This window comes from Camellia sinensis, chromosome 1 (genome assembly GCF_055761805.1).
Source record: "Camellia sinensis isolate YWXY chromosome 1, ASM5576180v1, whole genome shotgun sequence".
Classification (NCBI taxonomy): Eukaryota; Viridiplantae; Streptophyta; class Magnoliopsida; order Ericales; family Theaceae; genus Camellia; species Camellia sinensis.
This window is the reverse complement of record NC_138961.1, coordinates 136,248,176-136,320,264: the sequence shown is the minus strand read 5'-3', so window position 1 is coordinate 136,320,264 and position 72,089 is coordinate 136,248,176. Positions and strand designations below refer to the sequence as shown.

The following is a 72,089-nucleotide window of genomic DNA, read 5'->3' as shown; positions in this document are numbered from 1 at the left end:
TCATCTGCTTCTGCTGCTGCTGCCAGCTTTAGCCCTACGATTAATGCTTCATATTCTGCTTCATTGTTTGAGGCTTTGAATCCCAAACGAATGGACTGTTCTACTATTTCTCCATTTGGAGATATCAGCAGTACTCCTGCCCCTGCTCCCTGGCGGTTTGAACTTCCATCGACAAATAGTCTGAATGAATCGCCGATGTAGATGCTGCAGGGTCTGAGCTTCTCTTTCTCTTGCTTTTTATTCTTTGGCTGGGATTCTTTTTGCTTGTTGGGATAATGCTCATCTTGGCTCGACGGAGCCCGATGTGCGATGGCTTCAGGTGTGAGTTCTGCGACGAAGTCGGCCAAAACTTGGCCCTTTATTGCTGTTCTCGGCCTAAACTCCAGGTCAAACTGACCCAGGGTTACTGCCCATTTTGCTATCCTTCCTGTTAAGTCTCCTTGTTGCAACAAGGACTTCAGTGGGTGTTCTGTTAGGACCACAATCTTGTGTGCCTGAAAGTAATGGCTCAATTTCTTTGAAGCCATTACTAAGGCCAGCATTAATTTTTCCAGTGGTAGGTATCTTGTTTCTGCGTCGGCCAGAGTTTTACTTACATAATAGACAGCCTTTTGCTCCCCTTTCTCCTCTCGGATTAGTACTGCACTGGCTGCGTGTTCTGAGACTGCTAAGTACAAAAACAACTCCTCTCTTGGAACTGGGTTGGAAAGAACCGGAGTTGAGGTCAAGTACTTTTTTAGGTCGGTTAAGGCGTCTTCACATTCTTCTGTCCATAGGAACTCTGTGGCTTTCTTCACCAGGTTAAAGAAGGGTCTGCATTTATCTGAGCTTCTGCTGATGAATCTGTTTAGGGCTGCGGCCCTTCCAGTAAGCATTTGAACTTGCTTTGCCGATGTCGGGCTCTGTAGTTCTAGGATGGCCTTGATTTGGTCTGGGCTGGCCTCAATGCCCTTTCTTGTTACCAGATACTCTAAAAATTTGCCCGATCCAACTCCGAAGGCGCACTTCGAGGCGTTGAGTCGGAGCCGATATCTTTTAAGTATGTCGAAGACCTCTTTTAGGTCGGCAAGATGACCCTTTGATTCCTTGGTCTTTACGACCATGTCATCGATGTAAACTTCTATTGTTTTACCAATTAGGTGCTTAAACATCTTTGTTACTAACCTCTGATAGGTTGCTCCTGCGTTTTTCAACCCAAAAGGCATTACCTTGTAACAGTACAAGCCTTTAGGGGTGATGAACGCGGTCTTCTCCTCGTCTTGAGGGTACATGGCAATCTGGTGGTACCCTCTGTATGCATCTAGAAAACTCATCCTTTCATGTCCTGAAGTAGCATCTACCAGTTGGTCGATCTTTGGTAGGGGAAAGCTGTCTTTGGGACAGGCTTTGTTGAGGCTGGTAAAGTCTACACAAACCCTCCATTTGCCATTCTTCTTTTTTACTACTACTGTGTTGGACAGCCATGTTGGGTACTGAACTTCTCGGATGGCCCTGGTCTCCAAGAGTCTGTCTACCTCTTCTTCTACTGCTTCGACGTGCATCAACGTCGGTCTTCTGGCTCGTTGAATCACAGGTTTTGCCGATCTATCGACATTCAGTCTGTGGCAAGTGACCTCGGGGTCGATGCCTGGCATTTCATAAGGTGTCCAGGCGAACACCTCTATGTTTGCCCTTAAAAAATCTTCCAGTTCTTTCTCTTCTTCTCTACTTAATCCTGAGCCGAGAAGAAAGAAACGCTCTTCGTCGTCCTCTTGGACGAAAACTTTTTTTAGCGCATCTTCGCTCTTTTCGGCTGGTTCCTTCCCGACGTCTTCTAGGACTTCCATGTCCTCATCTTCAACTTCTGCTTTTTTTGGCTCCCGTATACTACAGGTGGACTTTATTGCTGCCATGGAGCAATTTTTTGCTTGTAGTTGATCCCCTCTGACTTCTTCAATTCCATGCTCTGTTGGGAACCACAGTAGTTGATGCAACGTTGAGGGAACTGCCCCCATTGCATGCAACCACGGCCTTCCCAAGATAATGTTGTATGGTGAGGGTGTGTCGATTACCAGAAATTCCGTCCGGATCTTCTTGGTGCCGGCTTGTACCTCCAAGCTTGTTGCGCCCAGTGGCCATGTCGGCGTTCCATTAAAGCCGACCATCGGGCCGCTGGATTGTTCTAAGTCATCAGGGTGAAGGCCCAGCTCTTTGTAACATCTGACATACATGATGTCACAGGAGCTGCCTTGATCTATTAGGATGCGTTTCACTTGGCATTCCCCAACCTGGAGGGATACTACCAAGGCATCATTATGCGGGTGTTGGACCCATTCCAGGTCGGCTTCAGTAAAGGCTATCATCGGGCCTTGGCATTCTTCTGGCCGATGTCTCTTCTCCCCGACTTGGTAGATTTGCTGCAAATGTCTTACCCTCTGGGTTTCTCCTCTGACTTCGTTTTCGTTGACCCTTGAGTGGATCACATTAACCACCCTCGGTCCTCCTGCTTGTGGTAGTTGTGCTAGGGGAGGCGGTGCTGCTGGTGCTTGAGGCAACCTTGCCTGTTCTTCCCTTGTCCTGGCCTCATCGACCAGGTTCCTCAGAAGGCCTTGTCTTACCAGGTCCTCCAAGTGTGCTTTCAAGGCTCTGCAGCCTTGAGTTGGGTGCCCTTCTTCATTGTGGTAGGCACAACGTCTACCAACGTTCCTTCCCATGAATTCCCCTGGTGCTCTTGCCGGAGCCCTGAAATAAGGTTGATTTCGAATCTGATCTAAGACTTTATGGATTGGGATCCGGAATACCGTCGTTACCGCTTGTTTATTTCTTAATTCTGTTTCTTGTTTGGTCGGCCCATTGTTGACTCGGCCTCGCTTTGGCGAGCCGTTTCCCTTTTCTTGCTTTACCTCTTTGTTTCCCGATGTATCTTCTTCGGCCCTGGCGTATTTCTCAATTCTTGCCATGAGTTCTTCCATGCTTTTTGGCAATGTTTTTGCCAAAGACTTCCGTAGTGGGCAGTCATCTTTCAGGCCGTTCTTGAAAGACACGACTGCTACTTCCTGGTTGCATTCGGGTATTCGGTTGAACACCTTGTAGTACCTCTTCGCATAGGCCCTAAGGCCTTCTTCCTTGGTGATTCGTAGAGCTATCAAAGCATCAACCCTCAGGGGTTGCAGCTTGTTGGTCACGAACCTGGCCACAAACATCTCGGCCAGGCCTTCCCATGTCTTTATGCTTCCTTTTGGTAACTTATGGAACCAATCAGATGCAATTTCCCCAAAGGATGAGGGGAATACTTTGCAGAGCAACGGCTCGTTTCCGCTATATAATACCATTGAATTCAGGTATAGCCCAACATGAAAGTTTGGATCTGACTTACCATCATAGATTTGAAACCTCGGCATACTGAATCTTTTGGGTGGTTCAAATTTGTCCAGTTCCATCGAAAAGGCTGTCTTCGGTTTTACTGGGGAGTTTACCTCGGCTTCAGCATTCTGCTGCCTCCTTTTGAGGTAGTCCCTCAGGTCTTCTTTGCTCCTCCCTGGAGCTCGGCTGTCTTTGGATTTTAGTCTTTTTGGTACACTGCTTTCGGCCTCGTGGTGGGTTCGTTTGGATCTTTCTTCATGGGTTTCGTCAAAGTGGAGTACCTGCCCCTGAACATGTCGATGCTCTTTGGGCTCTGGATTCTTCATGTGGTGCGTCCTTCGGGACTCTTCTTGCCTCGGCTTTTCCCGTCCGACTTCCCTGGAAGGCCGGTGAGAATGTCTTCCGCTCCTGGTATGCTGAGGGACCTCAGGGATTGTTTTTCTTCCGCCCTTTTGGGTGTTGGTTGCTGGCATCGGCGTATCTTGCAGCGGGTATGGTGGCTGCATAACATTATTCTGCATCATGAAGTTGACGACTGACTGAAGGTCTGTCAACTTGTTCGCCAATTCTTTTACTTCCTCATCCCTCCGTAGGCACCTGTCCCTCCATACCTGGAGGTTATCTTCATTGTAGTACTTTCCTTGGTTTGTTCTTTTTGACGTGTCGCCTTCTGGGATGACGTCGTTCTCTCTGTGACCCTGGTCACGGGCTTCTGCATTGTGGTTGTCTCCTTCAATGTCAAGGTCAATTGGTCTGCCACTCCCAGTGGGAGCGTCATCCCCAATATTTTCCTGCTGTCCGTTACTGGCCATCTATTCTTCCTTCGTTCCCACAGACGGCGCCAAATTGTGTGGGTGAAAATCTGACCACACTGCCCGTTTAGTGATCAGCTGGAGAGCACAGGCAGAATAGATGGCTTTAGCAACCTGTAACAGAAAGAAAAAGCTCCGGCGGTGGTTCTTCCACCCGGGGGCACTCCGACGATCAAGTCAATCTATCTCTCAAAGATAAATCAAGTGCTAAACTGAATACTCAAAACATAAATTGCATACCTTAGACCCACGGGGGTGCCTCTCTTTTATAATATACTCAATCCAAGTCCCACTAGAAGTATGACTTCTATGAACTTCATATCAATGTTTACTTTGGACTCTTTAAGAGATAAAGATAAACTCCCTAAGAGCTTTATCCTTATCTAGGTTAAGTCCCCTCTTCGTCTTAGGACTCTTGTCCCCTATCCGCCTATCTCGGATTCCGATATCTTTGGAGATAACCTCGGCAACTCCGAGATCACCTCGGCGTAACTACCAGGACACGTCGCACCTCGGCTGACACGTCGGCGTCACCATGCCACGTGTTGATATTCAGAAAATATATCCTCACAGGATTAAATTATAAAAAAATATTTAAAAAATAAACATATCAGCATTCACCACAATAGGAAACTTGGTGGTGGAAGCGGTAGTTAAGGCAAAAAAAGAGTGCTTTAAAAAGTGGCAGAAGGATAGAACTGAGGAAAACCTTAAGAGCTATAGATTGGCTAATAAGGAGGTCTAATAAGGAGGTCAAGAAAGTAGTGAGAGAGATTAAGTTGAAAGTTTATGATGACCTATACACTAGACTAGATAGTAAGGAGGGAGAGAAGATGGTATACAAACTTGCTAAGATGCGGGAGAGGAAAACAAGAGATTTTAATCAAGTAAAGTGCATCAAGAGTGAGGATTCTAAGGTATTAGTGAAGGACGATGAGATTAAGGAAAGATGGAAGAATTATTTTGAGAAACTATTAAATGAGGAACATGGAAGTACGACAATAGGGGAAGAAATAATCAGTAATACGATAAACCAAGACTATAGGTTCTATCGCAGGATTAGAAATTTTGAAGTGGAGATTGCACTTAAGAAGATGAAATCAAATAAGGCTTTAGGACCTGATGATATCCCTATTGAAGCTTGGAAGTGTTTGGGTAAAAAGGGAGTTGCTTGGTTGACTAGGTTGTTTAGTAAAATTTTGTTGACTAGGAACATGCCAGATGAGTGGAGGAAGAGTATTTTAGTGCCAATCTATAAGAATAAAGGTGATGTCCAGAATTGTAACAACTATAGAGGAATTAAGCTAATGTGTCATATAATGAAAGTGTGGGAGAGAGTGATGGAACGTCGATTGCGAGACATAACAGAGGTGTCAGAGAATCAATTTGGGTTTATGCCTGGTAGGTCAACAATGGAAGCGATCTATCTTTTGAGGAGAGTAATAGAAAAGTATAAAGAAAAGAAAAGAGACATTCATATGGTGTTTATCGACCTTGAGAAAGCATATGACAGAGTGTCCCGAGATATAATATGGTGGGCGTTAGAGAAGAAAGGGGTGACAAAAGGCTACATTGACGTGATTAGGGACATGTATGAAGGGGTGGTGACCACTATTAGATCGCCAGCTGGAGAAACAAATGAATTTCCTATCACTGTAGGGTTACACCAAGGATCTACCTTAAGTCCTTATCTTTTTGCTTTAGTTATGGACGAGTTGACGATAAATATTCAGGATGACGTGCCATGGTGTATGCTTTTTGCAGACGATATTGTGTTAGTGGATGAGACTAGAGAAGGAGTTAACACAAAGTTGGAGATCTGGAGAAAAGCTCTTGAATCTAAAGGATTTCGGATAAGCAGAACTAAGACAGAGTACATGGAGTGTAAATTTAGTAACAGTAACAATGAAAGCAGAGGAGAAGTGAAGATTGAGAACCAAGAACTGCCTAAGAGTGAACATTTTCGTTATTTAGGGTCAATTATCACAACAGCGGGAGAGATTGATGCAGATGTGGCCCATAGGATTAAGGTAGGATGGTGTAAGTGGAGAAGTGCGTCTGGGGTATTGTGCGATAAACGAATACCTACTAGACTCAAAGGTAAGTTTTATAGAACGGCTATTAGACCAGCTATGTTGTATGGGACGGAGTGTTGGGCAACTAAGAAACAACATGTAGATAAGATGAGTGTGGCTGAGATGAGGATGCTAAGGTGGATGTGTGATAAGACTAGACAGGACAGGATTAGGAATGAGTGTATTCGGGAATGGGTAGGAGTAGCACCGATAGAAGATAAGTTGAGAGAGAATCGTTTGAGATGGTTTGGTCATATTCAACGGAGACCAACAGAGGCAGTAGTGAAGAGATGCGATGCTGTAACGGTAGATGGAAGTGTTAGGGGACGAGGTAGGCCTAGATTAACGTTGACTAGCGTTATAAATAGAGATATGAATCTACTTAATTTGACCAATGAAATGGCCTTTGATAGGGCCGCGTGGAGAAGAAGGATTCATGTAGCCGACCCCATTTGATGGGACTTAAGGCTTCGTTTGGTTTGGTTTGGTTAGACGACACGCAAGTCCACATCGGCACAAGTTTACGCGCTTGCGTCCAACAACAATACCACACTCTTTGATGTTTTATATAACACAAGTGTATATATATTTATAAAAAACAATGCTTAGATATCTTAAAAATTTTATTAAAAATTTTATCAAATGTCTTATATAGGTATATGACTCATATGAGACTTATATTGTATGAGTCCCACACCTATATAAGACATTTGGTTGAAAACTTGGTAGAATTTTTACGGTCTCTAACATTACTCTATTTTATAATGGGATTGGCTTCCCTTTAATTTCGTGATTGGACTGGAAGGTGCTGTTTGATCCGTAAAGGCCGTCAATGGTCCCGTTTCAATAATTTGAATCGTTCAATATGTAGAACTCATCGAGTACTATATGCCTGTAAAAAATCACGTTGATCGAATATCGATAACTATTTCATCGAATCAGATTCCTGTCAGCTATTTATTTTTTCACCGTCTATTTTTTTTAATACAAAACTGATTTGATCACGTAACTATCGATATCCGATCAACGTGATTTTTTATAAGTTTATAGTACTCAACGAATTCTACACATTAACAATTCATATTATCAAAAAGGGACCCATGGTGAGCCCTACGAACCCAACACCACCCTCCGATTGGGCTGGAGAGAAGCCAACCCTATTTATAATAAACAACAAATTAACAACAACTAACTACTCTACTTGGTTGAAATTTATCAATCTCACAATCATCGCTAGTGTTTGAATCTTACAAATAGTTCTAGCCTCCATCTTTGAAATATGACTAATTCGAACGGTTCTAGCATTTTTAATACTTGAATCAAAATTGAATTTAATAAAAATCAAGCCAAATCAATTGATCAAATTGGCATACTGCTTTCACAAATGTTTTAGCACATGCGTATCTACCATTTTTAAAATTGGAACTAGAGGTAAAGTTAATAAAAAGAAGACCAAACTAGCGAATTGAATCGGTTTAGACTATGTTTGGGTAGAAAATTTAAAAAAGAATTTAGAAAGAAGAAGAGAAAATATTGGTAAAATATAAATAAAATATATTTACAATTCACCTAATTTCATATTTTTTTTTCTACATTTCTGTCTAAATCTCCAATCGAACAAAGTCTTAGTGGTTGAAGAAAGGTAGGATAAGTTTTTTTGGTAAGAAGATATGTATAACGAGTTAGATGATTCCAAAGAAATGGTAACAAAAGTTTGATGAATTGACCGAATTACATCCCTAGCAAAATCAAATTGTATTAAAATTTGCTATAAGTAAACATTTATCTATTTATATATTAGTGGTGCTATATTAGCAAGGGATATGATTGAGACCCCTCAAACTTCCACCCCCACCACCCCCCACACACACGTGGGGGTTGGTGATTGGGGGAGAAGAAAAAAAAAATAAAAAATTGACCGATCAAAAGCAAAGGGGGTCATGGGGGTGACTCCCAAAAGGGGGTCCGAATCTTTTTTCATGTACCATTTAGTATACCAATTAATATATCAATATATGGCATGACATTATTATTTTAAAATTATGACCTCACTTATTATACAAATTACAAAAATTCAAAACTTCTAAAATTATGCTACATCATCCGTTAATACATTAATTGGTATATCAATTAGTGCATATAACATTATTCTTTATATATTCTATAAGTAAAATGGGATTTTTAGTGAGAAACTCTAAGAGAGTTTCAAGTGTTCAATCTAAATTTCTTAATTTTTCCATTTAAAAAAATAATTAATAAATCACACACTAACATTTTCTTTTTTAAATAAAAAAATGCATTTTTTATACCTAAAATCATTCTTTTATTACTATCAAATAAGGAAGGAGTTTTTCAATTAATAAAAAATAATTAATAAATCACATACACAAAAATATTTCATCGTAAAATGTTTTCTTAAAATATTTTAAATTCTTCACCATAAAGTATAAAATAATTTATAGAGTTAAAATTTCGTCACACATTTTTTTCCCCCTCTTACTATGGCTATTACTACTCAACGTATATATCGAATCTCATTATTTTCATATACAGTAAACGTTAATAGGTTTCTTTAAGGTTCAAACTCTCAACTTAATTTTTTTTTAATCTTTTAATAATGAAAATATTAAGTGTCATTATGTGTTGCATTTTAATTAGTTCATAATTAAATTTATGAAGTTTTATAGTAAACCCTTAAATTATGCCACCATAATTACCATTTCAAATTACTTCCTTAATTTATGTTTACCATAACAAATTTATTTTCAAAATTTCTTCCCTAAGATCGCATTAATGCACGACTTTGATACATTCATACATACATATATGAAAATAATTAATTTTTTAACTTAAAATTTAAATATTATTAATTCTTTAACATGACTTGAGCTTCTCTCCATGTAACGCCCTCGAAATAAACCCATAAATCAAACATCCAAGACATCCATAAACTTAAGAGAGTAAATCATAATTCTATTTATCAGAGTATTCATTACAAAAGTATTATATGTTGATATCAAAAGTAAATGTCCTACAGGCTTACAACTTTCCAAGCTAACACTTAGTTACAAAAAGAGAGTACTAACTCAAAATACAAAATAAGCCATTGGCTTGATTTACATGTAATACACAAAATAATCACATAAAGGAAGCCTTCAGCTTCTACAACCTCCCAAGCTACATCCTTAGAGGCGGCATATCACCTATACCTGAAAATGATGTCCCATATAGGGTGAGCCAACACCCAGTAGAGATATACTAAACATAATATGAACAATAACTAAAACATTGGCATTTGATAAATGTTTAACTCATATAAACCACCTTATAACATATTCCAATTCCATGGCAAATATGTCCATGTTTCATTCCACTTTTCTTTACTCAACCGATTCAATTCATAAACATAGCTCAGAACCTGGCCAAACAATTCAATTCAATAAGACTACATCCCATATCAACAGTACTTCAATTTCAAATGAGATAACAACTCATATCAAAACACTCTCATACTTCACATTAGATACATATATTTGCTGTATCAAAGTCATATTAAAACACTTCCATACTTCACAATAGATACACAGATTTACTGTTTCAATGGAGACCATCTCCTATCTCCTCCCAAATAATATCCGGTTTAGGAGTCCATCCCCTATTTCCTCCCAAACCGTGGAGTGCATCCTCTATCTCCTCTCACACAATACAATGCATATAAACATTTATCATATACAATGATTAATCAACACACATATTCGATGTATTCTTTCAACCGTCCTATTCAATGTCATACTCAATGTGATTAGTTTCAGTTTTCCCTAATCAACATACAGTGTCTACAACAATCAAGCCCAAAGCAATTATTTCTAAACAGATAATAATTACATCCAACAGATAAATTACCAATATTTTCAAAGGTGGGTGATTAATAAATCCAACTCCACCATTCAATCTCATAATATGCCAATTTCATTATTTCTAACCCAAGTCCATATTCCCATAGCTTTCCCAAATTAATTCATAACAATAAAAATTAGGGCTTTTTTCCATTTTTTTCAACATTGACCCCAAAGGTCCAAATATTAACAATAAACATCAATACCATCTTTTAAGACCCAAAACACATATGTATTGGTCAAAATAACAAAACCCCTCTTTTCAATATCTCAAATCTCAAACCCTAACTTTCCCAAATCAAACAATTTATACAAAGTGCCCAACATCTATGTTAAAGCTCATAAAAAAGAGTAGTTATCCCTACCTCAAATGGAGAGACCAAATGGAGAAGATGAAAAATTTCGAAATACTCCAAAACCCAAGATTTTTGGATGGAAATGTAGCCCAAGCCAAGCTCTACACTTTTTATAAAGACACTAAGGTAGAAGATCACTCAAACTAGATCAAACCCTAGAGAGAAGTTGAAGTTTTAGAGTGAGGAGCTCTCCAATGGAGGTTTTGAAAAGTTAGAGAGAGAAGAAGTACCGAAAAAGTGATCCAAAAAGTCAAAATTGGGACTGAAATACAAACAGGTCCGCTCGAGCGTGGGATTCCCCGCTCGAGCGTCAGACACAGACTTACGCTCGAGCGTCAAAAGCGCCGCTTGAGCGCCGAAAGCGCCGCTTGAGCGCCGGATGCACACTTCTAGAAGTTTTGCAGTCGATGGTCCCCGCTTGAGCGTGAAAATGGACGCTCGAGCGTCCAACGACCTGCAGAACAAAATACTGATAGATGGAAAATCACGCTCGAGCGTCAAAACGCCCGCTCGAGCGGAGAAGCAAAAACAAAAGGGTCCGCTTGAGCGTCAAAAGCCCTGCTCGAGCGTGGAGGCCAAAATCTGGGGTATCAACTTTTGGTTTCCAAACACAACCAACCTGTTCCAAACCTACCCAACACAACCCAAGACTCAAATACAAAGAGTAAAGGATGGAAACGAGAATAAGGCAACAACACATCCACGGAACGGAGTCCGAAATACAATTAAACAGTGAAAGGAAAACTAGGATCGCTATACTCCAACCCTCTATCGAACAACAGAGGTGTTGCTGGGTGTTGTGGGCTCACTTTTGGACTCCATTTTAATAATCTGAACTATTCATATTTTAGAATTTGTCGAATACATCAACCCTTTTAAAAAATCAAGTCGTTCAGACATCGGCAACCATGTGTTTGTATCAGTTTTGTATTAAAAAAAAAGACGGTGAGAAAATAAAGGGTTCATACAAAATTGATCCAAACACATGATTTTCGTTATCTAATCAACTTGTTTTTTTGTAGGGGTGATGTACTTAACAAATCCTAAAATGTGAACTGTTCGAATCATCAAAATGGAGTCCAAAAATTATCCCATTGAATGTTTAATCCAATATTAGAACCCCACCCAATCTAGCTCAACTGGTCATGAATCGATAAATTATGATATAATTTATACATAATATTTAAATTTATTATTATCAAATATTTTTATTAAAATTAAACTAAAATATGAGATATAATTTAGGGCGGCTCTATCTTAGATAATTTTTTAATATATGAATATATGTAATTATTTATTTCATAGTATTAACATAAATATAATTTTTTTTACCTAAATTCAATTTATTTAAGGGATATCGATAAATTCCATCTCACAAACAAGTATTTCAATTAGTCATAAGTTTTTTTATTGACTTGTTAAATCCTATTAGTGGATAGTTTTTCTTTCCGTATGGTCCTTTTTTTTATATTGGTAGCGTTTTGGTGGACAACTATACTTTTTATTAATGTGACAAGTATAATGTGATACTCCAATGTAGCAAGTATTATTGTACCATTCCAATGATCTGACACTCAAAAAAATTTAAAATTCCTTAGTGTACTTTTCCTAAATGTGACAATATGGTGGGTATGATGTGACACTCCAAAACTTTTACTCCAAAAAAAAAATAAAAACTCCTTAGTGTACTTTTCTCAAATGTGACAACAATGCGGGTATGATGTGACACTTCAAAAAAATAAAAACTCTTTAGTGTACTTTTTTCAAATGTGACAATATGGAGGGTATAATGTAATACTCTAAAAAACATTAATTTCTTAGTATATTTTTCTCAAACATGACAACGTAGCGGGTATGATGTAACATTCTAAAAAAAAAAAAAACTCTTTAATATACTTTTCTCAAATATGACAATGTGGCGGGTATGATGCCTTCGTTTGGAATATGGGTTAGCTTTTTAGTTATTTTAGCTTGGGGCTAAAATAACCTCATTTTTTATAGGCTTTTTCTTCTTTTTTTTTTACTTTTGTGAGAGAAAAAAATAAAATGATTATGATTTTGATGTAATATTTTGTTCTATTTGACTAAAATAACATATTTTGTCCTATATGGCTATTTTAGCCCAAAACTTCATACCAAATGGAGCCATCAATGTGACACTTCAAAAAAAATAAAAAAAATTCTTAATGTACTTTCCTCAAACGTGACAATGTGGCGAGTATGATGTGACATTTAAAAAAAAAAATCCTTAGTATACTTTTTCTAAATGTGACAATATGACAAGTATGATGTGACATTTCAAAAAAAATAATAACTCCTTAGTATTGTGACACTTCAAAAAAAATAAAAACTCTTTAGTGTACTTTTCTCAAACATGATAACGTGGCGGATATGATGTGACCCTCTAAAAAAATTAAAAACTCCTTAGTATACTTTTTTCAAACGTAATTAACAACGTGACGGATATAATATGACACTCTAAAAAAAATTAAAAATTCTTTAGTGTATTTTTTTCAAGCGTGACATGTGACACTTCAATGTGGCGGGTATGATGTGATACTTTAAAAAAATTAAAAACTTTTTAGTATACTTTTTTCAAATGTGACATTCTAATGTAGCGAGTATGATATGACACTAAAAAACTCTTTAGCGTACTTTTTTCAAATATGATACTCCAATGTTGAGGGCAAATGAGTCATTACATATCCAAAAGGACTAAATGGATCACGAGAAAAAATATAGGACTATATGGATTATAAATCCAAAATATGAGATTTATTGGTCAATCTCCCTTTTTTTAATGGATATGCATAAAATATGTTCATATCTCTTATTTAAAAAATAAAAAATACTTATAGATGTTTATTTACTAGTTTAATAAATAAATAGGTCAAATGATTCATAAGTTGGGCATAAACCAAGACAATTTTTAATGATTAGGTGAATATCACGTTGGGATAAATATACAAATCATTTATGTGTAACTCTGATAAAAATAAATAAAATTTAATTGATTATAAATCATTTTTATTACATATTTTAGATAAATTTTATATTATTATTTAATTTTAAAACTAATTTTTGATTATTTATTTATATTCATATATAGCACTACTAAGGCCACTTTATCGGCTTTTAATACAAAGTAAAAATAAAAACTAACTAAGATTTTGAAAAGAAAAGTGATTTTTTTTTTTAATTTAATAGTTTCATAATACAAAAGTTGTTGAAATTTATAGGTTATTCATACAAAACAGAATTAAAATGAAACTAACTTTGAAAAAAAAAAAAAAACTGACGTTATTTTTTTTTAATTTAATAATTTCATAATACAAAAGTTGTTGAAATTTATAAGTTATTGACACAAAACAAAATTAAGAAATAAAAAGGTGTGAAAACCCATATTTAATTATTCTTAAAAGAAAATAAATAAATAAATAAATTAATTAATTTTATTCAGAATCTACTTAAAATATATAATAGTATAAAAATTAGTTTTAAATTAATCCAATTCAATCACTAACAAAGATCTTATGAAGAATAATAATTTTGTGGATCTTCAATATTTATTATTTTTAAATTATTTTAACATCATACTAAAAACCTTAGTAAAAAAAAAAGTATCAGATTCTCGGTGACAGGTAGTGCCACCTGCTAGCTTGCATCTATCCATGGAAACTTTCATTCCATCATAGTTCTTGGGTTGAGGAGAATTGTAGTGGAGAGTATAATGAGAAAGAGAAAGAGAGAGAGGGAGTGGGAGGGGGAGGCTCAGCATATATACACCAAGAATGGCTGAGCATAATCCCATGCAAAGAGAAGGCTTAGTCTGCTCCTTCGCATGAGTGAGGGGAAAATAAGAAAAAAAAAAAAAAAAAATCTTAGCTAACAGTAGAAGGAGAAGAAGAGAGGAAGGTTAAAGAAGAAAAATTTTTCTACCATTTCATCACCCTTTTGAATCCTACTATTAAGTAAGAAAACCCTCTCAACCCTCTCATTTCTTTTTATTAATGAAGTTTTTAGATTATGTTCATGTGATTAAAATGACTACTCATAGATAGAAATTTTATACACATGTGTAGGAATTTTGTGATGTGTATATCAAATGTTTGAAGATAGTGATAGTCTTAAAATCATGTTATTATTATAAAAAAATAAGCTTGCATGTGTAGTTTATACATTTAAAGAGAAGATTGAAAATAATTTGTTTGTCCTTAAATCTGCCAGAATGTTTACACGAATTTTTAGACAATTTTATACTCAAAATTTCGAGGTGATTTCTTCTACAAAGTTGTTGAGAATGATGTCTAGTTCATCCAGGAATTTTGGCAACAATTTTTGAGCTTTCTACGAATTTATACAAATTTTTAACTAAATCTGAAACTGTGAAACAGATTTTACTATGTATTTGCAAATTTATTTAAAATTCTATACTAAGCCAAATCTGGTAATTTCTAACGAAAAGATGAAATTTGAGAAGTCTAGTTTCATGATAAATTTTTATATTATGGATTTGATCTATAAATTTAAGCATGGAATTAATGTAAGGAAATGTGACAAATCTGTGTCATAAGAATTGCTGGAAATTTTACAGGATTATTTACATCTTCTTTTTTTTGAAATTCTTTCTGAAAAATGACCTAAACATCCCTATTGAGTATTCTGTTCATTTGCACGAATTTTAGGATTGTGTAAATAATTTATTTATAATTTTTAATACCTAAGTTACAATCTGAAAATTTTTGGATAGGATAAAATCATCACTTCAATATTGTGTTGGTCTAATCCATCATCTATTATAAATTAGTAATCCATGTATGAGTGTGTTGTGATTTATTTAATATTGTGCTAGTCTAATTTTACAAATCAAAAATTTGTGTATGGGTGTAATTATGGTTTATTTCTTGTATCTAAGTTATTATGTTCATACCATGGTTTAAATTAATTGTCTATTAAATTTTGTACATTGAATTATTATTGTGTGACATATATAATGTTTTATGTTGGGAGTCTTTTTTTTTTTAGTTGGTATAACATTATTGGTGATTGAAATTTGAATAATTTGTGTTTAATATATAAATTAACCGAAATGATTAATGGTATATATAAAGTTACTGATAGAGGGTTAATACCGGGTACTCATGGTGAGCCCTGATTTTTAATAATTTTTAAGTAAATTGTGTCGCGAAACCCTAAGATGGCACAGAGCTTATTTGAACCATTATCGGTATTTGGTTTTAGAATAAGAGTGGATGTGCGGGTGGCACGCAGGGAAGTTACGTACCCCTGGCAGACCGTTCCCTTGGGGCAGACCACGGATGTCACAGTTTGGGTATATAACTCCGGGCGTGAGCATCTTTGGTAGTTCTTGAATATTTGACCAATGAGTGGTTTCCAAATTAACCGTGGCCATGACTTAATGGTTGGTAAGTTAAACCTCTTTGGTGAGATTTCAAAGGTCACCTAAGTTATTAAAATTATTTGAATTATTTTAATGGTTGTAATTTATGTTTACGATTATATTATTATCTCGTGTTTATAATCTCATTATTTTCTCTCAAAAAGAATGGTAGGTTGGTTATGTTTTCTTACTGTGTTGCAAAACTTATGGCATATATTTTGTTCCCCTAACGTTTCATGCCAGATTATGTCGAAGGAAGGACTGGAGCTGCTGCTAATATCGAACCTTGGCTAACTTAGAGTCAAGATTTTATCAAAATAAAATCCTGTTATCTCTTGTATTAGTATTTAACAATGTTGTGACGCTGTGTGTGAACTTGTAGTTTTATTTTGTTGTTGGGCTTTGACTATGAAAGAATTTAAAATTTCCTAATTAGTAGTCAAAATTTTATCTAGCAAGTTATTGTTATTTAAATCTTATGATGTTCCAAAAAAAAAAAATTTTGGGGCTTTACAAAAGGTGATCCCTTGATTTTTTTTTTTTTATTAAATAGCTTTAGAATATAAAAATTATTAGTAGTAGACACAAAATAGAGTTAAAATTTGTATAATAAGATATTATAAATGTTATTTTTTAACTACTCAAAATTTAAATTTTAAAAAATTATAGTTGCCATTTAACTCTTATCTAATTTTTAACTTACTACACCTCAGTTTTTATTTTTGATGTTTTTTTATACAAATTTTAAAAAATTATAGATGACATTTTACTCTTATCTAATTTTTAAACTATTACCCTCTTCTGTTCCTCTATTATTAGAGTTATATTAAATTTTTTTTTTTCAAATTTATCTTATTTTATTTTTGAATTTTTAAATTTCAACTTGATTTTTTTTTTCAATTTTCATTTGATGTTTATTGAATTTCTCTTTAGCTCGTTTTTCTAGAATTTATTTAATTTTTCTTTTTTCTATATTCTTATAGTTCATCCTCAAATTTAAATTTGATTTTTTTATCTTTATCTTATATTTACAGAATCTGCTCTTGCTCTTGATTTTCAGTTGAGTTTATTCTTTTTCAAAAATTTATTTAATTTTCTCTTTTTATATTTATCTTCAAATTTAAACTTAATTTTTTTTAATTATATCTTTATCTTATATTTATAGAATTTCACTCTTACTATTTCTTTTCAATTGAGTTTATTTGATTGAATGTATTTTAAAAAATTAATTAGTTCTACATATCTATATAAATATAATGAAATCATTCAATTTTTTTATTTAAATATCCATATAAATCAATATCACAATATTTAATTAATTTTTAATATATTTAGTATTATTTATGGCATTTTATTATTTGCACTGATTTTACGTTAGTATGAAATAAAAGGGAAAAGGAAAACAAATACAACTCAAGAAAGGAATCATTTGAATTTTTACTATTCAAACAACAACTGATTAGTCTCAAAAGACTAACAACACAATTGTTTGCTAAGCACACCATAATTGGTGCCCCAATTACAGAAATTATTGGCACATTGTTTTGTAATTACATAAAATTTAAAAACAATTATCAAGATGACAAATTTGAAGTGGAAAAAAAACCTCTTCAAATAATCTTAAAATGTAAAATTTAATTTGAAACTTATAAAAATATTATTTTAAAAAGGATAAATTTCATTTCAAACCCATATACTTAACATCAAATCTCACTTTGTCTTTTAAAATTGTAATTGTTTTAACCTGTTAAACTTTGAATCAAGTGGCAATTGAGTCCCTTCCTATAACGTCGTTTTGAAACTAACGGAGAACAGTCACGTGATAGTATTAATTACACTTAGTACTTCTACATTTTTACAAAAATCTCATTTCAACCTCTTTACCCTAGTCTTAAACACCCATATACTTTTATCAAAATTCCCACTTTAGTCCTTTTGCTTTAATTTCTTCGTCATTTTTCAAAACAGTGAGACCGGGCTCAATTGCAACTTGAAATGAAGTCTAGGAATTGATTGGAACAATCAAAAGATCATACGACAAAGTGGGATTTGATATAAAGTATAAGAGCACAGTAAATTTAACCCACACGGCGAAATGCAGAAAGAAGAAGACGTGCTACACATGATATTGTAACTGCCAAGAGGACAAGATAAAAGCCATACACAAAGATTAAATTAAATATTTTTTCTTTCCCTCAACTTTTCTCTCTCTCTAAAAAACCTCCACCCCCGAGCCTCACTTTTGGCCGGCCGACCGCCGCCTTTGGCTATGGCGGTCGGCTGGCCCAGCTCTATTGTGTGTTTGTATGCTGGTTTTTCTTTCTAATAAACTTGATTCCCACATCTTCTTTCCACTTTGTGGTCCTTTCTTTTGTTTCTTCAGGTGCCTTGTTTTGTTTGTTTTTGTATCAACAAGGGGAGTTTATTTGTATCAACAGGGGGTGTTTATTTGTATCCACTCAGAGAAGGAGGTCGGTTCTGGACCGTTATAGAGGTTGAGCAGATCTGGTTGTATTTTCATTCGGGCGCTCTTTTGCCAGTGGGAGTTTGAGGGATGAGCTCGGGTTCAGATCTTTGGAGTTTACTTCGGTGTTTTGTTTGGGGGGAACTAGGTGTTGAAGTTGATCCAGATCTGTCCAAGCTTTCATTCGAGCGCTCCTTTTTCGAGTGGGAGTTTGAGGGGTGAACTTCATCCAGATCTCGGCGGATTTCGTTGTTTTGGGTTGTCAACACCGGGGCTTGGAGATGTCAGTGGGTCTTGTTTGGCAAAGAGTGCTCGGTCCCGACCATGGTAGTGGAGTTTTATCCAGCCATGGAGCTGTTGGCTATGGAGTTTTTCCGGCCAAGGATCTGTCTCGGTAGAGTGTTGTCAGGTGTGGGTGAGCTTGCAGCAGGTGTGGGTTTGGAAATCCAATGGTTGGAGGTGTTTCCGGCCATAGATTCAGTCCAAGGAGATTGTCAGTCTGCTTCTGCTGGGGTTGGGGCTTTGTGTGGGTATAGAGGCTATAGAGTCTTTCCAGCCATGGAGATGTCTTCGGCAGGAGCGGAGGAGCGTGCACAGAAGCGTGCAGGAGCAGAGGAGCGCGCAGCAGGCGTGGGTCTTGGCAGGTGGGCGTTGTAGCAGGTTGGCGTTGGAAGTTGGAGAAGCATAGGTGTAAAGTGCAGCAGCACCATAGGCGTTGGAAGTTGGTAGCTGGAGAAGCATGGGCATTGTAGCAGGTGCTCTGGGAATGCAGCACCATAGGCGTGGGTGTGTGCACCATAGGCGTGGGCAGCAAGGACATAGAGTGCTGCAGCATTTAGAGTGCTGCAGGTGTTTAAATTGTTGGGTTTCCACCTCGGATGTTAGACTGGTGGGTTGATTTTGTGGAATCATGTATTTTATTTTTTTGTTAAGTCCTTCTTAACGTTTTTTGTCTTTTTTTAAAAAAAAAAAAAAAAAAAATCGTGAGGCCAAGGGGTTGGTTGTATGGTTGCGAGTAGCAGTAGTAGGGGTATTTTGTACTTTCCGAATCTCTCTCAGTGCATCTCATCTTCCTGTACCTTTAATTTCATGTTGATTAATGAAATTTTTCTTTGCTGATCAAAAAAAAAAGATAAAAGCCATACACCCACACCAACCAAAAGCTTGGAATGCTGAAGGATTCTGTAGCATTTAACCAGAATTTAGGCACCTTGTCCTTCAATATGTAACCAAAACTAATAAAGCAGCCACACCTGCAAATAGAAGTGTCCGATAAAAAAATGACTGGTCCTTAATGATCAGCCACAACAAAACCACTGCCAATACGATACTGACTGTAAACGCAATTGTCAGTAACAGGATGTCGTAGAAAGCATCGGGTAACTTGTCTGGATGCAAGAATATATCTTTGAATCCGATGGTGAGTTTAGTTTCAGTTCTTCCAACATCCTTTAAATTGCTAAGAGCTGAAATTGTAGAACCTGATATTAAAGTGAAGAATCCGATCAGCAGAGCTGCTTTTGAGACGTCGATTCCTTGATCGGTCGAACTGTTTGGAATAAGGGGGTGATTAGTAGTATCCCTATCATCATCACCATCATCATTGTCGTCGACTTTAGCGTTATTTGGAGGATGGAGATCCAACTCCAAGGCCAAGACTTCCTTCTCATTTGTAGGGCTAGAGTTGACTTCATGTTTTTCCATTGGAATCTGCATCAAGTTTAACTAGATTGTATAAAACATTTGAACTTGAACATAGCAAAATTTCGTTGAGACTTTATTCTAAACATTGTGTTTACGTGCATAAAATTTTATTACAGAATTAGACATGAGGTGAGATCTATTCATTTAAATGCAATAACATTGTAGTATACTCTTTTTCATTATAATGCATACTCATCCGATCTAATTAGCTTACAAGTTGCAACATACTAGCAATATCATTTTTCTTTATTGATAAAAAAAAAAAGAAGAAGATATTACACTACTGCTAGTTTTCGTTTTATTTGTATTTTGAGAACAAATTTCATAGACTAAAATATAATTATCCAAAATTTTAAGAGAACGAGAGAAAGAGAACACCTCCATTATGTTAATTTGAACATCAAGAACATCTCCAGAAAACTTTCATTCCAAATTAGAGTCATTGTCATTTTTTGTAGTCTCAAGCAATGTCAGATCCATTTCTCGTCTCGCCTAGTTCGTTTTTTGTTTTTCGATCAACTCCCTCTTTTCTCTCTCTTGATTATTATATAATCTAGAGGACGAGCGAAGGAACATATAACTTTCTGCTCTTTTTTGGTTAAATTTAATCACCTATGGATGGTGGCCTACCATTTGAATTTTTAAAATGCAAAGAAACTTTGTTGCAGATCACATCTGGCTTTCCAGAGATTGATGTGGCCCGTCAACATGTAATTTTATATAGTTGTGATAGGACAAGGGAAATTTTAATAGTTTTTTATTAGTACAAAATTCATTTGATCAGAAATAATTATCTACATGGATAGAATTTACGTGGGAATGAATGTCAACTCATATGACAGTTGTGTCAATTTTTATAATTTATAAAAAAAAAAATCAATTTTAATTCAACGACATCCATAAGTAAGACAAGGGCTTTGATAGAAACCCCCTCCAATCACCACTCCCACCACTCATACACACATACACGTGACGGGTAATGATTGGAGGAGAAGAAAAAAAAAAAAAAAAAAAATCCAGACCAATCAAAAAGAGAGAGGGTCAAGGTAGAGGGGAAAAGGGGGTGCGAATCTTTTTCCGCAAGACAAATAGGATCCTTTCGCTTTGGGCCATGATGATAAAAAATTATGACAAAAGAATCAAAACAAAGTATATAATTGAACAAAGGACAACTTCCTAATATTTATTTAAAATACATATTATTTTTTATGGTTTAAAAAATTATAAATATTCTATTGTCAATTTTTTTATTTAATATAATTAATTAAGAAAATAAAATTCTTAACTGTTATTTTATACAAAAATGAAATTATTTAAATTATTAAATAAAATAAATTACTCACATCATTAAAAAATATTAATTAAATTGATGATTTATTAATTAAATGGTCTATTTGTATGAAATTAAAAACTTCAAGGGTGAGATGTGTTGGAAATGGTAAAAAAAATCTGGGTAAAACCAGAATTTTTTCTCAAGTTTGGTCTACTTTTTAGGTGGGCCCCGAGCGTCGATTTACTCGGGTCAAAGTAGTAATGCGTTCTATGCTGCGTTGTGATTCACGTGGTATATTTGGTTGCTCAAAACCATTACCGAGTGAATGGGAAATTGAAGCCAAAGTGAGCTCCATGGAAATGGAGTTTTGGTAGAAATTCCTTAAGGTTGTAAATTGGCTTGTCCCACATTGATTTGGTGGGAAGTTTTGATAGGGTTTATAAGGCTTGGGTTAGATACTTGGGGTATGCCCCAAGGGGTACCCAAGTGTTTTAGAGTGAGAGGTTATAGGCAAAATGGGCTAGACCCATTGGACCCAAAAATCACCACACGCGCGCGCGCGTCGCCGCCGTCCATCGACCTAGGCTTGGGCGCGGGTGCGTAGTGTGTGGTTGGGCTTCTAATCTTTTTGGGCCAAAAACATTTGAATTTAATTTTATTTTTTGGTAAAATAAAATCCAGAATTCAAATTAAACTGGTTTGGATTTTTTGCTCATCCAAACAGAGCCCTTCCCATTTTTATCTGTTTGAATTATTAACCCAACAGATTCAAATCTGTTTAAATTTGAAACTAACAGGTTTCATACCTGTTCAATTCAAAACCAAGAGCCATCTTTACATCTATAAATAGACTAGCCTCCTATTTGGATTTCACTCGAATTTTCGTACTTCATTCTCTGCTTTAAATCTCTGCATTTTGCTGCATCTTATTTCTGAAAGAAAGAGTGTAAACACTTTGTGTGCTCGACGAACGATTAAATTGTAGTGCTGCTTTTATTCGTTGATAAGATCATTTTATCCTGGGAGATAGACGTCCAAATTCTGATAGCACCGTGGAGAGGACGAATCTGTCTTAAGGACACAGTGTCAAACACTGGACTTGATCAGAAAATAATTCGAACAAATTAAATCAAGTAAGTTATTTAATTTATTTTCAGTGTTGTTTTTTATTTATTAAAATCATATTTAAATTTTGTTTTTGTAACAAAATAAAAATCTATTTTTTTTTTATTATTTCGAGTTTGATTTTTGTAATCAAACAAATTCTCTCATTTTCTTTATTTCTTGAAATTCTAATTGTTGTTGTGTACACAATAGAATTAAATTTTTTAAATACAGTGAAGATTGTCTAACAATCTTAAGACAGAATCCTTTTTGGTATCTTCATTGTATTTAATTTTTTGTGTTTTCAAACTAATATTCTGGTTGGAAAAACAAATAGTGATTTATGCTATTTGACAGATAGTAGTAATATACTGTCTCTTTTCTTTGACAACTAGTAGTAATATACTGGTGTCATTAACAATTGCAGAATATTATTTGGTGTTACAGAAAATTATTTTGGTATTTTATTTTTCTAGTTTTAGTAACAAGGAAAATAAAATTATATTATTTTCTAGTTTTAGTAACAAAGAAAATAAAATTATTTTGTATTTTAATTTATTTTTTGGTTTTGGTAACTAGAAAATTATTTTGTGTTTGTTCTGATTTTTGTAATCAGATAGTTTTGTGATATTTTATTTTCTAGTTTCAGTAACAAGAAAAATAAAATGATTTTGTGTTATAATTTATTTTCTGGTTTAAGTAACTAGAAAATTAATTTGTGGTTTGGTTTTCTAATTTTTGTAATCAGATATTATCTCGGTATTTTATTTTATTAGTTTTAGTAACAAGGAAAATAAAATTATTTTGTATTGTAATTTATTTTCTGATTTTAGTAACTAGAAAATTAATTTTGTTAATCAATCATGTAACTTTGTGACTCGGTCACAATCTGTTAATTTTGTAAGTAACTTATGGTTTCGTTTGGTAGACTACTTATTTTTGAACCCTTTGTGAAAAGGTGTTAATTATTTTGACTTTATCATAGTTTATCGTGAGTATACATGGAAGAATTTGTTTCTAGAGTAAAATATTAGTTTTACAAACTAATTTTATTTTTATTACAATGTGGATTCATAGTCTTGAATTGTTTCTGCACTTGAGTCGGAAAATATATATATATATATATATTCACAAGAATATTTTAATGCATATTTAATTTGTTTATTTATGTACAAATCAAACTTATTAAATGAATGTATGTTTTGCCATTTTGAAGTTTAAATTTTAAATGCGTTGGATTTTATTTATGAGTTGAGAATCCTTTTATTTCATGATGCAAGTGATGGGATCATGCATGATTATTTATTTTGTTAATTCATTATTTTTAGTTGATGCGTTTGATATGCATGTATGATATCAACTCAAGTTATTTCTTAACAATAATTTCAAGTGATTTGAAATGATAAATTGTTATGTCGACTTTGGACATAAGCAAGTTAATTTGAATATTTCTAATCAATTTTGAATGGGTGTTTAAACACCAGAGAAATTTAAACATGAAGATGTATGTAATTATATCGGTCCGTTTAATTGGGAAGTAATTTAAGAAATCTTTTATGTTGATTATTGAATTATGTGACATGAGATGTCATTAATAATTATTTTACTTGCGTAGTAGAATTTGTTAAACCATGAACCATTTTATTAATATGGGGGTGTATCTCTTGCATTAGTTGAGATAATTTAATTTTCTTCTGTCACAAATATTTTTATAACAGTGACATTTATTTGTTATTGAGTTGCAAGAATGTATACAATCAAATGGGTTTTTGAATTGTTTGATTCTTAGGCCAAATTTTTTTATGAGGATATGATTTTGTCAAAACATTAATTCTGACTTGAGTAGTCATAATTATTTTGGTTTTTTCTTGAATTTGTTTTAAAAATTCATTGATTTATATTAGAAGTGATAGGGGTGGTGAATATGATGCACCATTAAATGTATTTTGTGCACAACATGGCATTATTCACCAAATTACAGCACCCATGTTACTAAGTTCAGGTTTACCACAGAACTTGTGGGGGGAAGCAATATTATCTGCTAATTATGTTCTTAATAGAATACTCCACAAGAAAACCAACAGCACTCCTTATGAATTGTGGAAAGGTCGACCGCATTCCTACAAATACTTAAAAGTGTGGGGGTATTTGGCAAAAGTTGAAGTTCTTGTTCCTAAAAAGACTAAGATTTGATCAAAAACAGTAGACTGTGTGTTTATTGGTTATGCTCAGCATAGTAGTGCATATCGGTTTCTGACTTATAAATCAGAAATACCTGATATAAATGTGAACACTATTATAGAGTCAAGGAATGCTGTGGTTTTTGAACATGTCTTTCCTTATAAGAAAGGACAGGAATTAAGTTCACGGAAAAGAACTTATGATTGTACACAAAGTCAAGAGACTAATGACAATCAAACACAAGAGACTAGTAATGGTCCCGACCAAAAGGATTAAACTGATGATGAACCAAGACGAAGTAAGAGAGCGAGAACATCAAAATCCTTTGGTCCAGATTTTCTGACATACTTGTTAGAAAATGAACCTCAAAACTTTAAGGCAGCAATGACAGGTCCTGAAGCACCTTTGTGGAAAGAGGCTGTTAATAATGAAATTGAATCCATTATGCAAAATCATACTTGGGAATTGGTAGATCTTCCACAAGGTTCTAAACCTCTTGGATATAAATGGATATTCAAGAGAAAAATGAAAGCAGATGGTTTAATTGACAAGTACAAAGCAAGACTTGTAGTTAAATGTTACAGACAAAAGGAAGGTCTGGATTATTTTGACACATATTCCCCTGTGACAAGAATAACATCCATTCGAATGCTTATTGCTATAGCAGCGTTGTTTAATTTAGAAATACATCAAAGGGATGTTAAGACAGCTTTCTTAAACGGTGATCTAAATGAAGAGATCTATATGGAACAACCCGAAGGGTTTGTAGTATCAGGGCAAGAAAAGAAAGTTTGTCGACTTGTAAAATCCCTTTATGGATTAAAACAAGCACCTAAGCAATGGCATGAAAAATTTGATCATGCAATGCTTACTAATGGGTTTAAGATAAACGAATGTGACAAATGCGTCTATATTAAAAACACTGACCAAGGATATGTCATAGTTTGTCTTTATGTGGATGACATGCTTATCATTGGAAGCAATCAAGACATGATCAAATCAACTAACCAAATGCTTAACAAAAGATTTGATATGAAAGATATGGGGGGCGCAGATGTTTTATTAGGAATGAAAATTACTAAAACATCTGACGGATATGCATTATCTCAATCACATTATATTGAGAAAATTCTTGGTAAATTTATCAAGGATGATATGAATTTAGCTAGAACACCTGTACACATCAGTCTTTATTTATCGAAAAATAAAGGTGATGCAGTGTCTCAGTTAAAATACTCCTAAATCATTGGATGCCTAATGTACCTAATGAATTGTACTCATCCTGATATAGCTTATGCTATCAGTAAATTGAGTAGGTACACTAGTAACCCTAGAGAAGACCATTGGAAAGCGATCATTCGGGTTCTTAGATATCTAAGATTTACTCGTGATCATGGTATGAACTTTACTCGATATCCAGCAGTACTCGAAGGTTATTGTGATGCCAATTGGATATCGGATACTAAAGATTCAAAATCTACTAGTGGATATGTCTTTACTCTAGGAGGCATTGTTGTTTCTTGGAAGTCCACGAAACAAATTTGCATCGTACGATCCACAATGGAATCCGAGTTCATTGCTTTGGACAAAGCAGGAGAAGAAGCAGAATGGCTTCGTCACTTCTTAGAAGACATTCCAGTGTGGCCAAAACCTGTGCCAGCTATTTGCATTCATTGTGATAGTCAATCTGCAATAGGCAGGGCACAGAATCACATGTATAACGGTAAGTCACGACATATTCGTCGTCGACATAATACCGTAAGGCAATTGTTGTCAAACGGAATAATCTCAATAGATTATATAAAATCTAAAGAGAATATTGCGGATCCGTTAACAAAAGGTTTGACAAAAGAGCTAGGTTATAGTTCATTAAAGGGGATGAGATTAAAGCCTATTACATAAGAGTCGTCATAATGGTAACCCTACTTATATGACTGGAAATCCCAAGAACTAAGTTCAAAGGGACAACTAAGTTATGTATGGCTCGCCAGAAATCACCAAAGGATTAAATTCCTATCCATTCCTATGGTGAGAGTGATATCTGCAACATATGTTGTATACAGGGGTATAAGGATAAGCTTTGCTTTTAATGATTACTTATATCTTGATTAAGGTATAAAATCAAGACGAGTATAAGGAGATACTCACATAAGAATCACCTATATAAGTGTTGAACTGGGGCCGGTTCTACGAGAATGAAAAGGCTAAATTCTCTAGAAACACTTATGAAAACTAGGCACGTTCAAGGCCAAAATGAACACAACAGTGAGAACCACGATGTGTTAGAAGATATTTTGTGTGAAATCTATTGTATTGGCTTACACAAATGGCTGAACAATTCAAGGCATCGCGTCCATTGGTTAGCCAGTAAGTCCGATCGGTTATCACTAGGGAAGGTTCAAGGCCGAAAACTACCTATCCTGATGCAAGATATTTTCGACTTATACTCTTTCGTTAAAGTCTGCATATTGTTGCATTTCCGTTGTCATCAAATTCCATTCATGTGGGGGATTGTTGGAAATGGTAGAAAAAATCTGGGTAAAACCAGAATTTTTTCTCAAGTTTGGTCTATTTTTTAGGTGGGCCCCGAGCGTCGATTTACTTGGGTCAAAGTGGTAAAGAGTTCTATACTGCGTTGTGATTCACGTGGTATATTTGGTTGCTCAAAACCATTACCGAGTGAATGGGAAATTGAAACCAAAGTGAGCTCCATGGAAATGGAGTTTTGGTGGAAATTCCTTAAGGTTGTAAATTGGCTTGTCCCACATTGATTTGATGGGAAGTTTTGAAAGGGTTTATAAGGCTTGGGTTAGATACTTGGGGTGTGCCCCAAGGGGTACTCAAGTGTTTTAGAGGAAGAGGTTATGGGCAAAATGGGCTAGACCCATTGGACTCAAAAATCACCACACACGCGCGCCGCCGCCGTCCGGTCGGGCGGGCTGGGCTGGGCGCGGGCGCGGGTGCGTAGTGTGTGGTTGGGCTTCTAATCTTTTTGGGCCAAAAACATTTGAATTTAATTTTATTTTTTGGTAAAATAAAATCCATAATTCAAATTAAACTGGTTTGGATTTTTTGCTCATCCAAACAGAGCCCTTCCCATTTTTATCTGTTTGAATTATTAACCCAACAGATTCAAATCTGTTTAAATTTGAAACTAACAGGTTTCATACCTGTTCAATTCAAAACCAAGAGCCACCTTTACATCAATAAATAGACTAGCCTCCCATTTAGATTTCACTCGAATTTTCGTACTCCATTCTCTGCTTTAAATCTCTGCATTTTGCTGCATCTTATTTCTGAAAGAAAAAGTGTAAACACTTTGTGTGTTCGACGAACGATTAAATTGTAGTGCTGCTTTTATTCGTTGATAAGATCATTTTATCCTGGGAGATAGACGTCCAAATTCTGATAGCACCGTGGAGAGGACGAATCTGTCTTAAGTAGGGGTGTGCATAATACCGCCGAAACCGCCAAAACCGCACCGAACCGCACCGCCAAGGCAAATTCGTTATTATTTGCCAATTGAACCGCCGGTTTTTGGTAAGAAAAATGGCAAATTCTAGTGACACTTTTATCAATCCGCCGGTTTCTATTTTTCTTCCAAACCGTACCGACCCGCACCGCTATTAAATCATGTTTTATAAGATTCTAAAAATTCTTTTTTACTTAAGTTTGCTTGTTGTTCTATACCTTAGAATATAGTATTACATTACTGCTCAAGGGGAATTTTATGTATTGCATTTGATCATTGTAGCTTCCACAGATACTTGTAATGAACTGATGGCATAGTCGTTGATACTATCATGTTGTTGCTACACTTGTTGCATCAGAAGAAAACTTCACAAGATGCTTAACATCACGGTATCTCTCGTCTTTTTTTTACTCTTTCATTTAAGTTTTGTAATTTGAATTATATTTTTTATAAACCGCCAATCCGCCCGAACCGTCAAGACAAATTCGCCATTATTTGCCAACCGAACCGCCGGTTTTTGATAAGGAAAATGGCAAATTCTAGTGACACTTTTATCAATCCGCCACCCGCCATACGGTTTCTATTTTTCTCTCAAACCGCACCGACCCGCACCGCGCACACCCCTAGTCTTAAGGACACAGTGTCAAACACTGGACTTGATCAGAAAATAATTCGAACAAATTAAATCAAGTAAGTTATTTAATTTATTTTCAGTGTTGTTTTTTATTTATTAAAATCAGATTTAAATTTTGTTTTTGTAACAAAATAAAAATCTGTTTTTATTTATTTATTTTTTATTTCGAGTTTGATTTTTGTAATCAAACAAATTCTCTCCTTTTCTTTATTTCTTTAAATTCTAATTGTTGTTGTGTACATAATAGAATTAAATCTTTTAAATACAGTGAAGATTGTCTAACAAGATGTAATTTCTAAAATTACAGAAAATAATTTATATTTTATATAAATTTCAAGAGATATATTTACAATTTATCTTTAAATAAAAGTATCATATGAATGATAAAATTATCTAAAATTAAAATATGTTTCAATTGAATAGTAGAATTTACAAGTCATTTTGCGTGCAAATGAAAATTGTGTCAGGTACAAGTGCAAACTCATGCGTTTGCATACAAATTAAACTTGCACTATATAAAAATAATAGGAAAATTACAACAAAAACTTTAAAATTTGAACATGGTAACAAAATAAATTTTTAATTTTATGGATTTAAATCTTAATCAGTTAATTAATTTTTAATCTAAATTATTTACTTATTTTTGTTAAGTAAAATTGATGAAAAAGTCATTAAACTCAATGAAAAAGAATATTTTAGACATTTTTCATATACCTAAATTGAATATAATATCTAAAATACTTCTTTTCCGATAATTTTACATAACGAAAATAAATAAATGATTTAGATTGAAAATAAATTAAAAAATTAGGATTTAAATTGAAAAAATTAAAAATTTATTTTGTTATAAATTTCAAACTTTAAGATTTTTTTTTTTTTTTGTAATTTCTCCAAAATATTGACTATCTATAACTGTCACTTTCATTGGGGCATAATTTTTAGGGTAAATTACATGCAGGTGGAGTTTGTATTAAATATTTATAAATTGATAAAAAAAATTATAAAGTTAATTATTAATATGTATAAAGTTTTTCATTGATTTGATTTTTTTTTTTTAAAGGTATCCTTATGTATAACTTTCCCTATTTTCACTTGTGCCCAATAAAATTTGCAACTGTAATATCAAACTTTTCTTTTAGCTACCATAATATATTGTTTTAAATTTTTTTTTATTAAATATATTTAATCCCACTAATTTTACAAAAATATATATTATATTATATATATTTTGTTAAAATAAAAGAATAATAAGGAACGATGAGACAAAATGGACATAAAAGGGAAAGACTATGACTGGGAAAAAGAAAAAAAAAACATAATTTTAATTTTTTGAGTTATAATTAAAAAAAAATGCCATAACTAAATACAATATGAGGCATAACTAAAGAACTTATGAGTTATAATTAAAATAATGATATAACTAAAGAAGAAAATTAATCATAATTAAAAAAATGGCATGACTAAGAATATCTATGATATACCATTTTTAAAGAGGTAGACATTAGAATTTCCTGACATAAAAAAGAGAAAAAGCCTGATAGAAGCGAGGGAAGGGAAAGAAGAAATTGACAAACAGAGAAGAGAGAAAAACTAATAAGGAAAAAAGATAAAAGGGAGATAATTGGGAAAGAAATTCCATGTAATTTCAAAACATTGCATAATATGCAAACAATAAGATTTCAAACACAAAATATACATATATGACATATAAGGGTAAATTACATTGATACACCTAAGATTTCTGTTTAATACAGATTCTTCTCATATTTGAAAAATTATACTTACTCACTGTCAAATTAAAATGACATATTTGCCCCTTAACTTTTATACATATAAAATAATAAAATAATACAAATATTTTGTTAATTTCATTTCAATAAAAATAACAATCATCTTCTTTAGTTTAATTCACACAAAAAAATGAGGATTTTTTTTTCATTTTTTTTTATTTTTACTGAAATTTTTAATTATTTTAAGTAATTTTTTTTTTATTTTTTAGATACACATAATTTAGATATACTTAAGAAGTATAATATTTTGTGTGTTTTTTTTTTTTAATTCACCAAAATAAAAAAATTCAATACATTATCTTATTTTGATATATTCAATGAATTTTTTTTAAGTTTTTTGTACAAATTATATATTTTTTAAATATATCTAAATTAAATTGATCTAATCTAAATATAATGGTGGAAATAAAAATGAAAATTATATTCACATATAAAAATCAAGAAAAATGCTTGGGAGCACTAATTAGTGCTCCCACTAATTAGGTGGCAGTGGGTCCCGCCATTAATGATGTGATGTTTTGGTTTTGGAGTTGTATTTTTTTTTTTTTTTTACTTTTTTAATGCATTAGTGCTATTAGTGGTGATATTTTTAGTGGGATGAATCATTGTTGAAAAATCAATACAAACAAATATCATAAAGATATTGCAATAGTGATATTGTTGTAAATATAAATCATATTTGTGAGTGTTTTGTTTTAAAGCGAAAGGTCACCATTAAGCTATATCATTATGTTTGAAAATTCTATATTAAATTTATGTTTGTATATCATCTCTCAATACCAATATGTTTAGGTAGAATTTAATGATGGAAAGTTATAAAATATAATCATGATGATAGGAAGAAAAAATGATAGAAAAAAGAGCAAAATAGTTATTTAAAAAATTTTAGGACACAATATCAGTAATTTAGGGGGCAATTTGTAATGAGATTACAAATTTTAGGAAGAAAAATATAATATTTTAAATGTGAATAAACAATAACCTTAGTAAGTGTCATTGTAATTTATCCTAAATATATAAATATTTTTTTTTATCTCATATATATATATTTGTTCTCTTATTATAATAATTAGAGTATTATTAATGTATTTCCTTAAATCAGAGGATTTAGAACATTTCCATCTAGCTTTTTAAAAAAAGTTTATCGATTATCATAGATAATCCTCATCAACTTTTTCTCTGCAATAACTATTTTAATAATAAAAAAAAGTAGAATAAATATACAAAATAAACAGTAGTATATAGATAAAAAATTAGTTAAGTAAAATAAAAAATATATATACATAGAGATATATATAGGGGCATGCACCAATAAATCCCAAATTTGTATCTTGTAACCCATTTGGTCCTATGAATTTTCTTATGAACCGTTAGGTCCTATCCCAATGTTAGTGACCATTGAACATCATCGACATCAAACATTATCCATCAAACATCAAAACATCAAACATCAAATTTATGAGTAACATCATCGAAATAACATCAAACATCATCATCAAAACAACATCAAACATCAAAACATCATCAAAAGAACATCAAAAATAATAATTAAATAATTTTTAAAATAACGATTAAACATCAAAATAAAAATTAAACAATTTTTTAAATAACGATTAAACATCAAAATAACAATTAAAATAATATCAAATATCAAAAATAACGATTAAACAATTTTTTCTGATCAAACATCATCATCATAATTCTCTCCAATTTTCTCCTATTTCGTAATTTAAACAAAAGATTAAAATCTATCCATTTATTTTATTTTCTCTCCCAACCATTCAAACCAAACGAATTGACGTGGTTGAGTTATCCCTTCCGATCCACCATTCCCAGAGAAAACCCACTTCCCAGAACCGCCACCAATCGTGTCTGAAAAGCCCCTTCTGGCCCCTGAGACCAAACCCTTTCTGGATACGATGATGTTTTAGAACTTTTAAAGGTTTGATGATGTTCTGGCCCCTGGGCAAAACAGTGGTGAAATAATCATGCAAGGAAGTGAACCAGAGTAAGGATCCTCATGAAAGTTTACATCTGCAACAGAACATCATCAAACCTTCTTGATGTTTTGTTGATGTTCTTGATGACGTTTTATGATGTTTCTGATGATGTGCCATGAGAGGATCGTTTAACGCACAAGAACTGGAAGGTGAGGAACGACGCAAACATCGACCTCGCTGCCGTATGCGATTCCATCTCGGATCCCAACGCCATTTCTCTTGTTTGTGATGAGATTTGAAACCCTAGAACTGTTTTTCAAATTTCTAGTAGAAAGATTCATGTAGAGGGTATTGATGTAAAAACTAAATGGATCAAATCAAACCCCCCAAAATAGGCTATTAAACGGGACTAAATGGTGCATAAGAAAACATTTAGGACTAAATGGTTTAACTTTTCAGAAAGTACGATTTATAAGTAAATTTTCCTTTTGTTAATAAGTATCCTGTAAATATTGATTAACAAAATATTAAATAGTTATACATTATTAATGGCACATATTCTCACAATTATGTAAGTAACAGTTTTAAACTCAAATAGAAAAATGTTATGAACTCCAAATAAATTACCAAATGGATTATCAAATCTCTCAAATGGGTGTGGAACCTACTCACATGTGATTTGTGTGGGTCTCACACCCATGCAAGAGGTTTGATAATTAATTTGAGGTTTTTAGCATAATTCTTTGAAATAACTTACCACGAAATTATTATAGGAAATTACTAAAAAAAAATTATAAGTTTAATTATTAATATTTATAATATGATAAATATCTTATTATTATTATTATTATTATTTCAACAAGTACTTTTAGTTTTATGTTATTTGTCTAAATTTTAATTCCAAAATAATTCATGACGGATTATCCTGTCTGAAAAATGAATAATGCTTGGGACCCCCTCACCCCCTTGCCACGTGGCGGGTGGTGATTGGAGGAGCAGGAAAAAAAAAAAGAAAAAAAAAATCTAACCAATGAGAGAGAGGGGGTCAAAGGGGGTGGGGGAAAGGGGGATGAATCATTGTTGCTGAAAAATATAGCCATGACATTAGAAAATTTGAAGTGTGACCATGTAAAAATTAATTTATAAGTATTACTATAATGAAATAAAGGAGAATAGTAATTAATTTTCTTTTGAAGAACGAAGTGTAGGAGACATTGTTCATCTCAGAATCCTTAGAAGCAAACAAACAAACAAATCAAGCTTGGAAAAAAATTCCCAGTTGTCTGTCTCTCTCGCTTTTATGAAAATGGAGATCGATGCATCTGCAAACAACAGCGAAGAACGCAGTGGGAGATTTCAATTAAGTGAGGTTTTTTCGAAGATGATCAATGATCAATTTCATCGTCTTATGGAGCGTCAAGTAAGGAACGAACTTTCCTGGGTGATTCGGCCTATCAAACTCTGTTTTCGCATGAAGAAAACTTTGCACAAAGCTTGTGAGGACGGCGATTTGAAATCTGTGGAAGAGTTGATTCGAGAGAACAAAAACTCGTGTTTGGCGAAGAACGAGTTTGGATTCACGCCTCTTCATATTGCTGCACAGAAAGGTAGAATTGGTGTTGTAGATTTGATTTTGAAATATTGCCCTGAAGCTGTGAAAGAGGTGACTGCGAAAACAATGAGGACTTGTGTTCATGTGGCTATTAATCATAACCAGATCGAGGTTGTTATGCACTTGCTAAGATAGGTTATTGGAGAAAGGCCTGACTTTCTCTATCTTCTTAGTTTGAAGGATTGTAAGGGAAAAACTGCTGTTCAATTCTCTAATTCAAGCAAACAATTCCAGGTATTTGTTTCTCTTCCTTTCAATTCATCACATATACCCTAAACCCGAAATTGGATCTTGGTTTCTTTAGGATTTGTTTAATTAAATCTCTGACTTGTTAATCTCAGTTACTGAACTTTATCCATCGATTATTCGTTTTACTGGTGAAAAGTCATCAATTTTTGTTGTCCCTGAAGAATTCGATAAAATGTGTCAATGGCATGTACTGTGATTTTGTTTTTTTGTTTTTTTTTTTTTTTTTTTTTTTTTTCAAATGCTTGGTTAATAGAATTGAATTTATGAGACTTCTGAATTGAAATATTTCTGGGTTTATGGGTTCTTGAAAACTTGTCTTTGAAAGTTAGTTTTTTTTGTTCTATTCATGCCATTTATCTGAGATTTTAAGTTAGTTTTTTTTGGTTCTATTTATGCCATTTATCTGAGATTTTTTTTTTCTTTAAGGTATAAGTCAAACACTGGAAAATAAGAAATATTATAAAGTTTTATAAAATGTTTTTTTTTTTTTTTCAAAGAAAAACATTTTACATCAAACTAAACATAGTTTTAGAAACAGAGGAAAAATTGAAAAAAAAAATAATAAAGAATTAAAGAAAAAATAGACAATCGGCATATTTGACTATGTTTTTCATCATTTTTTTTGTATGTTGTTTCTCATCGTGCTCTGCTTTCAGAAACAGAGGAATTCACAGTTAAATGTAATTGCAGATTATAAGAGTATCACTTCCCTTGAACCCTGGTGGTTCTGTGGCTCTCGACATCTCATATGATCTACCTCTTTCAGAAAATATAGATTTCGAAATTGACGGAATCAGTGAAGAACCTAGGGCTATGATAGATTGGGATAAACAAACAAAACATCATCCACAGTAATCTTTATAGTGACAATGGCTCATATGATATACCTCAATCAGAGAATATGGATATCGAAATTGATAGGACCCTTCAACAACGTAGAGCTATGTTAGCTTGGGATTTAACCAAACAAAAAATCAAGCACAATGATGTTTATGGTGACAATGGCTCATATGATCTACCTCAATCAGAGAATATGCATATCAGAATTGGCAAGATCCGTCAAGAACCTAAGGCTATGATGGCCTGGGATTTAACCAAACAAAAAATCAAGCACAGTGATGATTATAGTCATGGAGGATTGTCCAACGGCTCAAGGGAATTAACCACACAAAAAATGAAGCACAATGATGATTATAGTCAAAGAGGGTTGTCCAACGGGTTATCAGAAATAAGAACTGTTATGCGCATTATTGGATTCAGAAATGTTTTGCTGCTGATAGCCACCCTGTTTGCAACAATAACCTTCCAAGTACCTTTTCACCTCCTTGGAAGCACTTCCAAAGATTGCTATATACATGATTCAATCATGTCCCGCTCGCTCATGTTGTTGAATTCCATGGTGTTCATCGCATCAGTGGGCATTATTATATTCCTTCTGCATGAATTCCCACTAAAACCTTGGCCTCATATCTCAATTTCGGCTCTATTTGGTTCTTATATGTTCTCGTTGAAGGCAGTATCACCCAATGAAGGTCCAGCCCTGTTCTTCATATCGATTCCCATTTTGTTGGTTGGCATCTGCAGGAAAACTTTATGGCTTTTCAAGCAAAAGTCTTCTGTGAGCACTTGAAGTTATATTACTTGTGGTTGTTCATGTTGCTTTAGTACGTGTGGTTGTTCAATTTAAGTACTTATATGTGTTCAAAATAATGGCTATATAGCCAATTGTCACATCTTTATGCAGACATTTGTTTTTGTGTTTTGGGCTCAACATATCTGTTTGCAGAATAGTTGTGTGTGAAATTCATGAAAATGTTTTTTGTGTTTTGCGCTCAACCTATCTATTTGCAGACTAGTAGTGTGTGAAATTTATGAAAGTGTTTTTTGTGTTTCGGGCTCAACATATGTATTTGCAGACTATAGCATGTGAAATTCATGTAGGCTTTCATTAAAATATGCAAAACATTGCCCGTGAATTGTATTTCAAAACTGAAACTGTTTCTAAATAAAATGCACCATAGCTAAACCGTGGGAATTATCTGCAAAACATCTATTTTTTGTGCTGCTTCCTTAGTTCTTAGCCATCGTAGTAGAGTAGTGGCTCATGAATCCTCCAACAATCATGAACACATTTTCTTATCCCTTGTTCTTTATTAGCATGCTCTCAATTACAAATGCATTATCATGATGATCAAGTTGAAAATTGACAAAATGTTAGGTGCACAAAATTAGAACACAAAAAGTACATTCTGTGGCCGGGATTTGTCTTCCCACACTACACCCAAGATCAATCTCAGCCGCACATTGCACTTTCTCTGCTCTTTTCTTTGTTTTATTTATGTGCACTTACATTTTTCAAAAACTAATTTGCCAATAGGAATGGCAACGGGGCGGGGCGGGGCCGGGGATCACCCTCCCCGTCCCCGATCCCCGATTGTGAAAATCTCCCCGGCCCCGATCCCCGACAGGGAACCTACCACCCTCCCCATCCCCCCCTATCGGGGATCGGGTTTCCCCGACCCCGAAAATTCCCGCCCCCCAAATCTGTTTCAACACCCCATCATCAACAACAACAACAACAGAATCATCATCATCGACAACGTCAACCAAATCATCAACATCAACAAAAATATCAACAGATTATAAACCAAAAAATAAAAAAAATGGACAGATACACAAACAGATTAAAAAATGGACACAAACAGATCTGAGATCTGTGTCACAGAGAGAGAGAGAGAAAGTGAGAGAGAGAGTGGACGAGAGAAAGAGAGATTTGTGTCACAAACAGATTTGAGATCTGCCTCCGACGCCGACGCTTCCTCCTGTATACGATCGGACTGCTCCCCTCCGACGTCGACTGCCTCCGACGCTGACTGTCCCTTCGTTATCGCCTCCGACGCCGACTGTTCCTTCGATCTACTGAAAGAGAGAGAGGGAAGATAGAATAGAGAAAGACGAAGTAGAGAGAGAGAGGGGGTCGGGGCCTAGGGGTGAGCATGGTCCGGATTAGACCGGATTGGAGTAAAACCAGAACCAATCCGTTATCTACGGATCCTGAAAAATTGGAACCAATCCAATCCGTTTTAATCGTGGAACCAATCCGAACCAATCCATTTAAATACGGATTGGATCGGTTTAGGACCACGGATTTATATAATTAAATAACAAAAATATATATATAACACTTTATTTTCATAAAAATATAAATATAGCATCATATTAGTTTCACAATAGCAATGTCTTTTCATAATAGTGACAAATTGTTCTAAAATTAAAACAACCATAAAGAAACTAGTTCCACCATAAGTATTTACACCATTACAAATTAACACTAAAAACTAGCAAACAAAAGTAATAAAAGAATATACTATGCAAGTTTAGGTTTGGATTTAAGTTTTATATGAAATAAGAGAATATACTATACAGGAGGGTGTATAATAAAAATATAAACTATTTGTATACGGTTTGGATCGGTTCCAATCCGAAACCGTGGGATTCAATCCGGAACCAATCCGTGAACTACGGATTTTTAATTTTTCAATCCGGAACCGAACCACAGATTCAAAAAACCAATCCAAACCTACTGGATTGGACTGGACTGGATCGGATTACGGATTTCACGGATTCCTTGCTCAGCGCTATCGGGGCCAGAGAGAACGAGAGAGTTAAGAGAGAGAGTAGAGTCAGAAAGGGATTAGAGAGTGAGATCTAAAACAACAATAACACAGACATATTATATATATATGCATATAATATAAGGGGTTTATTATATACATACATATAAAGGGTATAAATGTAATTTTATTTCGGGGATACTCGGGGACGGGGCCGGGCCGGGGCTTGAACACTGATCATCGTCCCCGGCCCGAAATAGATCGGGGATTGATTTTCAAATACTGTCTTCTCCCTGTCGGGGGTATTTTTCGGGAAAAAATTGCATAAATCGGGATCAGAGTCGGGGATCCCCGCCGAGTTGATTTTAAATTGCCATCCCTATTTGCCAATCATGAACTTGGAAAATCCACGACATAATGACCCACTGTAAGTCCTATAAAGTCCATGGTTATAAGTCTAACAAATTAGTAAATAACAGAAGATAGATAATTAAATTAAATTAAAGGCTGAAGAGTAAAGAGGTCTTAAAGTTTACATGAAGCATTTTTCAAAAGGCTGTCACACTATATATGGCTAAGTGTGTCAATGGATGCCCAATTGAGTAGAGGTGTAATAATGCCTTGTTGTGGCCCATTTTGCTTCTAGCCTGGCCTGGTCCTTGCACAAGTGGGCTCAGACCCAAGCCCAACCTAAAGAATAGGGACCATAAGGGCGGGCTTTGGATATGGGCCAAGCCCATACCTTGGGGCTTTGCTTGTCCCCTTATCTAGTTAAAGTGGACTAAACACCGGAAGCCCACATAATTGTGACTTTTAATCATTCATTTATCTTCAACTTTTACAACCAACAAATAAAGTGGAAGAGAAAATTGCAATGTTTTGATTGCAACTTCAAATGAAGATCGCAATACACCATCAACAAAAATAATTATTGGATAATATATAGAATTAAACTATAAAAATGTATCCAAAAACAATGGCATGCTAACATAATATAGGACTCTGATACTTTTAGGATTAAACCACTGTGCTAACATGCATATTTTTTAAATATTTTTTTTTTTATAGTTTAATTCTATATAGGATCCGATTTTTCTTCATATGGAGAAAAACATACTAGATGTCTCTCTAACTCGAGAAAAATGCCGAACTTGATTATGTATATGTAATCTAAGTTGCGTTTTCAAGTTAGTGATCTGCAGAGCAAATTCGACGTGACGCCTTGAACATTAAAGCCAATATTAGAAAAGCCAATAAGACTAAAAAAAAGCCATACATCCATACTAGCCAAAAGCTTGGAATGCGACCTAATGAGAATTTTGGCACCTTCACCTTCAATGCGGAAACATAACTGAAAAAGATTGCAAACACAGCACCACACAAAAGTGCACCGTAACAAAAACGACCTTTCTTCAATCATTGACCAAATTGAAAGAACTGTGAAAAGCAAACTCACTGCAAAAGCCATTGTCAATAACACAATGGTGAAGAAATTATTGGGAAACTTGTTAAGGTGAAATAAATCTCTAAGTTCGAGTCTGGGCTTTTCAATTCTTTTAACATGGTGGTCATTTATATCTCAAAGAGCTGCAATTGCACAGCCTGCTATTAAAGTGAAGAATGTCATCAACACGGCTTTGATTGGGAGGTGAACATATTCAAGCATCGGTCTATTTGGAACTGTACAGTCATGATGATGATCGTTGCCTCCTGTGGCATTCAGATGATCCATGACTACTCTTCCATTGTGTTCATCATGATTGCCCATTGGAATCTGAATCATGTTTAACTGGTGGATGAGCTTAAAAGATTTGAACAATATATAGCAAATTCTTGTATGGCATTAAAAATGGCTTGATTAAGAAAACAAAAAAAAAATAAAAAAATCAAAGTAAGATTTTGATAAAATATGGGGTGCTATGTGTAATTAATTGATTTTCTATTTTGTAAATGCTAGTTCAAGTCACAAGAAGATAGAGAGAAAGCATGGAGTTAGAGAGTTAGCAAGGTGATAAGTCGCCGAAATTTCTCACTTTCTCATTTTATAATTTCTTTATTTCTTTTTATTTGCTAGGGGAAGGAATGGGTGGAGGAGAATGAAAAAACAATCACTAAAACCAAAAAAAAAAATTAAAAAATTAATCTCAAACAACTAGTAAGATTAAAATAGAGAGAGAAGGAAGGAGGGAACATATCGATTACACGGTCTTGATTGACACCATCTCTATTTTCACCTTGGAAACCATCCGGGTTCTCAATACTAACAGTATCAGTTGTGGTGTCGTCTTCCTCAATTGCTATTTGATCCATATCCACTTTGATATTTCTCTCGCATAGTTAGAAGACGAAGGCTTGAAATTTATATATACACTTTCATAGCTCAATATATATGTTTTTTTCTTAAAAAAATGAACGTAATTTATATCAATCATTTTTAAACTGGTGTGATTTCGAGGCTCAACTTAATATTTTAACAATACACTCACTGCAAAAAATTAAGGGCAAACTTCACTTTACCCCTTGTGGTTTGGGTCGGGTGTAGGTTATCCCCTGACATTTGGAAATCACCACATAACCCTCATGTAGTTTGTGGACTAAAACGCACACTAACTTCTATTAACAGAACGTGTAAATTTACCTTTATACCCTCGTCTTCTTCTTCTTCTTCTCTCTTTTAAACTTGCAAATATACATATACATATATATATATATATATATGTATGTATATACTCACAGACAGAAAAGAAGAAGAAGAGATGGCATTAGAATTGCTTATGGGATGGGCAAAATGCCTTTAACTATTTCATCTATGTTCATAAACATTGCCTTTAACTATTTCATCTGCTAACCTGAATTGGATCCTTCTAATTAAATAAGCCAATGTTGCTTTCCTCAAGAATCACTTCAATTATTTTGCTTCTTTTGAGCCACCACTAACTGTGATTACAATTTGACATATGCAGGCACCCATATATGTAAATAAACAAATTGTTTTGACAGATGGCATTAGAATTGCTTATGGGATGGGCAGAATGCCGGATGCAAAGTCCATATATGATGTATCTTTAGACAGGTATTGGTTCTGCATACTTCAGGGAACAGTATTTTGACTCTGTGGGTTTTGTTGTGCCTCTAAGCTTGAGTTATATCATATCCAGCCCTGCAGATGGTCCAGATTTACTAGCTGAGGAATTAGATTTGGTGAGGAATATGAATTTAGCAGTCAAAGAGGAAAGATACAGCGATGCAGGTGTTTTAGCTCGAATAGAAAACTTCATTGTATTTTTGGTTGACCAGTTACAAATTCCTGTTATTTCACTTGACTTCAATTCATGTTGCTAATACTCACTTGTTATAGAATCTATCATCACTGATTATTGTTTCGCACAGCCATATGGAGAGACAAACTCATGAAGCTTCTTGAGTCAAGACACGAGCATTAAATAATTGTCCAGGTACTTTGCTTTCTGGAATGTCTTGATTGATTTATGATGCACCACTCGAAATTGTTTTTGGTGTATAGTTAGTTCATTTTAGTGATTTGTTCTGAATTGGAGCTGTGAGAGAGGAGGAAGAAGAATGGCAAGCTTTTGTAAATTTAAAGATGTGTAGGGGGTATTTTGGTCAAAAAACATAGCTTACTCTCTTTATGGGCATGTGAACCTTACAACCCGTTAATTTGAATGGAAAAGCTAACTGTGTGTTTTAGTTCACAAATCACGTTGGGGTTATGTGGCGATTTCCGAATGTCAACCCTCCACACCCGACCCAAACCACAAGGGGTAAAATGAAATTTGCCCAAAAATTAGAGTTTTAGAAATCAAAATTTGAGGACAAAATTATTTTTTAGGAACTAAATATTTTTGTTGCGAAAAGTGTCGTCATTATATTTTTAGCAACGAAAATTAGACATTAGTGATGAATTATTATCCTTTTAGGATTAAATTTTTTATCTCAACAAATAAACCATTTTGAAACTAAATTATTTTGTCTTATTAGTAAAATTTTCAAAATTTTGTCATTAAAAGTCTTATTTTTTACTTTTCGAGACGACCTTTTAACGATTATCCTCATGACGATAAAAATTGGTCTCTAAATGTCTTTTGCAACAAAATTTTCACTTTTAGAGACCAAAACTCTTATATGTTGTAGTGACTACAAATATATTAATTGAAAGAGCACTACTGTAGACCCCTAGTAGGGGGTGACCCCACCACCCCCACATACACGTGGGGGGTAAAAAGAGAAGGAAAAAAAAAATTGAACCAATCAGCACCCACTGGGGGTGCTGGGTTTCTCCCCCATTTTCCTTCTTGAAATTTATTAAAGGATTAGGATTCCCTCCCGTCCAGATTTTGAACTAGATAGCACTCTTTAGGCTCGTAGGGCCCACCACAAGTCTCGTTTCGATGATTCGAACCATTCATTTTGTTGGGCATTTCTCTATTTCATCAAAAAAAAATAGATCAATCCGATAACCACTATAAAAAATTAAGGTTTTAGAGACCATAATTTAGGAACAATTATTTTTTAGGAACCAAATAATTTTGTTGCGAAAAGTGTCGTTATTATATTTTTAGCAACAAAAATTGGACATTAGTGATGAATTTTTATCCTTTTGGGACCAAATTTTTTGTCTCAAAAAATAAATTATTTCGAGACCAAATTATTTTGTCCCTAAAAGTCTATTTATTAGTGACATTTTCAAAATTTTGTTGCTAAAAGCCCTATTTTTGACTTTTCGGGACGATCTTTTAGCGACTATCCTCATGACAATAGAAATTGGTCCATAAATGTCTTTTGCAACAAAATTTCACTTTTAGTGACCAAAATATTTGGTCCCTAAAGCTCTTATATGTTGTAGTGAACTATAACTTGTTCAATTTATTGCATTTGTCACTAAAAAATGTATGATTTATTTTTAAAAACACAATTGCTGTTTATTTTTTTAGTGAAAAATTAAACAAGTTATAATTATGGAATCAACCTAATTTTTTTTTTTTTGTAGATGAAGTACACAAAGTACCTAATAAAATGAATGGTTCAAATCATCGAAAACGGGGCTGTGGTGGGCCTCACGGGTCCAAGCATCGCTCTCCAATCCAAAATCTGGACTGAAAGGGATTCTCATCCTTTATTACAATATAAATTATTTTTTGGGATTTTTAAAATTGCATTTTGTCCCTTTAAAATTTTAATTTCTTAACAAATGATGCCTTTATTAATAAGTTAATCAATTAACAAATTTTAATAATATCATAAATATATTTTAATTAACAATTTTGAAAATTTTATTGTTGCACTAGGAGAATAATTAAAAATTTTATTTTTTTCTATTAAATAAAAAAAGTTGACAATGAGTTATAATAATTTTTAAAATCACAATATGTAATTCGTATTTTAAACAAATCTTAATAAATGTATTTGCAATTTATTCATATTAAGGTTGGTTGAAAAAATAATAAATGCAAAAAAATATATATAAATATAGGTAGCCATAACTTTTGCCAAAAAAAATAAAAAAAAATGGTACTTTCAAAGTGGGCTCAAGATAGGAGATTCTATTTATACCTAAAAAAGTATTTAATACACTTAATTTTTCAGTACCCTCTTATTAAATTATTTAGGAGTACTTTTTCATAAATTATTTTTTACCTATTTATGTTCTATTTAGTTCACATTATTTTCTTATATTTCATTATTTTCTTATATTTCAATAAGTCTTATGAGTGATATAGTTACCAAAATACTCCTAATAATATCCACATTTACAATATAAATGTTCCGTTATGTGAATGTTCACACCGTCAATGTGAATATTCATATTATAAAATATGAATGTTCACATTACCAAATTACTAACCGTTCAAATACTTTAAATATGAGAATTAGAATTTGATAGATCAAATATTCAAATAATAGGACTTATTAAAATACAAGAATATCTTATAGACTAATTGGAATACAAACACTTAAAAAAAATTATAATAAATCTCTTAATTATTTATGATTATAATATACTCTCATTACATTTTATTTTTTTTCACAAATTAACTTTTATGATTATTAATTTTCTAATAAATCATTCACCATTGATTTCAGCGAATCCACACGTTCCGCTGGTAATGATATCCTTGACATCCCAATCATGCGGTAAGATAGAGGCTGTTGCATACATAGAAGCCTCGAGAAGTGGAGAAAGAAGAAGCGATTGGAGGAGGAAAAGGATGCCATTGACAATTCTTCCAAGTTCCAAGTCAAGACACTTGCTGAAAAGGCTAGAAAGAATAGGTAATAACCGCGTATGTTTTGATGGGGGTGAATTGAAGTTTTAGAATTAATAGAAAAATAAAGAGAAAATAATTAAAATTTTAAGAAGAATGTGAAAAGATTTAAATATAAAAAATTTGTATAAGTGATTAAAGTGTATCATAATAAAAAAGATTAATATTACATGAACTAATTAGTATATTAATTAGTGTATCAATACTAGTTATGATATTATTATTGATCACACTCATTATACAAATTACAAATATTAAAAATACCTTAAATTATGTCATATTATCAATTGATACATTAGTTAATGCACTAATTGGTGCATATAGCATTAGCCAATGAAAAAATAATATTATATTTTAGAAATTTAATATGCATCGTCCTTTTTAATAAATTTATATAAGAGTATAATAGAAACTAAAATTTTAAGAAAATTTTATTTCCATACACCTCTTTATTTCAGTGCACACACTTAATAAAATTTTATTTTAATGACAATAATACCCTAAAATAAAATGACCATAATAGACATCAAAACCCTAACCAACCCATCTCATCTCTTCTCTCTTTCTCTCTCTCTACCACCAACAACAACAAACAAACCCACAAACCCTTTTGTTTTTTTCCTCTCTTTATAATCAATTTAATTTGTTTCGGTTACGAATCCAATGGAGAACAACATAGAGGAAGATGATAACAAAAATCAAACGGTGATTTCTTCCTCATCATCATCGCCTCTATTGCCATCGCCACAAACCCACCAGTTTGATTTTCTAGCGAGCTTTGCTTTCTAAGAAAGCCCTCTTCAGCAAACCATTACTGATTTTTTTTTTTTTTAATTTTTGTCGGAAATCAATTGTCGAAATTATTATTTTTGTTCCAAAAACAATTTTAATAAAAAGAGATAGCTTTGAGACAATAATTTCGACGAACACAATTCGAAATCATCATATTGAATGAAGCAACATCTCTTTTAGACATTTTATCAAACACTCAATGAGCAATAAAAAACTGATCGCATTTATAGTACAGATTTAGAAGCTTGTTCCACAGGGGGATAAACCCATCAAAATCAATCCTTAGAAGTAGGGTATGGACAGATAAACCAATCTGGAAGTCTCTGGAATCAGTGCATTCTTGCGATACATGGCTCAAATGGTGCAATTTGACAGGAGTGGAGTAGCTAAGACCTGGTGATTCAAATGGGTTTCTGTCAATAGCATCGGTTAAGGTGGAGATGGTACTAAGACATTGGCATAGAGAGAAGAGAAGATTGTGGTGAACGCAAGAGTATCATCTTGTTAATGTTATAATTGGAATATGTAATGTGTGAAATAAGATAAATAATACCTAATTAAATTCATATGTGATGTATACTGAGATACGTAGGTGTGTAGAAATAAAAAATTTCAAAATTTTCGTTATAAGTACTGAATTATTATTTGGGTGCAAATAGAATCACCCCTCAAGATGAGTCCACCACAAAGGTTTTATGGAACAAGAACCGGTAAACATTTTCTAGGTTTTTTAAGATTGGACAAGCAGATGGTGGTGCGACAGTCAGGTGGCGGTGGAGGTTGAGGGACTTATTGTTTCTCTTCTTCCTCCTCTCTATATATGTGTGCATGGCCATGCTCGCGCTTATGCACGTAAACGTTTTAGTAAATTGTGTGTGCGAATGGAATTTTAAGACCATTTGAAGATGTTCTTTTGTGGTGAATTTGGTTTTGGAACATACAAAGGCTTGTGGAAGGGGTAGGGGGCAAGCTCATATGGTGTTCAACAAAATGCAAAAGAGAGGCATTAGGTGGATAATTCTTTGCAATTGTTGTGTTGATTTTATTATTATTATTATTATTATGGTTTGATAATTTGGTGGTTGGTATAGGCGGTGGTTGTGGGTGTGGAAAGAACATAGTCTAGTAGAGGTGGAATGAGTGTGGCCATATAGATAGGTGGTAGCATTGATGTTGTTGTGGTTCGAAAGGAGGTGGTGGTGATGTTACAGTAAGACACACACACACACAAAATGTTGTGGTGGTGGTGGTGTGTGTTGATGTTGCTACATAAAATGGGGGAAGGAGGCATGGGAGACGACAGTACAGTGAAGAATGAATAAAGGTTGGTGTTTGGTTGTGAGAGAATATTTTGGGATGCTTGGGAATAAGGGTAATTTTGGTATTAAGAGGCCAAAAATTGCTAACATAAGATATTTCTGTTACCTTCTTTATCAGCAAAAATGCAGGAGGGGCATGTGTATACTGTCAGCAAAAGTAAAGAAAGCCTGTCTAATTTCAAAAACCACAGGGGTTCTTGTAATTGTCAGATATGTCAGGGAGGTCCATGTAATTAACCCTAATATCTATTCCTTGTATGTAAACACACATATAAAATTACGTCTTACTAATAAAGCAAATTTTACACTATTTTTACAAAACGATTCACAATTTGACAACAATGGTTTCATCCTATCCAAAATTAGCTTTAGAATGGTTTAACAGTATGTTCCTGTACTTGAATTGCTCTTCAACAGGTTCAAGTGATTCATTTTGATCCTGTCATTATTCATCAGTTATGGTTACTCCTACAATTACTCTAATGCTAGATAGTTTATATATTTTTCTGGTAGAGATTTGAGAAACTCAAAGTGTTTTCTCCCTAGCAACACATGGATACTATGACATACATAGCTCCAACCCGGGCACCATTGCTGGCTGTGCTAGGTGGCGATGGGGGCTCAGAACGAAAATAAGCTCAACAGAAATCCTGGCAGCTATCAATACTCTAAAGAAGTCCCTGCATAAAACTTCTTCTGGTTGAAAATCATAAACCTCAGGCAAAATGTGTTCTATGGTTCACACCTTGGCTGGAGTTTAGTAGCTCCAGTCCCAGTACTATTGACGACGATGGTAATTTCCTCTTAGAGTGAATCCAACACGTGTGAATTTTCTTCTGGCAATCCTAGTAGTCCAAGTGTTGTGTATATTACTAATAGAAAAGATTGCTCAACCATCCAGCAAGGTGTCATAATTTTGAGAAGCTACATTTTCTGTGTTCATTAACAAACAAACAAAGATGATTCTTGCACAATGTGAGAATTTAATATCATAAGAGCAATTGGTGTGCAATTATTGACATGAAATAGTGAAGTAAAATTTTTTAAAAAAGAAAAAAAAGAGGAAAAAAGAGGAATCCTCCTGAACAGGACCTGCAAGTCTGCAACATAAAAGGCTAGCAGCAGACCCTCAGACATCTATTCTGCCGCTTCCACAGGTTTTGAAGCTTCCATCTCCTTAAACTTTTCCAGAGCAGATATGCGTCCATCCAGAGACTCATTCAGTCCTTTCATCTGCGCAAACAAGTTATGTAAAGTGCAATCTTTACTGTATACTAAATAGGAATATGTAGTTGAAATGAACCATCTCAATTCTACTTAACAAAGTGCCATCCTAACAACCTTAAGGCCCCGCTTGTTTTCAGAGATAGAATGGAGAGGATTCATAGTGAGGGGATTAAGTAAAATTGTATTTGTTTTGATGATAGTTGTTAGTGTAGGAATTATTAAATTATTTTTATATAAAATAATAAAACAAATAAAAAAATACAAAAAATTAAACATTAATGTTCAAAAAAAAAATGCCCAACATGTAAAAAATAAAAAAATAAAAAAATTTCTAATCCTCTCACTATTTTTCTAATACCACCTCCACCTCCTCCATCTCAATCCCCCCTTCCAACCTTAATCCCCTCCTCTATCCTAATCCATTCCCCAACTTTACAAACAAACACAACACTAAATGGGCCCCACCTCCATCCTAATCCCATCCCACCCTCTACACCCCAAAACAAACGGGGCCTAACAACATGCAGGTGATCCTTCACCAGAGAAGATGAAAATAAGAAATAAAAAGAAAGAAACACTTAATTTGTTATTGTGTAGTATGTAGCAATATATAATGGCTTAAAATCTACGAACGGGAGGAGTTGATGATATCCTATGAAGCACCGACACGTCTCCAGGGCATATATACAAGTGTCGGACACTCTCTCTAACGTGTCCCCTTTTTTTTTTTTTTTGAATTTTTCCAGTCGGACACGCCATGGACACACCATGACATTTTCTAGACACGAGCAGGTGGATCGAAGAAGCCCTAACTGTTAGAGGGAGAGAGAGAGAGAGAAAGAGATCAAGGGAGAGAAAGAAGCCCTAACCTATTCAGATCAATCAAAAAAGCCCTGAGGTATTCTTCTTCGTCTTATCTCTTCTTCTTCTTCTTCTTCTTCTTCTTCTCTTCCCTTTTCTGTTTCTCCTTTTCGTCTTCTCTGATTCTCTCTCCGTTTTCTGATTTCACTCTCTCTTGTGTTTCTCCTTTTTTATTTTTTTCCTAATTTCACTTCTCTCTCTCTCTCTCTCTCTCTCTCTCTCTCTTGTTTCTCTCTCCTCCTTTATTTTCTTGATTTGTCTCCTTTCTCTTTTTTTCTTCTTTTTTTTTTATCCTCATGTTTGTTAAGCCTAAAATTCATAGAATAAATTATTTTTATTTAAAAAAAACTCATTTTTTATTAAAAAAATTTAAGAAATATGTTTATTGATCTTATTATTATTGTAATTGTATAAGAATCAATAATTTTCTTTTTATTTTAGACATATAATAAATAAACAAAATTATATATATTAAGCATATCTCCAACGTGTCGTATCCATCATTTTTTGAAAATTTGCGTGTCCACGTATCCATGTCGTGTTCGTGTCCGTGTCCGTGCATCATAGATGATATCCTATGAAGCACGGACACGGATATGGACATGGACATGGACACGGATACCAACACGGCAATTTCCAAAAAATGGAGACACGGACACGACAAATTTATTTATATATATATTTTTATATGTTATGTAGATTCATATTACATTCATCCTAAATTAAAATTAACAAACACTAACATAGTAACATTAATTCAATAAATATAACCACTACATTTAAAAAATTAATAAATCATCCATTCACAAAAAAGTCATAATAAACGATAACAGGAACTAAGACGAGATGGGGAAAACATTCAACATCCAACAATATTCTTCACAAAAGCACTAAATAAGAGAGGCAAAAGAAGAAGGAAAAAAAAAAAAAGAAAAGTGAGCCCCGTTGTGTCCCGATATGGACACGTGTGTCCCCGCCATATCCCCTACAAAAAAATCAATAAATTAAAAGGACAAGCCATCTGGTGTGTCCCGTAAGTGTCTCCGGCGTGTCCCCATGTCCCTGGCGTGTCCGCGTGTCAGACACTACCACGGCACCGATTTTAGAGTGTCCATGCTTCATAGATGATATCCATATGGATCGTCTTCAAATTATACCAATGAAGGTTTACCACTACAAAGGCCATTTCCCAATTTTTGTCCCCAATAATCAAGGGTGTTGGAAGGGGTAGACTAGACATAGACCTAACTGCTGACATAAGATGCACAAAATGGATGCTCTCAGACTCGAACCCTTGTTTTCATGTTTGGCAACCAAGAATTTGACCACTACAACAAACAATGATCCCTAGTAACCATTAATTCCAACTAATATGGATAGATTCCAACTTCAAGAAATAAAATTAAGAAAAATTTTAAAATCATAATACTTATTTTCATAATTCCGAGTTCAAGAATTTCATCCTAAGATAAACATAACTCAAATTTCACCTACACTACAAATACACTATCCTCTTTCTCCCCAAAGCCTGCCATCTTCACAAGGTTAGAGATCAAATCTGTACAAGCCACATACAACAGAGGTACTCCATGCTTGTCATCTACTTAAGAGGCATTGCTCCTTCAATACATAAAGAAAAAAATACAAGGTTGAAGATTTAAAGTTAGCGTATCAAAGGAGTGGTTAGGTCTCCACTGGAAATCGAATCCATCAATAGTAATTTTCATAGCCATGTATTGACTAAACTAGTCTAAGGAAGAAAGAAATTAATGCCTTGGCGATTCCCTGAATATTCTTTTCGCTAGTCATACAGTTGAGATCTCAAACAGGATATTGAGCAATTCTTTTTTCCCCCTTCAGAGAGGATTTTTGGAAACCACGCAGCATGGCTGATTGATTTTATACTATCTGCTTTCTAAAGCTTTCTAGACATGGCTTCTGAAGCATTTTAAGTCATTTCCAATGATTCAATAGCTAAATGGCTAGCTATTAGTATCTTTTAGCAATAGATACTGAGAAAACACTACATTTTAGCAATGTGGCTTCTCAATAGTAACTTTGCCACAACAAATTTTCTCTTTCATTTATTCTCCGATTTCAACAACCATTTCAAAATACTACATAATCAAACTTTATTAATTTAATTTAAAGTTATATATTGCAAAATAAAATAGCACAAGACATAATCATAGAGAAAGATTTGAGGAACATAATAATTTGAGTTGTTGAATTGTGCTGATATTTTTGTGCTTAATCTTTCATTTTTTTAATAATTTTGTTCTTGATCCATTCTATATGTGAAATTATATGGTTTTTGTTTCTATACTTATTAGGGGTGTTCATGGATGGGATTGGTCCTGCTTTATGCTGTGTTTGGTTGAGGGATTTGAGGAGGGATTTGGAAAGAGAAATGGAAAACGTAGGTGAAATGTGAAAAAAACATGCCTACATTTCACATAGTTTCACACACCTTTTCCCTTTCCCTTTCCATTTCCAAATCCCTCCCCAAAACCTCCAATCAAACACAGCGTTAGAGTTCCAGGAAAATTGAAACTGTAACTGAACCATTGAACCTTTGTAACCGGACCATAATCAAACCATAGAAATTGATTAGTTCAGTTTGGTTCTACAATTTTAAAAATTTTATATAACAAGAAATATGATGTATATTTGATAAGAGTAAATAAACTAACAATAATTTGTTTAGTTAAATTGGTTAGAGCCCTTCAATTTTTCAATCAAGACTAGTATTGAAATTTGACTATAAACTTCTATATTCTTATTTTTATACACAAAAGTATTTAAAAAAATTAAAAATATATATATATATATCACTGTTCGGTTCGGAACCATAACCAAAGCCTTGGAATAGGTAACCGAAACCAAAATCGAAAATGATAAAAACCATACTAAACCAATGGTTTGAACCGAATTGAATGGTTTACTGGTTTCACCAGTTTTTTTTAATACCCCTACTTAAATTTGTGTGTCCTTTTGTTTTGCAAATATCAATCTTAATTTTTGATGGAAGTGCCATGGATATTTTTTTGTAGATTTCTGCTATTTTTTTAGGGGAGATGAACAGTGTTTCTAGAATACAATTAGGAAGATGGATAGTGATTTTGAATAGTTTTGTTAAGCTGACAAAATAGCTATTGCTAAAACTGGTGCCAAATTTGAACTTGATGCCATTTTTGAGCAATAGCAACCCTTATACCTCACCATTGGAGAAATTCCAATGTAGCAAAAGAATAGGATAACATAACGTTGTGTTAAAATCCCAACAATTACCCATTTCTTGTTAATATAACCACTAATTTCTAAGTTACCATAAACATAGGAAAAACAGAGTAAATATAGTACACAAATCTCTTTATTAGGGTTTCATCACCATAAAACCAGAAAAATCTAAAGAAATTGAGGTAGAAAAATATCAAAGAAACTGAGAGAGAAATCAATCCCTCACCAAATTCATAGCGCTTTGCAAACCCAACAAGTACAGTTAGGGTACTAGCATATTAAGGGTTGAAAATTGATAAGAAGAGGGAATTAGGATGGATTTAGAAGAGAAGTATGTGAACCTGTTGAGAGATGGAGTGGTGAGCAACCTGGTAATCCTGGTGGAGGATGTACATACCCACAAATGATGCCGCTGCGGCGCCGGCGAAGAACGACGCCATTCTCACTCTCAGAACGTAACCCATCTCTCTCTCTCTCTCTCTCTCTCCCCCCTTCTTCACCTGGGCTATGCTCGAATCTGATCGATAATGCTTTTAACCAAACAGGCGCAAATACGGAGGCTGCTTCTGTGTTGGCCAAAACCAGCCAGATGGAGCGACGTCGTTTATGGTTACTAACCATTTTTTTATTTTTAGGAAAACTACCAATAATTGTACATTTCTATCGAGTATTATTGAAAATAAATTTTAATAAAATTGTTACTAAAAATAATATTTTGGAATAATTATATATATATATATTGTTAAAAATCGATAATTAATATTTTTTATTATAATTTTTATAAATTATCGCTAAAATTTACAATTAGTAATTTTTTTTGTAATGAATTTTTTAAACTGCTGCTAAAAATTAAAAATTAGTACATTTTTTGTTATGATTTTTTTAAACTGTCGCTAAAATTTATAATTTGTGATATTTTTTATGACAATTTTTAAACTGTAATTGAAAATTAACGATTAATGATTTTTTTAATAATATTTAATGAATAATATCATTAATTATCATAAGATTTATTGAATAATAAATTTACATATTATAAGGCTACAAGTTTTTTTTCTTTTCTCTTTCTTTCTTCTTTTTGTTTGTTTGTTTTTCATAATTTCAGAGAGGAAAAGAGAAGTATATTAGTATTGCATTTTTTAATTTATATTTAAATTTTTAATTGCGTAATAAATTTATTAATAAATTATTAAATTAATTTAAAAAATTAATAAATGATTGAATTCTCTCAAGCTAGATTTAACTTGAGAGAACTTTTGAATTTTGTGAACTCATTTTGAGGTCGACATCAGGGATCCCAATTATAGAATCCGTTGTGTATAAAAATTGGATGATAATTATAATTTCAAAAGTAGTCATTTATTTTTTATAATATAAATGTGAATCAAATATATAATAATCAATATCCAATCATCTTAATTTTTAACATAAATATTCTATTAAACGAGTATTAAAAAGTAAATGGGTCTTAATTTTTCATATGAATATTTTACTATATGAGTATTAAAAAGTGAATTGTTCATATTACCAATATCATCCCGAAAATGAGTCTCAAAATTAGGGCCGCGTCAGTAAACAAAAAAATCCACAAATTAAACCGGTCTAGACCAATCCGATAAATTTCTTTTGGACTAAAAAATGCACCTTACATATTTCAGCATAAAATAGATAGTATATTTAATAAATATAGTTTTATACTTGTATATATAGATGACATATTAGTAATTAGCCTAGATAAAAATAGTCACATAGATCATTTATATATAGTATTAGAAGAATTTATAAACAATGGAATAATAATTAGTAAGAGAAAAATGGTATTAAATAAATCTCATATAGAATTTTTAGAAATAAAGTTAAGAGATGGAAAAATCAGGCTGCAACCCCACACAGTTAAAAAAAATTTAGATTACCCAAACAAATTAGAAAATACAAAACAACTTCAATCATTTTTAGGGATTTAAATTATGCATGAATGTATATTCCTAACCTTAGTAAAATAATAGAACCTCTATATAGCAAGACCACACCCACAGGACAAAAATATTTTAACCAACAAGATATAGCTTTAGTAAGAAAAATTAAAGACATTTGTAGAAATTTCCCGACCTACAACTTCCCTTAGAATCAGAATATATAGTCATAGAAATAGATGCAAGCGAATTAGGATGGGGAACAGTATTATTAGCTAAACCTAGCAAGTATGATATTAAAAATAAAGAGCGCATTTGTAGATATAATTCTGAAAAAATTAAAGAAAAAGATACAACCATGACCCACTTAGATTTTGAAATATTAAGAATAGTATATGCAATAAACAAATTTAGATTATTTTTACACAAGCCCTTTACAATTAGAACAAACTGCGAAGCTATAGTTAGATTTCATAATAAACTTAATGAGTAGTAAAAGATGGGCAAAATTTTTAGATTATATAGTAGGACAAGGATATAAAGTAGAATTTGAACATATTAAAGGGAGTGATAATAAATTAACAAAAAAGAGAAGTTTGTTTATTTTTCATAATTTGAGAGAGGAAAAGAGAAGTATATTAGTATTGCATTTTTTAATTTATATATATATATTTTTATTTCTATTTGGATAAATTGTAAATACAGTCATAAAGTTTCCTTTAAATTACATATGAATTATCCCTTGTAATCCTCATCTTTTAAATTTTTAATTGCATAATAAATTTATTAATAAATTATTAAATTAATTAAAAAAATTTAGTAAATGATTGAATTCTCTCGAGCTAGATTTAACTTGAGAGAACTTTTGAATTTTGTGAACTCATTTTGAGGTCGATATCAGTGATCCCAATTATAGGACCCGCTGTGTATAAAAATTGGATGATAATTATAATTTCAAAAGTAGTCATTTATTTCTTATAATACAAATGTGAATTAAACATATAATAATCGATATCCAATCATCTTAATTTTTAACATAAATATTCTATTGAACGAGTATTAAAAAGTGAATGCGTCTGATCATCTTAATTTTTCATATGAATATTTTACTATATGAGTATTAGAAAGTGAATTGTTCATATTACCAATATCATTCCAAAAATGAGTTTCAAAATTAGGGCTGCGTAAGTAAACAAAAAAATCAACAAATCAAACCGGTCTAGACCAATCTGATAGATTTGGTTTAGTGTTTTTAATTCATGATTTGGTCATGATTTGGAAAATTGCTAATTTGGTCTTCGTGGATTGGTTCTGAATTTAGGTTCACAGTTCCAGATTTGAACCAAACTAGACTGTATAACTTAAACCATATATATTTATTCGGTAGATATTATGTCTTACCTGGTTGACTCATGTCTTAGTTACTAATTAATGTTCAAAAATGTTAGAGATCTCAAAAGTTCTATCAAAATTTCTACTAAAAGTCTCACATGGGTGTGGAACCCACATGAGACCCACATGGTGTGGGTCCCACATCCATGTAAGACATTTAGATGGTGTTTGGGAAGTTGCTATTTTAATAGGCTATTTTAGTTTTTGACTATGTTAGTAAGCTAAAATTTTTGTGTTTGGAAAGATGATAAAAAAAATTTTATAGTTGAATGCGATGTTTGTGAGAGAAAAAGTGAAATGATTATGAGTTTGATGTATTAGCTAAAAATTTTAATAGAACTTTTGAGTTCTATAACATTAATCATTAGTGTTTCTAGCAATACTGTTTAAAAAAATTCTAGTCCCTAATATTTAAGATTATCCAATACCAGAACAACGAAATCCTAGTCTGTGGTGGGGAATCTCCCGATAGCCAAACAGAGCAATCCGTCAATACCGCCTTTGTTGTCACCATGGTATCCTATCTCCCTCCCCTGTATGGGTATACAACTGCCAGTGCAACTCAACTCAACTTGGTCTCCTCTCAACTTAACTTTGTTTGATGGGCACGATATTAATATTTTTAAAATTTATGAATTGTTGAATTTTTTTGAAAATGTTATAGTATGATTTTTTTTGTAAGCATATATTATGCTCTAAACCGAACTAAATCGCATTTAAATGGTTTGATTCGAAATCAGACCATGCTCACCTCTACTTAAAATGAGCTTACCAAATCTAAAATGTTCTTTCAAATTGAGATAGTTAAATTGAGATAATCCAAACACTTTTAATAAAAGATAATAATAATGATAGAAATACTTATTAGTGTACCAACTAACACAGGAAGATACAATATTAAGACATTGATAAGTGGTGGAATCCACACATATGACTTATATTAAACTTATTTATTTTGATGATTTATTTAATTATGTTTTAATTTATTTGGAAGAAAAAAATAGAATCACAATTTATTTTGATGATTTATTTGAAAGAGAAAAATAGAATCAACATTTATTTTGATGATTTATTTAATTATGTTTTAATTTATTTGAAAGAGAAAAATAGAATCAAAATTTATTTTGTACCATTATTTCTCGCCTAAACCTTTATCCTAAATGTTGTTAGAATGTATTTAATATTTGATTAAATCAGGAGTTCAAACAGCCCAAAACAGAGGTTCAAATAGCCCAACAACAAAGGTTCAAACAGCCCAGCACCGCAACAGTTCAACAGGTTCCAAAGGTTCAAGTGGAAGATATTCAAATTTGTAATGAAGGAGTGGAAGATATTCAAATGAATATAACGGCTATAAATGGCTATAAGTTTCATTATATATACCAAAACTTCTGATGTGTACAAGTGACAACAACTACAAACAAGTTACAGAAACCAACCAGAAAATATTCCTTGATCTAAAATCACTCTCATCTATTATTTGAAAATTTTTCTGTGAAGTGTTCTTCAATTTTTGTTTACATCCTCTCTCAGAAATTATACATTAAGTCGTATAGCTTTGAGCCCATTTTTCCTGTGTGAGGATTACAGAAAAATCAAAGTCTCATTTTTATATATATCTTTGAGAGATAATTCTTGTAGCTTTTTGTGAAAACAAAAACACCTTCTTTTCAATCCTATAAGAGTGTAGTATTCTCAGTGTTTTTTGGACTTAGAAAGTCTGTGTAAAATCCGTGGAGGATTACTCTGTCACGACCCAAACCCGCCCCTATAGGTTTAGCACCGTAACCGGCCAGTAATCTGAGATAACTGAAGGCCTGCTTAACAGTAAAACAGTAATACAGAGTACAGGGGCTGGCGGAAGCCAAAACAGTAATTAAAAGATGTCCAATGTGCTGTGACAGTCTGTATACAAAAATATGTTTCATACATATTCACATTCAGTACCCAACAGTACTATACATACATATACAAACATTCGGGTTAGGAACCAAATCCCTACCATAACAGTACAATACTAGTCTATACAGTCTATACAATACAGAGACAGAAAGGGGAAAGTCTAAAACGCCCCGAAGCAGCCTTGGCTTGGCGGTACATGGAACCTCGCAGTGAGGCACAGTGGTTGGCTTGACAAAAAAAGAGTTTAACCCAACGCTCCTAGCTCCGATCCGGTGCTTGGACACCATAGTGAGCTAAAGCCCAGTGAATAACAGTTGTGTAAAGAGGTTAAGAATGAATGTCCTTTCAGTATTTAAAACAGTCGTTTGAGCAGTATATCAATTATTCGATCATAGCAGTCATAAGTGGTACATCCCATAGCAAACAGTACAATAGGTCTTAACAAACCGAACAATCAGTCAATGGCCATCACATCAGTAAACAGTAGTGATTCCAATATGGGAACCGACAGAGATCTCTGTAACAGTAGCAGTAACAGTGCAGTAATAGCAAATTGCTATGGATGCCACGAATACAGTTCTCAAATAGGACAAGCATTCATTCAGTAAGAAGTATCAGTTCAGAAAGCAGTACAGTTGATCATTCAGAAAATATTCATGATTGAATATATCTTTACAACATTGTTATTCACAGAGTTCTGGGCTACAGATAAGCTAGTGCGCGTCCACGGATGCCAACCCTACACAGTTACAGGATGAACACACACTAAGTTGCACGTTTGGGAAACAATAACTTAGTCCCTATCTTGACTCAATGTGGTTCTACATCAATATCCTCATTAAGATGTCTTAAACTAGACCTAAGAATGCCTAGGATGGAATAAGGATGCAAAGATGCACTTTTAAGCACTTTTCAAAATTTTGTTGAAACAGGGGTCCCGCTCGAGCGTGGCTTTCTCCGCTCGAGCGGACATGCAGACAAAAGGGATCCGCTTGAGCTTGGATTCCTCCGCTCAAGCAGACTGTAAACTACAGTAAAAGTACTAGATGTACAAAACTCACGCTCGATGGACGCTCGATACCCGCTCGAGCGTGAGACACAAGGCCTCGCTCGAGCGTGCACTCCCCCACTCAAGCGGACTGTAAACACATACAAAGTACTGGATACACGCATTTCTCGCTCGAGCGTCACTTTCCCTACTCGAGCGGATTGCATGAACTCATTTTATACGCTCAAGCATGGAGTTCTCCGCTCGAGCGTGAGTCCAAAATCTTCAAATTTCCAGATTTGAACCTCGAGCTCAAAACTCAACTTTAAAGCATCAAATTCGATCTTTTGGGGCTAATTTTCTGGAAAACTCTTGTAAACTCATAATATAACATGTTTCGAAGATCAATTTGCAAAATCAAAGCCCAAAGGTAGTTCAATTAAACACAAATCTCAAAGAGGTTTTCATAAACATGAAGAACAATGCAAATTAAACACATGCATGGGTTCCTAGGGACACCAATGCTACAAAACAAGATCAAATGCAATGTTTAACTTCAAAACATGTTGAGTTCATGGATCAAGACTCAAAATATGAACATGCATGAAGAAATCCTCATGAAACAACTTCAAATTTCAACCATATGAACATGCATGCATGAATTCCTACTCAATTCAACATATTAAGCCAATTCTTGGCTTTAAAACTCTAATCTTCCAAGAACCATGCAAGAACTAACTTGATTTCATAATTAAAAGGATGAAATCCTTACCTAGGTTGCTCAATTTCAAGTCTAGAGGCTCAATTATGCAATTAACCTTCAATATCTTCAAGTCTTCAAGCTAAATGCCTAGATGAACTCAATTTCTCTTATCTCTCTCTCTCTAGTCGGTTGTGTCTTCAAAATGGCTAAAGAAATGTTATAATGCTAACATAAGAGTCAACTAAATGATCCTAGAATTGTCCACTAAGTGGCAAACATGTAAATACTACAACCTAATGTGATTCAACTTAATTAATCCAGTTTAATCATTCTAAATCAAACTTCAACTAAATATACCATAAAATCACATAAATTCCAATTAGCATAAAACATTAATCAATTTTTGATTCGGCCGTCGATAAGGCCTTCAATTTGCAATTTAAACATAATACATGAACAGATAATTTAACAGTCAAACAGATAGACATGCATTTAAACTAACACACTAAATCAATCAGTTCAGAATTTTAGTCAATCAGTCAGTTAACATGCTTAATCATAGATTAGCACTAATCAGTGGTGAGGGTTGTCACAGTCTCCCCTCCTTACAAAGAGTTTGGTCCTCCAAACTCGAATTACCTTTATTTTGGAAGAATACCGGATTCAGTGGGAACAATTCAGGATACCTCTTGATCATATCGTCTTCCCTTTCCCAAGTGCCATAAACGCCACCATGGTTTTGCCAATCAACTTTCACCAATGGAATCTCTTTATTCCTCAACTTCTTGATCCGTCTGTTTACAATCTGAATAGGTCGTTCTTCATAAGTGCAGTCATCACTTAGCAATACACAGGTAGGCTCAATCACATGGAAGAGATCCTGAAGGTATTTCCTCAACATTGAAATATGGAACATGTTATGCATATGCTCCATTTCAAGAGGAAGCGCTACTTGATACGCCACCAGATTAATCTTTTCAATAATCTCATACGGTCCGACATATCTCGGCGCTAGCTTACCCTTGACTCCAAGACGAGTCTGGCCCTTCATCGGTGTCACTTTTACAAAAACATGATCACCTACTTCATATTCTCTGTCTCGCCTTCGGACGTCCGCATAACTTTTTTGTCGGCTTTGTGCGGTTTTCAGTCTCTGTTGGATCAGTTTCACTTTTTCGGTAGTTTCTTGTACAATCTCGGGCCCAAGAAAAGGCCTATCTCCAACTTCTGCCCAGCAAATCAGAGATCGACATTTTCTACCATACAAAGCCTCGAAAGGCGCCATACCAATGCTCGAGTGAAAACTGTTATTGTAGGCAAACTAAGCTAAAGGCAAATGGTTTTTCCAATTTCCTTGGAAATCAAGAACACACATTCTCAATAAATCCTCCAGAGTCTGGATGGTTCTTTCTGACTGGCCATCTGTCTGAGGATGGTACGTACTACTCAGTCTGAGTTCAGTATCCAATGCTGTCTATAAACTTTGCCAGAATCTCGAAGTAAACTTCGAGTCCCTATCAGAAACAATAGTCACAAGCACTCCATGCAATCTGACAATTTCATCAATATAGAGTATAGCCAATTTGTCCGCATTATAAATTGTTTTGACAAGTAAGAAGTGAACAGATTTAGTCAATCTATTAACAATAACCCAAATTGAGTCCATACCTTTACTGGAGCGAGGTAAACCAACAATAAAATCCATGGCGATATGTTCCCATTTCCACTCCGGTATTGGTAAAGGCTGCAGTAGGCCTGCGAGTCGTTGATGTTCGGCTTTGACTTGTTGGAAATAAAGACATTTCGACACAAAATCAGCAATTTCTTTCTTCATTCCCGGCCACCAGAAGTCCAGTTTCAAGTCTTGGTACATTTTTGTGTTTACAGTTTTGAATTGTGGCCCTCTTGCAGAATTCTTCTTTTCAGTTCAAAATCACTCGGTACACATAACCTTCCTTAAAACTTCAGTACATTGTTTTCAAATTTGAAACCCGGCCTCGGTTTAGATTCTCATTCATCGATGATCTTCTTCAAGAAGTCATCCTGTTGCTGTTTCTCTTTGATCTGTTCGATAAGTGCCGGTTGAACAAAAATAGCAGCTAAGGTTCCACCTTGTTCACGCAAAACGACCTCAACTTCAAATCTTTCAAGGTCACATAGCAACTCTTTTTGTCCAGTAAGTAAACAGGCTAAATTTCCAATCGATTTCCGGCTCAATGCATCGGCAACGGTATTAGCTTTCCTGGGTGGTACAAAATTTACAAATCATAGTCTTTAATTAGTTCTAACCATCTCCGCTGCCTCATGTTCAGTTTTTTCTATGTGAAGAAATACTTTAAACTCTTGTGGTCTGTGTATACCTCACATGTAGCCCCATAAAGGTAGTAACGCCAAATTTTCAGTGCAAACACCACTGCAGCAAGTTCCAAATCATGGGTCGGGTAGTTCTTTTCATGCGGTCTCAGTTGTCGGGAAGCATACGCAATAACTTTTCCATTCTGCATTAAAACACATCTCAAACCCTTATGAGAAGCATCACTAAATATAGTATAACCATCCGTACCTGAGGGTAGGGTAAGAATTGGTGTAGTCACAAGTCGAGTCTTCAACTCTTGAAAGGCTGATTCTCTCTGATCGATCCAGTCAAATGATATCCCCTTTTGAGTCAACTGCGTCAGTGGTAGGGCAATTTTGGAGAAATCTTTGACAAACCTTCTGTAATACCCGGCTAAGCCTAGAAAACTTCAGACTTCAGTGACATTTTTCTGTCTAGGCCAACTCACTACTGCTTCAATTTTCTACGGATCAACTGAAATTCCATTCTTACTGATCACATACCCCAAAAACATAACACTGTCAAGCCAAAATTCACATTTAGTCAGTTTAGTATACAGTTTCTGTTCTCTTAGGGTCTGTAGGGCAATTCTCAAATGATGTTCATGTTCCTCCGTGCTTTTGGAATAAATTAAAATGTCATCTATGAATACAACAATAAAGTCATTGAGGAATGGTTTAAAAATTCGGTTCATAAGGTCCATAAATGCAGCTGGTGCATTAATAACTCCGAAAGGCATAACAAAAAATTCGTAGTGTCCATATCTCGTTCGAAAGGCAGTCTTTTCAATGTCCCATGTCTTGACTTTCAACTTGTGGTAATCCAGATCTCAGATCAATTTTGGAGAACACTTGGGCACCCTGTAACTGGTCAAATAAATCATCAATGCAAGGCAATGGATATTTATTTTTCACTGTTACCTTGTTCAGTTCACGGTAGTCAATACAGAGTCTCAGTGAGCCGTCTTTCTTTTTCACAAATAGGATTGGCGCGCCCCACAGTGAAATACTAAGCCTGATGAACTTCTTATCTAGCAGTTCCTGTAGCTGAACTTTTAACTCTTTCAATTCAATCGGTGTCATTCTATAAGGAGCTTTAGATACTGGTTGTGTACCCGGAATCACATCAATGGTGAACTCAATCTCCCTATCAATCAAATCCCCTGGCAGATTATCTGGAAAAACATCTGGGAATTCTCTGACTATAGGGATACTGTCCACATTAGTTTTATCATCAATAGGTACAGTCAATATAGAACATAGATACCCTTTACATCCCTTCCTAATCAGTTTGAAAGCTTTCATGGATGAAATCAGATACAGGGGAGGAACTACTCTAACTCCATTAAACACAAATTCAGACAGTCCGGGTGGATGGAAAACAACTTGTTTTGTTATACAGTCTATGGTAACATGATATTTCGTTAACCAATCTATTCCCAATATCACATCAAAATGATTTATATTCAATGGCAGTAAATCAATATACAGATGAACATCCCCAACAACAATTTCACATGCAGGGTACATATAAGCACAAGTCATGGATCCCCCAATAGGTAAAGATATAGCTAACAGATAGTTCATGGGTTTCAATGGTCTATTCAATTTTTGCGAAAAAGCATGCGATACATATGAATGTGTAGACCCCGAATCAATCAAAACATATGCATTTTGAGCACAAATTGAGAGAATACCTGACACAACGGTCTCGGTATTCTGTACATCTCCCGGTACGAGTACGAACACTCGGCCTTGCCTCATAGGCTCTTTTCTAGTAGCTTTGGGGTTGGGTTTTGGTGGAGCAGTTGATGTTGCGGCGCTTAGTGCAGATTTACTATTGCCCTGAGGAGCAGAAGGGCAATCCTTAACTATGTGGCCCACCTTGCCACACCTGTAACAAGCACCAGATATTTTATAACAAACCCCCTTATGTTTCTTACCACATTCAAAACAGGGCGGTATGGAACCACTTCCCTGACTAGAACTGGTTGTTGACCCTGTATTTTACTTTTTATTCAATGGACTGTTCCGGCCTTTCTTGAACTTGAAGCCTCGTCTCTTACCACGTCATTCAGTTCCCGGTGTTTCAATCTGTTTCAGTGCCTCGATGTTCGACTCAGCCATGATTACTCGGTCAAGAACATCCACATACTTCAGTAATTTCAGAACATCGATCCTGTCAAGTATTTCAACATTAAGGTCGCCTTCAAACTTCCTGCCCTTTTTGTAATCAGTATCAACCATGTGTGGTGCATATCTGGCGAGTTTAGTGAATTTAGATTCGTACTCTACAACCGACATGGTGCCTTGTTTCAGTTGTTCAAACTCAGTCACTTTGCGGTCCCTGACACACTGAGGAAAGTATTTCTCAAAGAAGGATCTCTTAAACTGAGCCCAATTCATAACAGTGCCGGTGTCACGGACAAGCATCCACCACCGTCTAGCTTCCTCTTGCAAAGTAAAGGTAGCCAATAGGACTTTGTGTGCTTCAGAACACAGAAACACTTCTGTTTCAAGCACCTACGCTTCGGCCTTTAAGGGTTCAAGGCCCCCCTGAAAGGATGGCGGTTTCATCTTACTAAACTTCTGTGTCAGAGCTATTATATCATCATTAACAGGTGGCTCTAGCTGTACTGGAGGAGGTGGGGGCTGTTGGTTCTATTGTTGCAGCCTCAAGGCCTCAGTCAACATTTCAACTGTTCTCTCTAGCCTTGCCATTTTGGCCTCAGATAATTCAGTTTCGTCAGTAGTTCTTGCATTATCCATTTCACTATAGACAATTATAGCAATAATAAATATAGACAGTTGCATACTTAAACACATTAGCACAGATATTCATGTCATGGCCACACACACTTTTCACGCTCATGCAATGCCCTATTTATTTTTCTAGGACATCCTATAGCTCATTTGGATACGTGTGTGCGGTATTAATCGTGGTTTAATATCACTCTGATACCACTCTGTCACGACCCAAACCAGCCCCTATGGGTTTAGCACTGTAACCGGCCAGTAATCCGAGATTACCGAAGGCCTGCTTAACAGTAAAACAATAATACAGAGTACAGGGGCTGGCGAAAGCCAAAACAGTAATTAAAAGATGTCCAATGAGCTGTGACAGTCTGTATGCAAAAATATTTTTCATACATATTCACATTCAGTACCCAACAGTACTATACATACATATACAAACATTCGGGTTAGGAACCAAATCCCTACCATAACAGTACAGTACGAGTCTATACAGTCTATACAATATAGAGACAGAAAGAGGAAAGTCTAAAACGCCCCGAAGCAGCCTTGGCTTGGCGGTACATGGAACCTCATAGTGAGGCACAGTAGTTGGCTTGACAAAAAGGGAGTTTAACCCAACGCTCCTAGCTCCGATCCGGTGCCTGGACACCTACATATATATATAAACAGTGAGCTAAAACCCAATGAATAACAGTCGTATAAAGAGGTTAAAAATGAATGTCCTTTCAGTATTTAAAACAGTCGTTTAAGCAGTATATCAATTATTCGATCATAACAGTCATAAGTGGTACATCCCATAGCAAACAGTACAGTAGGTCTTAAAAAACCGAACAGTTAGTCGATGGCCATCATATCAGTAAACAGTAGTGGTTCCAACATAGGAACCGACAGAGATCTCTGTAACAGTAGCAGTAACAGTAAATTGCTATGGATGCCACGAATACAATTCGCAAATAGGACAAGCATTCATTCAGTATGAAGTATCAGTTCATAAAGCAGTACAGTTGATCATTCAGAAAATATTCATGATTGAATATATCTTTACAACATTGTTACTCACAGAGTTCTGGGCTACAGATAAGCTAGTGCGCGTCCACGGATGCCAACCCTACATAGTTATAGGATGAACACACACTAAATTGCACGTTTGGGAAACAATAACTTAGTCCCTATCTTGACTCGATGTGGTTCTACATCAATAACCGCATTAAGATGTCTTAAACTAGACCTAAGAATGCCTAGGATGAAATGAGGATGCAAAGATGCACTTTTAAGCACTTTTCAAAATTTTGTTGAAACAGGGGTCCCGCTCGAGCGTGGCTTTCTCCGCTCCAGCGGACATGCAGACAAAAGGGATCTGCTTGAGCTTGGATTCCTCCGCTCAAGCAGACTGTAAACTACAGTAAAAGTACTAGATGTACAAAATTCACGCTCGATGGGCGCTCGATACCCGCTCGAGCGTAAGACACAAGTCCTCGCTTGAGCGTGCACTCCCCCGTTCGAGCGGACTGTAAACACGTGCAAAGTACTGGATACACACATTTCCCGCTCAAGCGTCACTTTTCCCGCTCGAGCAGATTGCATGAACTCAGTTTATATGCTCGAGCGTGGAGTTCCCCGCTCAAGCGTGAGTCCAAAATCTTCAAATTTTCAGATTTGAACCTCAAGCTCAAAACTCAATTTTGAAGCATCAAATTCAATCATTTTGGGCTAATTTTCTGGAAAACTCTTGTAAACTCATAGTATAACATGTTTCGAAGATCAATTTGCAAAATCAAAGCCCAAAGGTAGTTCAATTAAACACAAATCTCAAAGAGGTTTTCCTGAACATAAAGAACAATGCAAATTCAACACATGCATGGGTTCCTAGGGACACCAATGCTACAAAACAAGATCAAATGCAATGTTTAACTTCAAAACATGTTGAGTTCATGGATCAAGACTCAAAATATGAACATGCATGAAGAAATCCTCATAAAACAACTTCAAAATTCAACCATATGAACATGCATGCATGAATTCCTACTCAATTCAACATATTAAGCCAATTCTTGGCTTTAAAACTCTAATCTTTCAAGAACCATGCAAGAACTAACTTGATTTCACAATTAAAAGGATGAAATCCTTACCTAGGTTGCTCAATTTCAAGTCTGGAGGCTCAATTATGCAATAAACCTTCAATATCTTCAAGTCTCCAAGCTAAATGCCTAGATGAACTCAATTTCTCCTATCTCTCTCTCTCTCTCTCTCTAGTCGGTTGTGTCTTCAAAATGGCTGAAGAAATGTTATAATGCTAACATAAGAGTCAACTAAATGATCCTAGAATTGTCCACTAAGTGGCAAACATGTAAATACTACAACCTAATATGATTCAACTTAATTAATCCAATTTAATCATTTTAAATCAAATTTCAATTAAATATACCATACAATCACATAAATTCCAATTAGCATAAAACATTAATCAATTTCAGATTCGACCGCCGATAAGGCCTTCAATTTGCAATTTAAACATAATACATGAACAGATAATTTAACAGTCAAACAGATAGACATGCATTTAAACTAACACACTAAATCAATCAGTTCAGAATTTCAGTCAATCAGCCAGTTAACATGCTTAATCATAGATTAGTACTAATCAATGGTGAGGGTTGTCACATACTCAATCTGTGAAAAGGTTGTTAGCACCCTGTGAAGCTAGAGAATAGTGAAAAATCTCAAGTAAAGCTTGAGGAGTGGACGTAAGCCGAGTTGAAGCCAAACTACTATAAATTTGTTTGCCTCTCTCTCCCTTATCTCTTTTTTTGTTTAAATTGCCATAGCTATATTTCATATTTTTATTGTGCTAAAATCATTAATTGACACAGTTATTAGAACACTTATTTTAATTATTTTTATTTCATTAACTATATTTATCTATTATGGTAATCATAATTTTTATTAGGGTATTATTATTTTTATTTGTAAAAACCTAATTCACCCCTCCTCTTAGGTTGTCTTTTGGGTAACAATTGGTATCAGAGTCAAACTCTTGTTTTAGATTTAACTATCTGGGAGTTTCGATCCATGGCAACCTTAGCTGAAGGACAAGCCACAAATAGGCCACCATTGTTTGACAGAAACAACTATAGTCATTAGAAGGATAAGATGACCTTATACCTACAAGCCACTGATTATGCCATGTGGATTATTGCCACCAAAGGTCCAAAAATTCCTACCAAATTAGTAGACAATATTAGTATACTTAAACTGAAGATGAATGTGATGAGAGGGATCATAAATTATTACAAGCCAATGCTAAAGCCAAACTCACCCTTGTTTGTGGATTAGACTATAAGTAGTATAATGGAATTTCAAGTTGTGATTCGACAAAAGAAATTTGGGACAAACTTGAGGTAACATATGAAGGTACAAACCAAGTGAAGGATTCTCGTATTGATATGCTTGTTCATAGTTATGAATTGTTTAAAATGAACTCTGATGAATCTATTTCAAGTATGTTTACTAGATTTACTGAAATTGTAAACTCTTTGAAGTCTCTTGGCAAAACTTATGCTAACAGTGAGTTGGTGAGAAAAATTCTTAGGTGTTTACCAAAGAATTGGGAAGCAAAGGTCACGGCCATTATAGAAGCCAAAAATCTCTCCACACTTGGATTGGATGAGCTTATGGGTTCCCTTATGACTCATGAGATCACCATGAAAGGACATGAGGATGTTGAAAACAAAAAGAAAAGTGGAATTGCATTCAAAACCTCATCAAATGAAGAAGAACATGAAAACTCCAATGAGGATGAAAGCTATGCCATGTTTAGTAGAAATCTCAAAAAGCACTTCAAGAAAAACAATTATGGAGGAAAAAGACGTTTCAAGAAATAGTACAACAAAGATAACAAGAAAGAGCCTATTATTTGCTATGAGTGCAAAAATCCTGAATATATGAAGATGGATTGTCCAAAATTGAAGAATCATGGAAAAGATTACAAAAGAAACAAAAAGGCCATGGTAGCAGCTTGGGAAGAAAGTGAAAATGAAAGCTCAAGTGATGAAATTGAAAATGAAGTAACCAACTTATGTCTCATGGCTCTTGAAGATGAAGACTCTACTCAAGATGATGTAACTATTCTTTATGAAGAACTTGAAAGTGCATTCCATGAACTACAAGATGAATTTAGAAAAGTTTGTGCCAAAAATAATGTGTTGAAAAAATCTGTTGCATCTTTATCTATTAATGTAGAAGAATTAAAGAAAGAAAAAATTGTTTTGAAAAATGATTTTGATACTATCTCTAATGAGAAAACTACTTTAAAAAACAATGTTGATGATTTAACAAAAACACTTGAAAATTTTGTAAAAGGTAGAGATAATCTCAACATGCTTCTTGAAAATCAAAGATGTGTTTTTGATAAAGCGGGTATTAGATATGACCCTATTAAGAAACAAAAGAATCTCAATACAATTTTTTAAAAGGCACCTCTTATGACATACCCTCATATTACTTGTCATTATTGTAGAAAAAAGTACCATTATATATCTTATTGTCCATTCAAAAAGAATATGAACATGAGAATTAAAAAGATTTGGATTATTAAGAGATCTAATAAAACTAACCAAGAAGAACCCAAGAAACTATGGGTACCAAAAACCAACATTTGATTGTCATCTTGTAGGTTTGCTTTAAGTCTAAAGCTAAAGAAGGAAAGTGGTACCTTGATAGTGGATGTTCCAGACACATGACTAGAGATAAATCATTCTTTACTAAACTATCATCGAAAGATGGATGATTTGTTACTTTTGGAGACAACAAGAAAGGAAAAATCATCGGTATTCGTAGCATCGATATTTCTCCTAACTCTTCTATTGAAAATGTTTTACTTGTTGATGGACTTAAGCATAATCTATTAGTATTAGTTAATTATGTGATAAAGGTAATCGAGTTATTTTTGATAAATCACATTACATAATTGAAAGCACAAATGACCGTAAAGCTTTATTCGTTGATAATCGCCATGATAATGTTTATATTTTTCATCTTAATGATCTCTATGCTAGTGATGTTAAATGTTTATATGTTAATAATGAAAATAGTTGGTTATGGCATAGAAGACTTGGTCATGCTCATGTGGATTTAATTGCTAAACTTTTGAGAAAGGATTTGGTCATTGAACTTCCAAAAATTAAATTTGAAAAAGATCATCTTTGTAGTGCTTGTCAACAAGGAAAATAAACTAAAACATCATTTAAATCAAAATCTCATATTTCCACAACTAGACCTTTACAACTATTGCCTATGGATTTATTTGGTCCCTCAATGACATCTAGTCTAGGTGGTAAACATTATTGTCTTGTTATTGTTGATGATTATTCAAGATTTACATGGGTTATGTTTTTAGCACACAAAGATGAAACATTTTCTTCTTTCACAAAACTCTGTCCTAGAAAACTTGAAAATAAGAAATTTGAATTGTTTTGTGATGAGCATGGTATTAGACATAATTTTTCAGCACCTAGAACCCCTCAACAAAATGGTTTAGTAGCAAGGAAGAATAGAACTTTAGAAGAGATGAGTCGAACAATGCTTTGCTAAAATAATCTTCCTAAATATTTTTGGACCGAAGCCGTTCACACCGCATGCTATATTTTAAATCGTGCATTAATTAGACCTATTCTCAAAAAGAGTTCTTATGAACTTTGGCATGATAGAAAGCCCAACATTAGTCAATTGCATGTTTTTGGTTATAAATGTTTTGTGCATAATAATGGTAAGGATAACTTAGGTAAATTTGATTCAAAATCTGATGAAGCAATTTTTCTTGGCTATTCCTTAACTAGCAAAGCTTATCATGTTTTTAATAAAAGAACTCTTGTTGTGGAAGAATCTATACATGTGACATTTGATGAAACTAATATCTCTGCTTAAAAGCAAATTGTTAGTGATAATATAGATTTGGAACCAAATGTGGAAGATTCAAGTATCTACAAAGAAGAGAACCAACCATGTAAGTTGAACAAAGAGATTGAACAGCCTATTCTCCCACCTCAAGAAGAAGGAGGAAACAATAATGATTTTCCAAGAGAATGAAAGTTTGTTCATAATCACCCTAAGGATTTAATCCTAGGTGACCCTATAAACGGTATTGAAACTCGCTCTTCACTTAGAAACATTTGTAGTAACTTGGCTTTTCTATCATAGATTGAGCCTAAAAACTTTCAAGAAGCCGAATTTGATGAACATTGGATGATAGCTATGCATGAAGAGTTTAACCAATTGAGAGAAACAAAGTGTGGGAACTTGTGCCAAAACCTATAGATCATAACATTATCGATACTAAATGGATCTTTCGAAACAAGCTTGATGAATTTGGCACAATTATAAGAAACAAGGCTAGACTTTTTGCACAAGGATACAATCAAGAAGAAGGTATTGATTTCGATGAAACCTTTGCTCCGGTTGCTAGATTAGAAGCCATTCGCATGCTATTTGCATTTGTATGTTTTAGAGATTTCAAACTTTATCAAATGGATGTAAAAAGTGCATTTCTTAATGGTTTTATAAATGAAGAAGTTTATGTTAAATAACCCCTAGGTTTTGAAGATCATGCTTGTTAGACTTATTTATTTTGATGATTTATTTAATTATGTTTTAATTTATTTGAAAGAGAAAAATAGAATCCAAAATTTATTTTGATGATTTATTTAATTATATTTTAATCAAAATTTATTTTGATGATTTATTTGAAAGAGAAAAATAGAATCAAAATTTATTTTGTCCCATTATTTCTCACCTAAACATTTATCTTAAATGTTGTTAGAATGTATTTAATATTTGATTAAATCAAGAGTTCAAACAGCCCAAAACAAAGGTTCAAACAGCCTAGCACAGCAGCAGGCCAAAAGGTTCAAGTAGAAGATATTCAAATTAGTAATAATGGAAGTACAACAGCTATAAACAGCTATAAAGGTTCAAAAGGCCAAAAGGTTCAAGTGGAAGATATTCAAATTTGTAATGATGGAGTGAAAGATATTCAAATTGGTATTGATGGAAGTATAATAGCTATAAACGGCTATAAATTCAAATGGCTACAACGGCTATAAACGGCTATAATTTTCATTATATATACCAAAGTCTCTAATGTAAACAAGTTACAAAAAAACTTGAAAATATTTTTTGATCTATAATCACTCACATCTACTCTCAGAAATTATACACTAAGCCTTATAGCATTAAGCTTATCTTTCTTGTGTGAGATTTACAGAAAAAACAAAGCTTCATTTTGTATATCTATCTTTGAGAGATATTTATTGTAAGCTTTCTTTGAAAGCAAAAATACCATTTCATCTTGTAAAAGTGTTGCAAACTCTGTGTTCTTGAAATCTTGAGAGTGATTGTGAATCACCTAAGATTTGCAAAGGTTTGGGCTTGTGAAGTCTATGTAAAATCCGTGGAGGATTGCTCCATTTGTAAAGATGTTGCTAGCACCCTTGTGAAGTTAGAAAATAGTGGAAAATCTCAAGTGAGGCTTGAGGAGTGGATGTAACCTTGGTTGAAACCGAACCACTATAAATCTTTTTGTCTCATCTTCCCTAATCTCTTTACTTTCCTACTACTGCTATAGCTATCTAATATTCACGTGTTAATCATTTGATTTACCCTGTATGTTAACTATACTTCATTGTTATTTTGCTTGATCATTTACTGCTAAGTTCATCATTGTACTTGTTAATAATTTGTTGTACTAGTAGTTAATTTTATTAGAGTATTATTAATTTTAATTTGTAAAAACCTAATTCACACCCCCTCTTAGGTTGCTTTTTGGGTAACAATGCTTTTCCAAGTCATGTTTTTAAACTATCAAAAACTTTATATGGTTTAAAACAAGCACCTCGTGCATGGTATGAACGATTAAGTAAATTTTTTATTAAAAATAATTTTTCTAGAGGAACGATTGAGACAACACTTTTTGTTAAAACTAAAAATGATGATTTACTTATTGTGCAAGTATATGTGGATGACATCATATTTGGTGCTATTAATGAAACCTTGTGTAAGGAATTTGCTAAGTGTATGCAAGGTGAGTTTGAAGTGAGTATGATAGGGGAGCTAAATTATTTCCTTGGGGTTCAAATCAAACAATGTAAGGAAGAAATTTTTATCAACCAAGCTAAGTACACAAAAGAACTACTCAAAAAATTTGGTGTGTTTGACTCAAAAATAGCTGGAACTCCTATAAGCACATCCATTAAGCTAGACAATGATGAAAAAGGTACGTCCATTGATCAAACAAAATATCGAGGTATGATCAGCTCACTTCTTTATTTAATCGCAAGTAGACCCGATATTATGTTTAGTGTTTGTATGTGTGCTAGATATCAATCAAATCCTAAGGAATCACATCTTAGTGCTGTTAAAAGAATTTTTAGATATCTTCTTGGCACTCAAAATTTGGGACTGTTTT

General features: G+C 34.0%; 1 protein-coding gene and 3 long non-coding RNA genes across 4 annotated transcripts; 2 read left to right on the top strand and 2 right to left on the bottom strand.

Moving 5' to 3' along the window:
• Window positions 1-19,564: 19,564 nt before the first annotated feature.
• Window positions 19,565-20,565, bottom strand: LOC114291980 (uncharacterized). The gene is made up of 2 exons (XM_028235865.2): window positions 20,429-20,565; window positions 19,565-20,056 (listed from the first exon to the last, which is right to left on the bottom strand). The coding sequence occupies exons 1-2, from the start codon at window positions 20,432-20,434 to the stop codon at window positions 19,565-19,567; spliced, it is 498 nt and encodes a 165-aa protein (XP_028091666.2). The 5' UTR covers window positions 20,435-20,565.
• A 13,051-nt stretch (window positions 20,566-33,616) lies between these two features.
• Window positions 33,617-36,141, top strand: LOC114291963 (uncharacterized). Its single transcript, XR_014339103.1, has 2 exons — window positions 33,617-34,290; window positions 34,996-36,141. It is a non-coding gene; the product is annotated as an uncharacterized LOC114291963 (long non-coding RNA).
• A 4,650-nt stretch (window positions 36,142-40,791) lies between these two features.
• Window positions 40,792-41,422, top strand: LOC145789974 (uncharacterized). Its single transcript, XR_014328533.1, has 3 exons — window positions 40,792-40,992; window positions 41,078-41,169; window positions 41,310-41,422. It is a non-coding gene; the product is annotated as an uncharacterized LOC145789974 (long non-coding RNA).
• A 5,806-nt stretch (window positions 41,423-47,228) lies between these two features.
• On the bottom strand, window positions 47,229-52,226 carry LOC114317623 (uncharacterized). Its single transcript, XR_003648678.2, has 2 exons — window positions 51,984-52,226; window positions 47,229-47,547 (listed from the first exon to the last, which is right to left on the bottom strand). It is a non-coding gene; the product is annotated as an uncharacterized LOC114317623 (long non-coding RNA).
• Between the last annotated feature and the right edge of the window lie 19,863 nt (window positions 52,227-72,089).